Below are 60948 nucleotides of genomic sequence, written 5' to 3' on the forward strand. Positions count from 1 at the left end.
TGATGATAACCAGATCGCAGGTCGATCTTGGAGAACACTGAAGCTCCCTGAAACTGATCAAATAAATCCTCTATCCTCGGCAGTGGATACTTATTCTTCACTGTGACCCTATTGAGCTCTCGATAATCGATGCACAGTATCATACTGCCATCCTTCTTCTTCACAAATAACACTGGAGCTCCCCACGGAGAAATGCTAGGACGAACAAAGCCTTTCTCTAATAGCTCCTGAATCTACTCCTGTTGGAAAACTGGCGAGTTCCCAGACCAATTACGATTGATACCCGGTGCAGCGGAAGTTTAAAAATTTTTCATGGAACGTTTCCATGGTATGGGTATCAACCGTTCATCGATTGAATTACGTGTGTGTAAAATTTAAATAACAATTAAATAAATTTTACCTCAAATCTCGCAACGAGATTAATGGACACCAACAGAACAATTCTGCTCTTGTTGTCTCTCCCTGGAACCGATGAACGCCTTCAATCAGGTCCACGAACAGAGGTTTAATCCCTCTGATAGATTGCACTAGAAAATCTATCAGAAGTTTTCTGCGAAGAGAATACACGAATTTGATTCGTTATTCCTGACTGCAATTCAAAATCACAGACCGGAATTTCTCGGGCAGAGGTAGGGAGGGGCGGCCGAAATATTCTTAAGAGAGGCTAGGGTTTTTCGAAAATTAGCTCTCAAAAATTATGACCTGTTGTGTGTAATTTCTGTACTGAAATAACTTATTTATAATGCAGGCCACTAACACCTTAGGGCCCATTAGTCATAAGCTGGGGCCCGACAAGCAAAGCCCGCTCGTTCAGAAATTAATATAAAATTCATCGTGACTCCGATTGATGAAACGATTTCACCAATGTGCACAGAAACCATTTCTGCACGTTTTAAAGTCAAAATAAATTTTCCTGAATCCGAATTCAGTGGTTTCCAAAAATGTCCATCCTTATGTCATTTTAGGAAATCCTACTCCCTTACTCTTATTTTAAGAAGTCCAACTCCTTAGTTCATTAAATTTAACTCTTTAAATTTAACTATCTCAACGGGGATTAAAACTCCATTACACTGTGTGACCCTCAATGGTTCAGGGATACAGCTAGCCGTGGGCTCACAACTCCTTGTGACTCGGAACAACACTTTCCGACTTGCCCAACGAATCATGGTAAAGCGCCTAGCAACATCGCCCCATGATTCCCTAGGTATCTCTGATAGTGCCTACAAGAACCAGTAGATTTTGGTTAACGTACAGTACGGTCCCTTCATCCATATATCCCGATCGAATCAACAACCATTGGTATATCGAGAGTCGCTCAAGATTCGATAACTATGCAATACATCTTGAAGATCAAATTAGTGACATCGCATGTGCTACTAAGAAACCATTTCTTAAATCACATCAAGTACTCTGGCCAGAGATTTGTCACACTAATATCTCCTCAGATCGCATAGGATATCCACACTCGCAAGTATGTGGTGAATCCTTGACAACAATGCATTGACTCCTATATGTGTCGTAACTGTACCCAATCTCGACACCTGATGACCCCCTCAGAGTCGGTAAACGAGTCAAAGCACAGTACTAGCATATAGAGTCTCCATGATGTTTCAAGTCGTAAGGACTAATGGTGTACAACCAAAACCGCGGACTTTATCCACTCGATAAGTGATAACCACTTGGAAAGTCCGGATAGGGTAGTTCGATTATTCATCCTATGAATATCCATTTGCATGCTTCGAACATCTCCATGTTCCCTACCAATGAAACGTGGTACTCCGCATCGCAAATGCTAGTCTCAAACTCGAGCGATCCTTATCCTTATTATCGGACGGCTCAATCGACTAGGAACGGTTTTAGAATATACAGTGACTATAAGATGTATTTCATGATAGACATCTCCATGTTCTACCACATCTTACATACACTATAGTATATTCAAGGTCTTTATCAAAACAACAATAGTATATCACAATATAACAATATGAAGTAATATAAAGTCATTGCCATAAAAGTGTAAATAATATTAAACAAAAGATTGTTTATACAAAGAGTCAACAAAACCCATAGCCACACAGTTGGCTCACTGGGCACCCACTCTTACAATCTCCCACTTGCCCTATAGCCAACTAGTCATACTACGTAGACCCATTGCTTCGCGATGTTTGTCAAACAATGGTCCTGGCAAAGGCTTAGTAAGTGGATCAGCGATATTGTCTGCAGAGGCCACTCGTTCGACACTGATGTCTCCTCTTTCCACAATCTCCCGGATTATGTGGTATTTCCTCAGTACGTGTTTGGATCTTTGATGAGACCTTGGTTCCTTTGCTTGAGCAACGGCACCCGTGTTGTCGCAGTACACCGGGACTGGACCAACAAATTCAGGAATGACGCCCAACTCTTGGACGAAATTCCTCATCCAAACGGCCTCTTTAGCAGCAGCTGATGCTGCAATGTATTCAGCCTCAGTGGTGGAATCCGCTGTGGTGTCCTGCTTGGAACTCTTCCAAGAGACAGCACCGCCATTGAGCATGAACACAAATCCAGAGGTTGACTTCGAGTCATCCACATCACTTTGGAAGCTAGAGTCGGTATAGCCTTCCAGTTTGAGTTCTCGTCCTCCATAAACCATGAACATATTCTTAGTCCTTCGCAAGTACTTAAGAATGTCCTTCACGGCTTTCCAATGCATCTGACCAGGATTAGACTGATATCTGCTCGTGACACTCAGAGCAAATGCTACATCCGGTCTGGTAGATATCATCCCATACATGATACTACCTATAGCTGACGCATATGGTACATGTGTCATATTCTCTATCTCTGCATCAGTCTTGGGACACATAGACTTGGATAGAGAAACTCCATGACACATGGGTAGATGTCCTCTCTTGGACCCATCCATTGAAAACCGTTTCAATATGGTATCGATGTAGGTTGATTGAGTGAGTCCTATCATTCTCTTAGATCTATCCCTATAGATCTGTATCCCAAGAATGTAGGATGCCTCACCCAAATCCTTCATCGAAAATCTACCTGATAACCATATCTTTGTTGACTGCAACATCCCTACATCATTCCCAATGAGTAGGATGTCATCAACATAAAGTACTAAGAATGTCACAGCATCCTTAACTACTTTCTTGTATACGCACGGTTCCTCCGGGTTCTTGATGAAACCAAAATCTTTTATTGTTTCATCAAATTTCTGGTTCCAACTTCTTGATGCTTGTTTTAGACCATAAATTGATCTCTGAAGCTTGCATACCTTATGCTCGCTTCCCATGGATGTGTACCCCTCAGGCTGCTTCATATAGATTTCTTCCTTAATGTCTCCATTAAGAAAAGCAGTCTTCACATCCATTTGCCATATCTCATAGTCATACCATGCAGCTATGGCAATAAGGATTCTTATGGACTTGAACATTGCAACTGGTGAAAAGGTTTCGTCATAGTCAACTCCTTGCCTTTGAGTATAACCTTTCGCCACCAATCGCGCCTTGTAGGTCAATACCTTACCATCAGGCCCAAGCTTTCTTTTGTAGATCCATTTACACCCTATTGGAACAATTCCATCGGGAGGATCCACTAAAGACCAGACTTGGTTAGTATGCATCGAATCCAATTCTGACTGCATAGCTTCAATCCATAAATTCGAATCCGCATCAGAAATTGCTTCCTTGAAGCTTCTTGGATCACATCCAATGTCGGGTTCATCTTGACCCTCTTCAAGAAGAAGACCATATCGAACTGGAGGTCTAGAAGTCCTTTCGGATCTTCTAGGTGCAGGCGTGTCCAGCAATGGTTCCTGAGGTGTGGGATCGTTATTTTGTATTTCGGGTTCTTCTCGAACTTCTTCGAGTTCCATCATCTCGCCTTTCTTATCCAATAAGAACTCCTTCTCCAAGAAGGTGGCATTCCGTGAAACAAACACCTTTGTTTCAGCAGGATAATAGAAATAATATCCGATTGAATTCTTCGGATACCCCACAAAATAACACAAGCTGGATCGACTATCCAACTTATCTCCCACTGTCCGCTTCACGTAAGCAGGACATCCCCAAATCCTCAAGTATGAATACTTAGGAGCTTTGCCATTCCATAACTCGTATGGTGTTTTGTCCACTGCTTTAGTGTGGACGTTATTCAACAACAATACCGCCGTTTCAAGCGCATAGCCCCAAAACGAAGGTGGAAGCTCAGTGAAGCTCATCATGGATCGAACCATGTCCAACAAAGTTCGATTACGACGCTCCGATACACCATTAAGCTGTGGTGTCATAGGAGGAGTCCACTGAGAGAGAATCCCATTCTCTTTTAGATAGTCCAAAAACTCGGTACTCAAGTATTCTCCACCTCGATCCGATCGAAGTGCTTTAATACTTTTACCTAGCTTGTTTTCTACTTCAGCCTTGAATTCTTTGAACTTTTCAAATGCTTCAGACTTATATTTCATTAAATATAAATACCCATACCTAGAATAATCATCAGTAAAGGTAATGAAGTAGGTGTGGCCATGTTGAGTCCCTACTCTAAATGGACCACAAACATCTGTATGGATCAAATCCAACAGATTTTGACTACGTTCAGGCTTCCCCTTAAAAGGAGATTTAGTCATTTTCCCTTTTAGGCAGGATTCACAAGTAGGTAGAGAGTTAATATCAGACATATCAAACATGCCCTCTCCCACTAGCTTGTTCATCCTCCTTGAGGAAATATGACCTAGTCTAGCGTGCCAAAGGTTTGCCGGGTTTTGACTATCGATTTTCCTTTTGTTTGTTGTCGCCGGTTTGTCAATACAATTTACTGGAACGTCTTTTAGTTTTAAATTGTATAGATCGTTTTCAAGTTGTCCATTTCCAATTAAACATTCATTCTTGTAAATTCTGCAAATCCCATTCACAAAATTACAAGAATAACCATCTCTATCAAGCATAGAAATAGAAATAATGTTTTTAATTAAATCTGGCACAAATAAAACATCTCTCAACAATAATTTAAAACCATTCTGCAAAATCAAACAAACATCTCCAATGGCCGTAGCTTCAACTCTGGAACCATTCCCGAGCCTCAGCTGGGTCTCACCCATTCTAAGCCTGCGACTTCTTGTCATCACCTGCAAATCATTGCAAATGTGAGATCCACATCCGGTATCCAATACCCAAGAAGTTGTATTAAGTGACATGTTTATTTCGATATAGAACATACCCTTTGCAGTTCCTAACTGCCCAAGATACTCCTTGCAGTTGCGCTTCCAATGACCCGGCTTCTTGCAGTAATGGCAAACATCCTTGGATTTTCCATCGTTTGAAGCCTTTGTCTTTTGCTTCTTCTCGGGTTCCACTTTCTTGGGTGGGGCAGAACGTTTCTTGCCCTTCATACTTGGCCCCTTCTTAGCAGAAGATGAGGAGCCCACCAAGAAAGCTGGCTTATCCTTCTTAAGTGTGGATTCATATGTAACGAGCATATTGACCATCTCTTCAAGGGTGGCCTCTATCTTGTTCATATTAAAATTTATCACGAATCCATCAAATGAAGAGGGAAGAGATAGAAGCAGTAAGTCCACATTGAGTTCATGCTCCAACACCAAATCAAGGGTCGCTAACTTCTGTATGAGCCAAATCACTCGTACCCCATGATCACGGACCGAAGTCCCTTCACGCATGCGGCACGTCATCAACTCCTTAACAGTAGAGAACCTTTCAGCCCTCGACTGAGCCCCAAAAAGTTCCTTGAGTTGCGTGTGAATGTCAGCAGCATTCACCGTGTCCTCAAATCGCCTCTGGAGTTCATCAGACATCGAGGCTTGCATATAGCATTTGGTCTTGATGTCATGGTCACACCATGCATCAAGTTTGGCCAATTCCTCCGGACTTATGTCAGCTGGTGCTTCCTTCGGAGGTGCTTTCTCTAACACGTAGAGCATTTTCTCCGAAGTTAAGACAATCTTCAACTTCCGGAACCATTCCGTATAGTTGGCGCCAGTCAGCTTGTTTTGTTCGAGGATCGAGAATAAAGGATTTCGCGAATTCATTGTATGAAATACTGAAAAGGAAAAACAGACATATATCAATGATTGTTTAACAATTTACTAAGACATAAAATAGGCGAATTTAATTTTATGAATCTCACTCCCACTATTTTAACGATTTCACCACCCTCTAGTGAAAACGGGAAACTTTTTCCTTAGTGAGAACATGGAGTCCAATTGACAAACTTATGGTCCCGAATAATATCAGCCAACCATAATTCTCAAAAGGTAGAGCCCAATTGCTTCCAAAGCAACCCCCATGTATTTACCTCATGTCCAATAAGGGCCCAATAATATGACGCCGTTTAAAGTGACATGTCAAGATGACCCATCAATATTAAGTTGTGATGGACGGTCGCCATGTGGATCCCCCAATAATATGAGCCGATCCCATGGGAGTTCCACCCAACTTACAACATTTGTCGATCCAATGTACAGCTTTCCGACGGACGGGCCCCCCCAATAATATGAGCCGGACCGTATCCGCGGGTAGCATCACATACATTGACCGTTGATGGAAGGTAGGAACATTTAAACAATATTTAAATTTCCTTTATTTATCTTGATATAAATTTTAAATCATATTTAAAATGAGGGATTTTATTTATATAAAAATATTTGTCTCATCATATTTAATTTATTGCATGCATTGCCGGATTCACGCAATTTATGTCTAAACATGCATACAATCATAATATCACATATTATATAGGATGATCGATTTCATTTCTAATTGACCCGTGGTTGCCAATCACGGGTCTTAGTCCAATCCTAGGTAATATGCAGTATGCAAATGCAATCCTATTACATATGCTTCCAATTTACATTTCTTCAGTCTTCATTGTCTGCTGGGCCCACCATCTTCAAATCTTGATCTCCCACTAAATCTAATGTATTTACAATAAATAACAATGACAAGTAGGGGATACATTTTTAGGGGGTGGGAACGGGCTATAAACCAAGCCCACTTTTATTACATATGACATTCATATCGGGCCATAAACCAGGCCCATTAATAAAACCAACAACAATAAAGACAAAATGTAAATTCCTAACATACACCTACAAAATTGGTCATGGCAATCGATCATCCTTATCCAATAACATTTAATTCAAAATTAATTTATTGGATAACATGCTGTGGCAATTCAAATTTAAACAAGATAAAATCATATTTTATATATAAAATCACATTTCACATATAAAATCATATTTTATCTCCATATCAAATAAAATCATATTTTATCTATAAAATCCAATTTTACAAATAAAATCATATTTTATCTAATATATCATAAGATCATATCTTATCATCAATTGTACCAAAATAATTGATTTCAAAATTCAATTTACGGATAAAATATTAAAATTTTCCAAAAATTCAAATTTATCCAAAATCAATTTTAAAATTTACGGACTCGAACAATTCGATCCGAAATCTCGTGAACCAATCAAAAACAATTTTTGACCGGACCATAAATAAAATTTTAAATATTAAAATTAAAAATATAATTTTTCCCGCGGGCCACCCGGGACACTCCCGGGTTGGCCCGCACCCGGGGCGCGGGCCGGGGCAGCCCGGCTGCCCCCTTAGGGCAGCGCCTGGCGCCGCCCCTGGGCGGCGCCGAGCGCCGCCCTGCGCAGCGCCAGGCGCTGCGCTGGGCGGCGCCGAGCGCCGCCCCTGGGCAGCGCCGAGCGCTGCCCTGCGCAGCGCCCAGCGCTGCGCTGGGTAGCGCACAGCGCTGCCCTGGGCGGCGCCGTGCGCCGCCCTGGGCGGCGACAGTCGCCGCCTTGGGCGGCGCCGTGCGCCCCCTTTGGGCGGCGCCGTGCGCCGCCCGAGGCAGCAACAATTGCTGCCCCACCGGGCAGCGATCCAATCGCTGCCCGGGTTTTGCCCCGAAAAAATTTTTTTTTTTATTTAAAATATTTATTTTGTTTCAAAAACCGAGACTCAAAAATTTTGTACAATTGATTAATTCAATCGATTGATCTGAGCAACCTGGCTCTGATACCACTGTTGAAAAACTGGCGAGTTCCCAGACCAATTACGATTGATACCCGGTGCAGCGGAAGTTTAAAAATTTTTCATGGAACGTTTCCATGGTATGGGTATCAACCGTTCATCGATTGAATTACGTGTGTGTAAAATTTAAATAACAATTAAATAAATTTTACCTCAAATCTCGCAACGAGATTAATGGACACCAACAGAACAATTCTGCTCTTGTTGTCTCTCCCTGGAACCGATGAACGCCTTCAATCAGGTCCACGAACAGAGGTTTAATCCCTCTGATAGATTGCACTAGAAAATCTATCAGAAGTTTTCTGCGAAGAGAATACACGAATTTGATTCGTTATTCCTGACTGCAATTCAAAATCACAGACCGGAATTTCTCGGGCAGAGGTAGGGAGGGGCGGCCGAAATATTCTTAAGAGAGGCTAGGGTTTTTCGAAAATTAGCTCTCAAAAATTATGACCTGTTGTGTGTAATTTCTGTACTGAAATAACTTATTTATAATGCAGGCCACTAACACCTTAGGGCCCATTAGTCATAAGCTGGGGCCCGACAAGCAAAGCCCGCTCGTTCAGAAATTAATATAAAATTCATCGTGACTCCGATTGATGAAACGATTTCACCAATGTGCACAGAAACCATTTCTGCACGTTTTAAAGTCAAAATAAATTTTCCTGAATCCGAATTCAGTGGTTTCCAAAAATGTCCATCCTTATGTCATTTTAGGAAATCCTACTCCCTTACTCTTATTTTAAGAAGTCCAACTCCTTAGTTCATTAAATTTAACTCTTTAAATTTAACTATCTCAACGGGGATTAAAACTCCATTACACTGTGTGACCCTCAATGGTTCAGGGATACAGCTAGCCGTGGGCTCACAACTCCTTGTGACTCGGAACAACACTTTCCGACTTGCCCAACGAATCATGGTAAAGCGCCTAGCAACATCGCCCCATGATTCCCTAGGTATCTCTGATAGTGCCTACAAGAACCAGTAGATTTTGGTTAACGTACAGTACGGTCCCTTCATCCATATATCCCGATCGAATCAACAACCATTGGTATATCGAGAGTCGCTCAAGATTCGATAACTATGCAATACATCTTGAAGATCAAATTAGTGACATCGCATGTGCTACTAAGAAACCATTTCTTAAATCACATCAAGTACTCTGGCCAGAGATTTGTCACACTAATATCTCCTCAGATCGCATAGGATATCCACACTCGCAAGTATGTGGTGAATCCTTGACAACAATGCATTGACTCCTATATGTGTCGTAACTGTACCCAATCTCGACACCTGATGACCCCCTCAGAGTCGGTAAACGAGTCAAAGCACAGTACTAGCATATAGAGTCTCCATGATGTTTCAAGTCGTAAGGACTAATGGTGTACAACCAAAACCGCGGACTTTATCCACTCGATAAGTGATAACCACTTGGAAAGTCCGGATAGGGTAGTTCGATTATTCATCCTATGAATATCCATTTGCATGCTTCGAACATCTCCATGTTCCCTACCAATGAAACGTGGTACTCCGCATCGCAAATGCTAGTCTCAAACTCGAGCGATCCTTATCCTTATTATCGGACGGCTCAATCGACTAGGAACGGTTTTAGAATATACAGTGACTATAAGATGTATTTCATGATAGACATCTCCATGTTCTACCACATCTTACATACACTATAGTATATTCAAGGTCTTTATCAAAACAACAATAGTATATCACAATATAACAATATGAAGTAATATAAAGTCATTGCCATAAAAGTGTAAATAATATTAAACAAAAGATTGTTTATACAAAGAGTCAACAAAACCCATAGCCACACAGTTGGCTCACTGGGCACCCACTCTTACAATCTCCCACTTGCCCTATAGCCAACTAGTCATACTACGTAGACCCATTGCTTCGCGATGTTTGTCAAACAATGGTCCTGGCAAAGGCTTAGTAAGTGGATCAGCGATATTGTCTGCAGAGGCCACTCGTTCGACACTGATGTCTCCTCTTTCCACAATCTCCCGGATTATGTGGTATTTCCTCAGTACGTGTTTGGATCTTTGATGAGACCTTGGTTCCTTTGCTTGAGCAACGGCACCCGTGTTGTCGCAGTACACCGGGACTGGACCAACAAATTCAGGAATGACGCCCAACTCTTGGACGAAATTCCTCATCCAAACGGCCTCTTTAGCAGCAGCTGATGCTGCAATGTATTCAGCCTCAGTGGTGGAATCCGCTGTGGTGTCCTGCTTGGAACTCTTCCAAGAGACAGCACCGCCATTGAGCATGAACACAAATCCAGAGGTTGACTTCGAGTCATCCACATCACTTTGGAAGCTAGAGTCGGTATAGCCTTCCAGTTTGAGTTCTCGTCCTCCATAAACCATGAACATATTCTTAGTCCTTCGCAAGTACTTAAGAATGTCCTTCACGGCTTTCCAATGCATCTGACCAGGATTAGACTGATATCTGCTCGTGACACTCAGAGCAAATGCTACATCCGGTCTGGTAGATATCATCCCATACATGATACTACCTATAGCTGACGCATATGGTACATGTGTCATATTCTCTATCTCTGCATCAGTCTTGGGACACATAGACTTGGATAGAGAAACTCCATGACACATGGGTAGATGTCCTCTCTTGGACCCATCCATTGAAAACCGTTTCAATATGGTATCGATGTAGGTTGATTGAGTGAGTCCTATCATTCTCTTAGATCTATCCCTATAGATCTGTATCCCAAGAATGTAGGATGCCTCACCCAAATCCTTCATCGAAAATCTACCTGATAACCATATCTTTGTTGACTGCAACATCCCTACATCATTCCCAATGAGTAGGATGTCATCAACATAAAGTACTAAGAATGTCACAGCATCCTTAACTACTTTCTTGTATACGCACGGTTCCTCCGGGTTCTTGATGAAACCAAAATCTTTATTGTTTCATCAAATTTCTGGTTCCAACTTCTTGATGCTTGTTTTAGACCATAAATTGATCTCTGAAGCTTGCATACCTTATGCTCGCTTCCCATGGATGTGTACCCCTCAGGCTGCTTCATATAGATTTCTTCCTTAATGTCTCCATTAAGAAAAGCAGTCTTCACATCCATTTGCCATATCTCATAGTCATACCATGCAGCTATGGCAATAAGGATTCTTATGGACTTGAACATTGCAACTGGTGAAAAGGTTTCGTCATAGTCAACTCCTTGCCTTTGAGTATAACCTTTCGCCACCAATCGCGCCTTGTAGGTCAATACCTTACCATCAGGCCCAAGCTTTCTTTTGTAGATCCATTTACACCCTATTGGAACAATTCCATCGGGAGGATCCACTAAAGACCAGACTTGGTTAGTATGCATCGAATCCAATTCTGACTGCATAGCTTCAATCCATAAATTCGAATCCGCATCAGAAATTGCTTCCTTGAAGCTTCTTGGATCACATCCAATGTCGGGTTCATCTTGACCCTCTTCAAGAAGAAGACCATATCGAACTGGAGGTCTAGAAGTCCTTTCGGATCTTCTAGGTGCAGGCGTGTCCAGCAATGGTTCCTGAGGTGTGGGATCGTTATTTTGTATTTCGGGTTCTTCTCGAACTTCTTCGAGTTCCATCATCTCGCCTTTCGGATCTTCTAGGTGCAGCCCCTCTGCTGCTGCGGCCTCTGCTGCGGTTTTGGGCCCTTAGCCGGCCTAGTAAATTGCTTCTTCGCAGGAGGCTGCGAAGATGGTCGCTGATACCCCAACTGAATCTGTCTCTTACCCTGCTGCTCCCTCTGAATCTCTCTCCGACCCTCCTCGGAACGCAAGGCTCTACTGAATGCAGTCTCGTAAGTAGGGACGTCCACCATGCGAACGTCATGCCTGATATCCGCCTTCAGACCCTCCACAAACTGCCTCATCTTCTCCTGTGGACTGTCTGAAATCAGAGGCACAAAGTGACAGCCCCTCTCGAACTGTCTCACATACTCAACCACAGATCTTTCCCCCTGTTGGAGACTCATAAACTCCGGGATCATGCGACTGCGCACATCCTCCGTGAAATACTTGGCGTAGAAGATACGTCTGAACTCTGCCCACGCCAGTGTAGGAAGGTGAACTCCCCTGGCAGCACCCTCCCACCACAAAGCTGCATCTCCCCTCATCATGTACGTCGCACAGTTCACCCTGTCGGCATCTGTGATCCCCATATACGCAAAGATGGACTCCAAAGAGCGAATCCACCCCTCAGCCACCAAAGGATCGGTGGTACCAGTGAACTCCTTGGGTCCCTTCTTCTGGAACCGCTCAGCTACGTCCTCTTCGTGGGACAGTCTAGGACGTGAAGCCTGCTGCTCTAACAGTGCAGTAATCCCTGCCATCAAAGTATCATTGGCCTGCTCCAATGCGGCAAGTGGGTTTTGCGGAGGTGGAGGTGGAGGTGGAGGTGTTGGTGGAGATCCCCCACGTCTGTTCATCGGTCTGGGAGGCATTCTGCACCACCACATAATTTTTTACGTAAATCGCCATGCATAACTAAGTGGTTTAAAATTAATGCTAACTTAAATCTTTAAAAAAATAAATCATACTATAAACACTTAAAACTTACAGACCGGTAGCGTGGATTTCTGAGCTCGCATATCAGTAATGACCCCTCCAAGGACCGTGCTTTGATACCAACTGAAACGACTCTAACTCTATAATTAATAAATAAATATGCGGAAAATTTTTTTTTCTAAGTAAAAATATGTACATACGTGCCCATACATATATGCACAGAATAAATAGATTTAAAAATAAATAACTTGAATAAAAATAATGCAACAAATCGAAAACTTAACATTTCATAATTTAAATATCTGAGTCATGCGTTAAATAAAATACTGACAAAAGTGAAATAATTTAAAGTTTTGCATGCACTAAAAATTTACTTAAAATAAAATAACCCAAATCACAACCACCGAAAATAATAAAAATGTAACATGCTAAAAATTCGAGACATGCATAAAGACTCAGACAACGGTCACGGGGAATCACTGCCAGTCTGCTCATACGTCGTCGCCGCCGGTAGGAGCTACATCCTCCTCTACGTACTCACCTGCACCATACCAGTGTAGTGAGCTTAGAGGCCCAACATGCTAACATAACAAGGATTTAAAAATAATTTAAATCAATTTAATACTAATACATAACATATACATTAATGAGCATGCTTAAACATATATCATGACATAACATATCTTAAATTATCTTAAATATCATAATCATACATAATACCTAAACATTGTTGAGCAAATTATTTTCTAACATCGCATGGTTGTATCCATAGTGTAACCTTAAATCATACATTAAATACTGATCAGCGTGAAAACCAACGTACGTGGCGGTGACGAATCACCTCTTAAATTGGCAGTAAACTGCCCTTCAGTAGTTCACATATGGGGACGAATCCCCCTCAAATTGTCACACTACTTCAACTTCCAACATAAAATATTTTCTTTTGCTCAATCTTAAACATTAAATCATGCATAAAATTATTTCATGAATGCATGCACTTAAATAAAATGTGTGTCCTTCATATATATTTAATTTAATTCCATACTAACATATAAATATAAAAATAACTTCAATGCATAAAAATAATTAAATATATATTCAGGACACATGCAAATTTCTCATGGATTGTACTGACTGCTGGCCCTAACACTCAAGCTCATTTACTTAAATCTGGCCCATTAACACTGAGACTGGCCCATTAACATACTTAGGCCCAATAATGCTTATTCTAGGCCCAATTAATTAATTAAAGCCCATTAAGACATTTCTGGCCCAATAACAACCTATTCTGGTCCAATGGGCCCAAAAGCCCAAAAACTGGCCCAATAACTTCCATGGGGCCCCAAGGCCCATAAAAATTAGTGGACTCACTTAATTAATTTAATTAAGCCCAAAATAATTAAATTTAACCCAAAGTAATTAAATGGAACCCAAATCATTTTATTTCAAATTAGTTGGCCCAAAAACCAATTAAATCATAAAATACTTTAAAATTAAAAATACTCAAGCCCGGCCCACCAACCCGGACTCGGACCAACTTAACCCGACCCACTACCCTAATGACCCGACCCGGACCACTCAGACCCGGCCCAGACCCTAAAACCAGCCCCAACTCGTGACCCCCTCCCTTGCTTCCTCTCGGCCGAGAGCAGCAGGCCTTCCCGGCCTGCTGCCAGCCAGCTCCGACCACCCCTAGCAGGAGCCCCACCGCCCAGACGTAGCCCACGTCTGGGCAGTCCCGACCTGGCCCTAGCCCTGACCCCATGCATGCCCTAAACCAAGCCCGAACCCCACTTCCCTCGAAACCTAGCTGCGCATCCATGGAGGCCGATCTGCACTTGGTGGTTTCCTGGGCTCGTTTGGGTCGAGTCACTCAAGCCATTTGAGTCTATCCCTCCCTCACGCATCCTAAATCCCCTTGAACAGCAGTAGCATGAATCATGGTTAAGAAAAACATGAATATGATCAAGAAACGCAAGAACACACGCATAAAACCCGCACTGTTCTCGTTTTTTTCTGAAAATTGTTGGAAAAATCTAATGCTCACGCACACACACACATAAACACTGATATGGCACATTAAAAACGAAAGAAAACATGCCTTGCACCGTTAAAAGAAGAGGTAGGAGCGTGTAGAACGAATCCGGGACGAACAACCTTGAAGCTTCGAAGAAAAACGTCTATGGAGCCTTCTTGGAGGCTGCTGATCGGTCGAATAAGAAATGAAGGAGAGGGGTGGCGGCTGTGAGGGTGATCGGGTAAGGGATTTGGGTAGGATAGGTATAGGTTTTTAATTTAATTAAAAGTAGGTTTTTAGGATAATTAAAATATTAATAAAAGGGTTTTTTAATGTAAAATATATAACTTAAAAACTCTAATTAAGATGTAAAATCTGATAACTAAAATTTAAAAATCCCGAAATTAAAATTTAAGGGAATTTTAAAGATACTAAAAAGTCAATATTTTGGCTTATTTTGAATAAAAACGGACTTCTAAAATATATAAAATTAAATACTAAAAATTTTGAGGAAATAAAACTCAAAATAATATTTTTGGGCTCTTAAAAGGCTCATGAAATAAATTGGATAGAAAGTTGTCATCTCGTCCGTCCACGGTCCCGTCTACGCGATAAAATAATTAAAATACCAAAAATCATAAAAATCACTAATTATGGGTTAAATGCTTAAAAATAAATTAAATCATGCACAAATAATTCACATAGATATTTAACCCATAAATCTAAAATTTTAAATAATTAAATTCCCTAATTATGCATGCGGATTTACGTATTAAAAATACCGGGTGTTACACCTACACCTGCCCCATCGAATGGGGTGTCCAGAAAGATAGAAAACATTAGATGTGAGTGACTACGCTCAACAAGGAAGCAACGATATATAAAATATATACAACATATAAGTGACTTTAAATCATGAGTAAAACAATTTGCTCAGAGGCACCAAGAATATATAGCACCTTGCCAGATTTTTAGTCCGCGCGGGTACTCGTATATTTACCTATCAACTATAGCATCTACTACACCGTCGTGGTCTCTCCTAGTGATAGTAAAAATAGGAAATGAGCCTCCCCAAAACCTAACTCGAATCCAAAACAGGATACAAGTCTCATATGAAAACTATCACAAACTGACTCGAGTCCATAATAAGATGCAAGATCCTTATGGAAACTGTCAATGACTCACATGTCACGAGATACAGTCTAGTATATAAAAACATGCACGTGCTAAAGCAGTAAAACATGGCAAACACATATCACATACAAATGCAACACATATATCATATATCCTGCCGGCTAACTCGGTCATTACTTACGTACCTTACTAAAGGCAGCCCTAGCTGCATGCTCTAGGTTCAAAGCCTATCATTGGATCTACAATGCAAATATTCATGCATTATTAATTAAGTTCTAAAAACCTTACTAAAATATTGTATTCTCCTAATTATTTTTAGGAACGAAAACTATACATGTTTCTGTCGTCAGCCCGCTGATGGCGGTAGTCCCAAAACTTAGCCACAGCTCCGGTACTAGCCATATAGTGCCTATCCATTCCGACTCATCAATAAGACGCCTAAAAAGCCCCAAAAAAGCTAAAATACTACAAAAATAAGAGAGGAAAAGGAAAATGTGAACTTCACAAGTGATATTAGCACCCCCTTATATAGATATAAATCGGAAGCTCCGATCTCTGATAGGTTTTTCCGATCTCTGCATGTGCGCCACGTGCACTGCCAGTACATAAGAAGCTCCGTCCTGCCTTCAGAAGCTCTGATCTCAAAAATATGTCATCCGTTACGTAACGATGCTGAGCTCATTATCGAACAATTGGCCTGTACAGATCGGATGTTCCGATCGCCATAATTCCTATGCTCACGGTGCTTCCGAACTTACATTGATCGAAGGCTACAATACCTTGTTTGGAAGTTCCGATCCCACTCGAGACTCGGAATCCTCCGGACCATTTTTGATTGTTCTAAACCCATTTTTTAACTCCTTAGACTCATTTGGAAATCTCTTAATCATGTTTTACTTAATGTAAACATGATCACTCGATTAATTATCCATTAATAATTATTTTTGGATACAGGTTCCTACAATCGGGTTCTTTATTCACGAGTCACACACAAAAGTTATAGTAACCCGTATCCAGAATTAATTATTAATGAGTAATTAATCATATGATCATGTTTTCATTAAGTGATATATGATTAAAAGATTTCCTAAAGAATCTAAGGAGTTAAATTTTGGATCCAAAATACTCAGAAAGGGTTCTGGAAGGTTTCGAGTCTTAGTCAGGATTGGAGGCTCCGAACTTAAGTTCAGATGGTCTGAAGTGTTCAATTTTAGAGCCCTTGAACCAGTTTGGAGGATAGAGTTCGGACGCTCGGAACTAGGATCGATTGGTCCGATCTCCATTGGATAAGATAAGATAAGGGAAATAATGTGATTGTATGAAAATAAAGATCGGACTGTCCGAATCAATGATCGGACGGTCCAAAGTCAAGGATCGAACGGTCCAAACAGTACCAAATCAGGTTTTCGGAAGTGTGACGTCACGGATCACGTAATATTTGTGTTCAGACGATCCAAAGTCCTGATCGGACGCTCCAAATTGCTGGGGTCGTTATGCTTAGGAAATGGATACTTGGTACAGTCTCAGAACATTTAGCGATTTGAGTATATTTAAAATCTCTAGGATTGCCAAAGGTGGATCTTTGAGATTACTGTTAATCAAGGATACTTATGAATTGACTTGTGTGGTCAAGATTGAGTGATAACGTGGTTATCAGTAGTAAGGACAAAAAGAGAATTGGAAATTCTCCAAGATAGTACCTTATTGCTACGAAGCCGAAATTGATCCAAGAAATTGCTTAGTATTAGCAATAGTATACTCAAGGTTGAGTATATAAGGGATCGAGTGGTTACCCCTCGTCAGTGGTGGAAAATAACTTTTTAGGACAGTCAACTGAACATTTTGTCAAAATGTTCCAGTGATGACTTCTAAGTATACCGTTGAGATAGATGTAATCATTCTATACTAACCACTAATGCCGAGGATGGTGTTAGCCTATATAAGTTTTTGTCGGGATTGGTAGTGTATTTCAGAGATGACAACCTCAGTGATTAAGTAAAAAAAGAAATTGTGACAATGACTTTGTCACAATTGGAGCTAGTAGATAGAAAGTTGAAATCTGTTTACATAGTTGGTGTTCTTTGGGAAACGTTAGCCAACTGCGAGCGGATAATTACGAAAGTATGTATTTTGATGTTAGGAATATTTGATAGCTTATTGATATCCGTGGCAGGATGGAAAGTGTGATCGCGTAATTGCTATCTACGATTTGTCAAGGTTGATCGTAATTAGTCTGAATCTTTCAGATAGAAATGGTAGTATGCGGAGACCCTGCTGCTATGCGATGAGTGGCAGGATGGTGCCATTTCTTTTTGCATGATATATTTGTTTTGGAATAATACATCATATTTAGTGATAAGGAATAACTAGATGATTACTTTGAAAGAGGTCTCTAGAATGTGATACTGGATTAAAAATACGAAAGTGTAGTTAAATGTATCGTGGTAACACTGTTGATGCAATGTCAGTGATAGACCCCTGAGATATAATGTATTTGTATCTTGTCTTCTAGTTTGGAATGGAAGGGTCTATGTGTGTCAAGAAATATCTGATGACTTGTTACGGTCTTAGTAGGGGTGTCACCGCTAAGATTCGTAGTCAGTATTACAGATGCTATCAGAGATGGTTTTCGATGAGTAGACATGATACTATAGTAATTTCATGAATTTTAGGATTAGATATCCAAAGAATTGTTTGGATAGCCATTTAGTAGCTATTATCACAAAGTCAGTGATTGAGATCACATAAGTATGTTTGAACGATGAGTTCTCGGTAAACTCCTGTGTGATCTAATAAAAGTTTGAATTGTTGAAAGTCATTGGACCAGATGTTTCGAATCAGTGAATGAGATAAGTTGTCTAAGTTAAGTTCTCGAGATTTCCCTAGATTTTGAGGAATGAATATTTTAAGGGAGGAGGGGAGAATGTAGTAACCCGTATCCAGAATTAATAATTAATGAGTAATTAATCATGTGATCATGTTTTGATTAAGTAAAACATGATTAAGAGATTTCCTAAAGGATCTAAGGAATTCAATTTTGAATCCCAAATACTCAGAATGTGGTCGGGAAGGTTCAGAGTCTTAGGCAGGATTGGAGGCTCCGAACTTAAGATCGGATGGCCCGAAGTGTGTAAGTTCAGAGGTCTTGAACCATTTCGGATGGACAGAGTTCGAACTCTCCAAACTAGGGTTGGATGGTGCGATGTCCATCGGATAAGATAAGATAAGGGAAATAATTTGATTGGCTGAAAATAATGATTGAACGGTCCGAAGTCAAGGGTTGGACGGTCAAAACAGTACCAAGCCAGGTGTCCGGAAGGGTGACTTCACAGATGATGTAATATTTGAGTTCGGACGATTTGAAGTCCTGATCGGATGCTACAAAGTGCTTTTATTGGACACGTGTAAGACATGCAAGTATCGGACGATCCAAAGGTGGGTTCAGACGATTTGAACCTTGCCTATTTATAGGGTAGAGGAGGTCATTTCTCAGACGCTCAGTAACTTATCTCTTTTGCCCACATGTCTCTATTTTAAAGTTTTGGGTACTCTTATTTTAGAGTTGGAGTTGGAAGTATATTTTAGTATAGTCAAACACTGTCTAACATCATAGCGTAGCGGTGTCAAGTAACGGATCCGTGCTCATAGTTGCAAAGTGATGAAACTTAAAATTTGTAATTATTTATATGTTAAAAAGTGTGTTTTAAAATTTAAGTTTAATTAAAATTATGAAGTTGTATTATTTTAGTGTTTTGTGTTTATATTTAAATGTTTTACTAAAATGTTGTATTTTTACGGTTTGCGCAGGTTTGGTAAAAATAAAATTACTCAAGCTACAGAGGTCATAATGGAGTAATTTGAAAACCTGTAGAATCCTAAAAGAGGCATCTTCAACTTTGTAGAAGATAAGAAATTCCAAAAACTTCATTAAGATGATCAAAATAATCAAACATCAAAATGGAGACAGATTTACTTTTACTATGACTAGCTTGGAGTATAAATATCATAAGTATTTTATATTTTATCCAAAAGGGGTGAATGAGTTGTCAAAACACATCTACAGACAAAGGGCTACGTGTTATATTTTTTGTGCAGAAGGAAAATCGGAAGTCTAAGGCATCAAACATGCCAATTAAAGTTGGGTCAATGTATTGACATTCAAGGAGACAAGCACCCACCAACTTTACTATTCCATATTTAATGAGTCTTGGACTCTTTCTCTCATTTGGCCTATAAATAGATGTGTTGTATAAGCTTTGTAGTGTGCAAGATGGTAGAGAAGTCCTCATTTGTAAAATAAATATTGTGTGTGGGAGAATAAAAGTTTGAGTGTGCATATTTCTCAAGTTCAAGTATGAAATTTATTTTATCCTTACTCTTGAGTTTCATGTTCATGGCAAGCTAAATCTTTTTATGTCAAGGTGAAAAGGTTTCATTGTTGGTCAAGTAAAATTGTTTATATTTTGTATATTCTTCTCTTTTTCTATTTCTATTTTGTTTTTCTAATTGATCTTTATTTGTAGGTATAATTTTGGAAGATTTGTTGTTATCTATTTACATCAAATGCTTGGTACCTTGAATGTGGTTACCTTGATTTGTTGTCAAATATGATACAATAAATACTACAATAATTATATACTATAAATATAAGTATCTATTTATAATAAAGTCATATATATTATTTAGACGATAGCGTGACACTGTCGGTTGTTCTAAATAATATATTGTGATTTGAACTAACATTTACTTTCTCGCATCTAACTTTTACTTTATCGCAACTAACATTTACTTTTCCGCATATAACATTTACTTTCTCGCATATAACATTTATTTTTCCGCAACTAACATTTACTTTATCGCATCTAACATAAAGTCATATATTTTATTTAGACGATAGCGTGGCTCTGCCGGTTTTTCTAAATGAAATATTGTGATTTGATCTAACATTTACTTTTATGTCAATTTATATTTATGCATTTATATATATATTATGGGTACCATGTATTAAATATCGGCTGATATTAATATAATGGGAACTATATTATATGATATACTTGTTTAAATATTTCATTGTTCTTTTATGTTTATTCTTATTTTAGTTTCTTTTATTTATTTTTATTAAGCAATCTTAAATAAACCAACAATAAACCTTTGAAACCTTGACAATTTTATAATTTGTGTATTTGAAGTTTCATAATAATATGTCCATCTATAATATATCATGCTAAAATTAAACTTACAGCATCCTTTCCGTGGATCGATCTCGTACTCACGAGTATATTACTTGCAGACAACCTACACTTGGGTGAATTACAATTTAAGTTGTAGCACAAAGCTGCAGCAGGAGTGTGCCCAAGATGGTTGGGAACTCACCATCAGCGAGTTGACAACAGACTCTAGTATAACTTTGCTTCCTAAAAATATTTAGGAGTATGCAATTGTTTATTTAAGGCTTTTAGGGCATAAATATTTATGCATAGGTATTTGCATTGTAGAGTGGATGATGGGAGTGGGACCTAGAGTGGGAATCCTAGGACTGCCTATAGTAAGTACGTAAGTACTGACTGAGATTTCCAGCGGATATGCATGCTTATATGTTGCATTTATTTGTCGTGATTTCATGTTTATATTATGCTACATGTGCATACATATTGTTTAATTGGTATTATTGGCTTACCCAATATAGGGATGCTCATCTCCATTACATGTGTGGATGGATACCATGGTTTTGTTTCCGGAAATGTCCATGGGTAATATGGTATGGGAGACACCTCCTGATGCAACGGCCTAGCGTGCTACATACCATGGCGCTTAGACTGAGCAGGATAACCAGTATGACACCCAGATATACATATGAATGCATCTTGTTTGAATGTTTACCCGTACTAGCGTACTAAGCTTCCAGCTCACGTCCAGTGTTTTTTTTGTTATCTGGACAGGGGCTGTGCAAGTGCAGGTAGTGCGCCTAGGGACTCGGAGGAGTCAGTGACCAGGAAAAGACAGCATGACTTAGCTATAGGTTTTTATTAAATATTTATATTCGATTGGGTTGTATATAGAATTGTTTTATTAGTCGGTTGTATTTTTCCAACCCGTATTTATTTAATTTTCCGTGTTACTTTTGATTTCATGATTAATTAAGTCTTAACTGTGATTAGTATTGGATCCAGGTTGAGTCACTATATGTACTGGTTTCAGAGCATGCAATAGGATTATTGGGATATAGCATTAATTCTTTGGGATTAATATGGGTTATTCTAGTTTAAAGAGGACCGAATTAGCGTTGGACACTGGAGCTGTGAAGTACTTTGGAGTACTCAGGATATTCATTGCCAAGATTGGCAACAGAGATTTTCATTATAAAAGATGCAAAAGTGATGAAAACACCAGTAGTAACATGACAGTAGATAGGCTGACTACTGGGTATAGTGCTTCATTGATGCATAGTATAGCTATTCAAGGACCATCTATATTCCAGGCAGGACTGGAAGAGTAGTAGAAGTTTTAAATTCAGGTTTTTCAGAATATTGGTAAGAGCAAATGGTGCATCACTACCTATTCAGTCTTAACCAAGGAAGATTCTCCACTCCTAATTGGATAGATTGTCATAAAGACCTGTACCAGGGAATGCCTCGGGTAACTAAAGCATGACTGGTTTTGAGCGCAAGTGATCGAGAAAATACTACCGCAAAAAATCAACTCAAATATGTCTATCAATTAAGCTCGAATAAATCGCAAGTGCACGAGTCAAACAATAATACAGTTTACATGATTACGAGTATCGTCCCACAGAGATTGATGTTTTGACAAATTAACCACAAGTATAATATTTTAGTTAATTAAAACGATAAAGAGAATAAATTAATAAACTAAAATAAAAGGATGAAACAAAATAGAATAAATAAAATAATTTCAAAAAATAAATAAACGATTTTTATGATCTCGGTTCACCCTTTTTTTTGCTCTAATGATTGAATTTTGATTCTCTCGAGTTATATTAATCTAATTAACAAATTGTAATAACCAAGTTTTCTTGTGTTATTTAACAACGGCAATTGCATTAACGATTTGTGGAATCCTCTAGCTTGCGACCTGATGGATTATGACTATCAACATTTATCCAACGTCATATCTCTATGCAAGTTGTAGATCCATAGATTATATTACTCTATCATGTCATAAAATCTCCTCTCGATATCAATTAGAACACCATAAAACCCATAAGAAGTTGATCAATCTCCAAAATTGCAATAAACACAATAATATAATCAAGAATGCTAAACCAAATTCAATCTTCAAAAAAAAAATCAAAACATAGTTTTGGGGGTAGGATCGCCTAAATCCCAACAAATAAATGAAAAGGAAAAGAGAAAACTAGTTTGTGTGGTTCTTGAATTATTCATGTTTTCTCCATTTTCACGTTTTCTCCTTGATGGTGGCCGCACTCCCTTCAATCTAATGTCTGAAGCCCTTAAAACGTCATATTTTTATCTATTTATAGCGCCCAAGAGTCATTTCCACGCAAAACACCCGGAAAATTTAAATTTCAAAATACCCGGATGCGCCCGAGCGGTAGAAATTGACGGATCAGGCGCGGCCCTGTTTTGTCCAGCGCGCAACATTTTTAAAAAATTCATAACTTAAGTTCTAACCTTCGGATCTATTTGAAATTTTGACAGTTGCTTTAAAACATCCTAAAATACAATCTGAACAGTGGAGATTAGATTTGAATCAATCTAGAATTTTGGACCAGTAATGCTTCGTGATTCATAATTGTACCACTTCTTCGTGATCAAACTCTTACTTTTCTCCATCTTTTGCCTACAACCAACAAAAAATCATGAGGAGTATTCCTAATTCAACAAATATTCAAAACCTAAATATGAATGACCTTAACAAAACAAAATCAAGCAAAACAAATGCAAAACTATGAAATAAAACACGTAAAAATGACTAATGTCAACCTCCCCAAACTTACCTTTTGCTCGCCCTCGAGAAAAATAGGTGAACCAAAATTCAAAGACAAGACAAAATAAAACAACACACCAAAAATAAAAATGGATGAAATCAAGCTTTCAAGCCTCAGAAAATCTCGCTACCTTTGAGTAAAATCAACATATCCCTTTTAGATTTTCATGTGAACGTGAGTGTGTGAGTAGTGGCTCCAGTGTTATGCACGTCAAAAAGACTCAGTTTACTTGGGCTAACAGATCTAAATGACACATCAGATTAAATATATCTCTCCCAAACCCATTTTCTCAATTTATTTCCAACTTCTCACCTCATTTGGAGATTAAGAACACAAAAACCAATGAATGATCCATAGATAATATTTTACGCACCATCGGATTTTTAATAAGGTAAATTTTTAACCCCGGATTGTCCTCAAACTTAGCGTAGATTAGGGATTAGGATTTCAATCCCTAATAAAGCCCGGATGAAGTTATAAAAAAATTATTTCATATCCCATTTAGCACGCAAACTTAACTACAACATTGATAGGATTAGAATTTCAATCCACTTGTCTATAGCACGGATGGAATATTTTTGAAAAAATTGGACTTTTTTTTTTTTGCAAGAAATCAATTTTTCATGCCCCATTTAATCTCCAACTTAGCTTAGACCAGGGATTAGGATTTCAATCCCTAGTTAAGCCCGGAGTGGAACATCACAAAAATCAAAAAAAAATTACAAGTGCGCTATAAATCATTCATTTCGTCCAAAATCATCAGTGCCTTAGTATAAATAACTGAAATCACCAAGTATGTAATCGATTTTTGATAAACCCTTAGTGTCGTGCAATGATCTAGCCACTGAAACTTCGTCTTTCTAAATGAACTAAACAGAAATGAAAAAAATCCTCAAACTAAAACCTAGTAGTGTCCCCAATGCTAAATAAAAAACAACTTAATCCTAAATGAGAAAGAAGAAAAACATTCATGCATAACGAAAACAAAATGAAAACATAATACATTGAAAACATTGAAACGTAAAACTCCCCTAATGAATCATTGTGGTGTATATCCATCTTCTGCTGATGTACCACATCTCTTAGGCCATAAATATTCCCATGTATTCACCTTGCAAATCAACATGGGAGGAGAAAATCTCTATGTGCTCTCGAAGAAAAAATTCTTGTTAAATTGGTGTTGGCAGTGTATCTTCATTTTATTTCTCCTTCAGAACTTCTTTTGTCTGAGGTTCAATGGGAAGAGAAAACATAAACAACTCTAAATCTTCAGCATGAAATGATTTGCACACCAAATCATGGTTCTTTGAGTCATCATCATCGAACCAAATTTTTGGGATCACTGTTTGAGTATCTTTCTTCACTTAATGTTCTCGGCATTGATGGAGAGTTCATATTTTCATATTTCCAATCTGCTCGAGAAGGTGGCATTAAGACTTGATTTGATCTTCTAGCTCACTTGGTCATGGAAACGTACTTGCTCAGCGTATCCTTTAGTGAATGTAACATTTATTGAGAACAGCTTGCCTCTTATTTTTGAAGCTCGAATGGTTTGTCTGAAAAATCCGGGTAATGAGTATCTTGTAGGTATTGGTGGTTACAAATCTGTGACATATGATCCCAATATCGGTGGTAATCAAATTCAGTCTATCATCTAGTATGTGTATCGCATTGTCATCATCTCGGAAAATTAGTGGACAACCAATTTGCAAAGCTCCATTAATTAACCATCTCATTTTCACTGCATCGAAACCATTGAGAAAAAATTTAAGAAGAGAATAATGAGAGAAATCATGATACTAGAATGTGTTTGCCAAATTATTAAATCTCTCCCATGCTGCGTAGAATGGCTCTTCATCTTGCTTGGTATGGAACTTCACAAAGTATAACACGGATGAATTCTAGCAAAAATAAAATAGAAAATGGTTGATCACGAAGGAATAAAATAGAATAGAGAAATAAAAAATATTAAAAAATTAACTGAATATAACAAGAAATAAAAATTGGTTATTCAATCCTTGGCAACGATAACAAAAACTTGATCGAGCAAATACTACCACAGAAAATCAACTCAAATATGTCATCGCAAGTGCACGAGTCAAGTAATAATATAGTGTACATGAGTAAGGGTATCGTTCCACAGAGATTGATGTTTTGAAAAATTTACCTCAAATATAGTTTTGTAGTTAATTAAAATGTTAAAGAGAATAAATTAATAAACTAAAATAAAAGGATGAAACAAAAGAGAATAAATAAATAAATTTAAAAAATAAATAAACGATTGTTAGGATATCGGTTCACCTACCCATTATTTGTCTAATGATTGAATATTAATTCTCAAGTCATACTTTTAATGGAATTCCCTAATCTATCAATATATTTTTTCGAGATATATTAATCTAATAAACAAATTGTAATAACCAAGTTTTCTTGTGTTATTTAACAACGACAATTGCATTAACGATTTGTAAAAATCCTCTATCTTTTGACCTGGAGGACTATGACTATCAACATGTATCCAACCTCATATCTCTATGAAAATTGTAGATCCATAAATTATATTACCCTATCATGTCATAAAATCTCTTCTCGATATCAATTATAACACATAAAATCCATAAGAAGTTGATCAATCTCCAAAATTGCAATAAACACAATTATATAATAAAGAACACTAAACAAAATTAAATCTTCAAAAAGAAATCAAAACATAGTTTTGGGGGTAGGATCGCCTAAATCCCAACAAATAAAAGAAAAAGGAAAAGAGAAAACTAGTTTGTGCGGTTCTTGAATTATTCATGTTTTCTCCCTCTTCACGTTTTTCTCCTTGATGGTGGCCGCTCTCCCTTCAATCTAATGTCTGGAACCCTTGAAACGTCATATTTATATCTTTATTGCGCCCAAGAGTAATTTCAATGAAAAACACCCAAAAAATTTAAATTTCTAAAAACGCGGATGCGCCCGAGCGGTAGAAATTGACGGCTCAGGCGCGGCCCTATTTTGTCCAACGCGCAACATTTTTAAAAAATTCATAACTTAAGTTCTAACCTTCGGATCGATTTAAAATTTAGACAGTTCCATTTAAACATCCTAAACTACAATCTGAACAGTGGAGATTAGATTTGAATCAATCTAAAATTTTGGACTATTAATGCTTCGTGATTCATATTGTACCACTTCTTCGTGATCAAACTCTTCATTTTCTCCATCTTTTGCCTACAATCAACAAAAAATCATGAGGATTATTCCGAATTCAACAAATATTCAAAACCTAAATATGAATGACCTTAACAAAAAAAAATCAAGCAAAACAAATGCAAAACTATGAAATAAAACACGTAAAAATGACTAATGTCAACCTCCCCAAACTTACCTTTTGCTCGCCCTCGAGCAAAATAGGTGACAAAGCAAAATTCAAATACAAGACAAAATAAAACAACACACCAAAAACAAAAATGGATGAACTCAACATTTCAAGCCTCAGAAAATCTCGCTACCTTTGAGTAAAATCATCATATCCGTTTTAGATTTTCATGTGAACGTAAGTGTGTGAGTAGTTGCTCCAGTGTTATGCACGTTGAAAAGACTCGGTTTACTTGGGCTAACAGATCTAAATGACACATCATAGTAAATCTATCTCTCCCAAACCATTTTCTCAATTTATTTCCAACTTCTCACCTTCTTTGGAGATTAAGAACACAAAAACCAATGAATGGTCCATAGATATTATTTTACGCACCACCGGATTTTCAATCCGATAAATTTAAAAACCCCGCATTGTTCGCAAACTTAGCTTAGATTATGGATTAGGATTTCAATCCTAATAAATCCCGGATGGAGTTATAAAATAAATTATTTCATATCCCATTTAGCATGCAAACTTAGCTACAACATTGATAAGATTCGAATTTCAATCCATTCGTCTATAGCACGGATGTAATATTTTTTTATAAATTGGATTTCTTTTTGCAAGAAATCAGTTTTTCATTCCTCATTTAATCCCCAACTTAGCTTAGACTAAGGATTATGATTTCAATCCCTAGTTAAGCCCGAATGGAACATCACAAAAAAAAAAATATTTTACGAGTGCGCTATAAATCATTCATTTTGTCCAAAATCATCAATGCCTTAGTAGAAATAACTGAAATCACCAAGTATGTATTCGATTTTTTATAAACCCTTAGTGTCGTGCAATGATCTAGCAACTGAAACATCGTCTTTCTAAATGCACTTCACTGGTTGAAATATAGTTCAATGAAATATTCACAATCAATCCAAAGGTCAATTTTTTTCACAATTTTACAAAATATTCTTCCTACTCATCATCATTGCCTTTTATCAATTCATCCATCAACAACATGCTTTAAACAACAAACAAATCAACAACATGAGACATGATGCATGACTAAACAGAAATGAAACAATCCTCAAACTAAAACCTAGTAGTGTCCCCAATGCTAAATAAAAAAAAAACTAAATCCTAAATGAGAGAGAAGAAAAAAAACATGCATGCATAACTAAAACAAAATGAAAACATAATGCATTGAAAACATTTAAACAGAAAACTCCCCCGATGAATCATCGTGGTTTATATCCATCTTCTGCTGTTGCACCACATCTCATAGGCCATAAATATTCTCATGTATTCACCTTGCAAATCAACATGGGAGGAGAAAATCTCTATGGGCTCTCGGAGAAAAATTTCTTGTTAAATTGGTGTTGGCAGTGTATCTTCATATTATGTATCCTTCAGAACTTCGTTTGTCTGAGGTTCAATGGGAAGAGAAAACTTAAACAACTCTAAATCTTCGGCATGAAATGATTTGTACTCCAAATCATGGTTCTCTGAGTCATCATCATCGAACCAAATTTTGGGGATCACTGTTTGAGTATCTTTCTTCACTTAATGTTCTCGGCATTCATGGAGAATTCATATTTTCATATTTTCAATCTGCTCGACAAGGTGGCACTGAGACTTGATTTTATCTTCTATAGCTCACTCGATCATGGACACGTACTTGCTCAGCTTATCCTCTAGTGAATGTAACATCAATTGAGAACAGATTACCTCTTATTTTTGAAGCTCAAATGGTTTGTCTGAAAAATTTGGGTAATGAGTATCTTGTGGGTATTGGTGTCTCCAAATATGTGGCATACGATCCCAATATCGGTGGTAATCAAATTCTGTCATATCATCTAGTATGTGTATCGCACTGTCATCATCTCGGCAAATTAGTGGACAACCAGTTTGTAAACTTCCATTAATTAACCATCTCCTTTTTACTGCATCGAAACCACTAAGAAAAAAATTAAGAAGATAATAATGAGAGAAATCATGATATCGGAATGTGTTTGACAAATTATTGAATCTTTCCCATGCTGCGTAGAATGGCTCTCCATCTTGCTTGGTAAATCTCGTGAACAATTGTCCATGGAACATAACCAAATAGTACACAGATGAATTCTAGAAAAAAATAAAATAGTAAATGGTAGATCACGAAGAAATAAAATAGAATAGAGAAATAAAAAATATTAAAAAATTAACTGAATATAACAAGAAATAAAAATTGTCTATTTAATCCTCGGCAACGGCGCCAAAAACATGATCGAGCAAATACTACCACAGAAAACAACTCAAATATGACTATCAATTAAGCTCAAATAAATTGCAAGTGCACGAGTCAAGTAATAATATAGTGTACATGAGTACGGGTATCGTTCCACAGAGATTGATGTTTTGACAAATTTACCTCAAGTATAATTTTTTAGTTAATTAAAACGTTAAAGAGAATAAATTAATAAACTAAAATAAAAGGATGAAACAAAAGAGAATAAAAAAATAATTTTAGAAAATAAATAAAAGATGGTTTGGATATCGGTTCACCTACCCCTTATTTCTCTAATGATTGAATATTAATTTCAAGTCATACTTTTGATGGAATTCTCTAATCTATCAATATACTTTCTCGAGCTATATTAATCTAATTAACAAATTATAATAACAAAGTTTTCTTGTGTTATTTAACAACGGTAATTGCATTAACGATTTGTGGAATCCTATAGCTTTCAACCTGGTGACTATGACTATCAACATTTATCTAACCTCATATCTCTATGCAAGTTGTAGATCCATAGATTATATTACCCTATCATGTCATAAAATCTCCTCTCGATATCAATTATAACACATAAAATCCATAAGAAGTTGATCAATCTCCAAAATTGAAATAAACACAATAATATAATCAAGAATGCTAAACTAAATTCAATTTTCAAAAAGAAATCAAAACATAGTTTTAGGGGTAGGATCGCCTAAATCCGAACAAATAAAGAAAAGTAAAAGAGAAAACTAGTTTGTGTCATTCTTGAATTATTCATGTTTTCTCCCTCTTTACGTTTTTCTCCTTGATGGTAGTCGCTCTTCCTACAATCTAATGTATGGAACCCTTAAAACGTCATATATTTATCTATTTATAGCGCCCAAGAGTCATTTCCATGCAAAATGCCCAAAAAATTTAAATTTCCAAATATGCGGATTCGCCCAAGCGGTAGAAATTGACGGCTCAGGCGCGGCCCTGTTTTTTTGTCCAGCGCGCAACATTTTTAAAAAACTCATAACTTAAGTTCTAACCTTTGGATCGATTTGAAATTTTGACGGTTTCCTTTAACATCCTAAAATAAAATCTGACAAGTGGAGATTAGATTTGAATCAATCTAGAATTTTGGACCATTAATGCTTCGTGATTCATACTTGTGCCACTTTTTCGTGATCAAACTCTTCCTTTTCTCCATCTTTTGCCTACAACCAACGAAAAATCATGAGGAGTATTCCGAATTCAACAAATATTCAAAACCTAAATATGAATGACCTTAACAAAACAAAATCATGAAAACAAATGCAAAACTATGAAATAAAACACGTAAAAATGACTAATGTCAACCTCCCCAAACTTGCCTTTTGCTCGCCCTCGAGGAAAATAGGTGACGAACCAAAATCAAAGACAAGACAAAATAAAACAACACACCAAAAACAAAAATGGATGAACTAAAGCTTTAAAGCCTCAGAAAATCTCGCTACCTTTGAGTAAAACCATCATATCTCTTTTAGACTTTCATGAGTACGTGAGTGTGTGAGTAGTGGCTCCAGTGTTATGCACGTTAAAAAGACTCGGTTTACTTGGGCTAACAGATCTAAATGACACATCAGAGTAAATCTATCTCTCCCAAACCCATTTTCTCAATTTATTTCCAACTTCTCACATCTTTTGGAGATTAAGAACACAAAAACCAATGAATGATCCATAGATATTATTTTACGCACCACCAGATTTTTCATCCGGTAAATTTTTAATCCCGCATTGTCCGCAAACTTAGCTTAGATTAGGGATTAGGATTTCAATCCCTAATAAAGCACGGATAGAGTTATAAAAAAAATTATTTCATATCCCATTTAGCACGCAAACTTAGCTACAACATTGATAGGATTCAAATTTCAATCCACTCATCTGTAGCACAGATGGAATATTTTTGAAAAAATTGGATTTATTTTTGCAAGAAATCAGTTTTTTGGGCCCCATTTAATCCCCAACTTAACTTAGACTAGGGATTATGATTTCAATCCCTAGTTAAGCCCGGATACATCACAAAAAGCAAAAAAAAAATTTACTAGTGAGCATAAATCATTCATTTTGTCCAAAATTATAAGTGCATTGGTAGAAATAACTGAAATCACCAAGTATGTAATCAATTTTTGATAAACCCTTAGTGTCGTGCAATGATCTAACCACTAAAACTTCGTCTTTCTAAAAACACTTCACTGGTTGAACTATAGTGCAATGAAATATTCACAATCAATCAAAAGTTCTATTTTTAAAAAAATTTCAAAATTTTATTCCTACTCATCATCATTGCCTTCTATGAATTCATCCATCAACAACATACTTTAAAAAATCAACAACACGAGACATGATGCATGACTAAACAGAAATGAAACCCTCCTCAAACTAAAACCTAGTAGTGTCCCCAATGCTAAATAAAAAACAACTAAATCCTAAATGAGAGAGAAGAAAAAAAAACATGCATGCATAACGAAAACAAAATGAAAACATAATACATTGAAAACATTGAAATGGAAAACTCCCTTGATGAATCATCGTGGTGTATATCCATCTTCTGCTGTTGCACCACATCTCTGAGGCCATAAATATTCCCATGTATTCACCTTGCAAATCAACATGGGAGGAGAAAATCTCTATGGGCTCTCGGATAAAAAATTCTAGTTAAATTGGTGTTGGCAGTGTATCTTCATATTATGTCTCCTTCAGAACTTATTTTTTCTGAGGATCAATGGGAAGAGAAAACTTAAACAACTCTAAATCTTCGGCATGAAATGATTTGCACTCCAAATCATGGTTCTCTGAGTCATCATCATCGAACCAAATTTTGGGGATCACTGTTGGAGTATCTTTCTTCACTTAATGTTCTCGGCATTCATGGAGAATTCATCTTTTCATTTTTCAATCTGCTCGACAAGGTGGCACTGAGACTTGATTTGATCTTCTATTGCTCACTCGGTCAAGGACACGTACTTGCTCACGTATCCTTTAGTGAATGTAACATCAATTGTGAATAGATTACCTCTTCTTTTTTAAGCTCGAATGGTTTGTCTGAAAAATCCGGGTAATGAGTATCTTGTGGGTATTGGTGTCTACAAATATGTGGAATACGATCCAAATATCAGTGGTAATCAAATTCTACCATATCATCTAGTATGTGTTTCGCACTGTCATCATATCGGCAAATTAGTGGACAACCAAGTTGCAAAGCCATTAATTAACCATATCCATTTCACTGCATCGAAACCATAAGAAAAACTTGAAGAAGAGAATAATGAGAGAAATCATGATACCGGAATGTGTTCGCAAAATTATTGAATCTCTCCCATGCTGCGTAGAATGGCTCTCCATCTTGCTTGGCAAAACTCGTGACTAATTGTCGGTGTCACATCACAAAGTATTACACGGATGAATTCCAACAAAAATAAGATAGAAAATGGTAGATCACGAAGGAATAAAATAGAATAGAGAAATAAAAAATATTAAAAAATTAACTGAATATAACCAGAAATAAAAATTGTCTATTCAATCCTCGGCAAAAGCGCCAAAAACTTGATCGAACAAATACTACCACAGAAAATCAACTCAAATATGTCTATCAATTAAGCTCAAATAAATCGCAAGTGCACGAGTCAAGTAATTATATAGTATACATGAGTACAGATATCGTTCCACAGAGATTGATGTTTTGACAAATTTACCTCAAGTATAATTTTTTAGTTAATTAAAATGATAAATAGAATAAATTAATAAACTAAAATAAAAGGATGAAACAAAAGAGAATAAAAAAAATAATTTTAGAAAATAAAAAAAGATTGTTAGGATATCGGTTCACCTACCTCTTATTTCTTTAATGATTAAATATTAATTCTCAAGTCATACTTTTTTTGGAATTCCCTAATCTATCAATGTACTCTCTTGAGATATATTAATCTAATTAACAAATTGTAATAACCAAGTTTTCTTGTGTTATTTAACAACGGCAATTGCATTAACAATTTGTGGAATCCTCTAGCTTTCGACCTGGTGAACTATGACTATCAACATATATCCAATATCATATCTCTATGAAAGTTGTAGATCCATAGATTATATTACCCTATCATGTCATAAAATCTCCTCTCGATATCAATTATAACACATAAAATCCATAAGAAGTTGATCAATCTCCAAAATTTCAATAAAAACACAATAATATAATCAAGAACACTAAGCCAAATTCAATCTTAAAAAAAAAAAATCAAAACATAGTTTTGGGGGTAGGATCGCCTAAATCCCAAAAAATAAAAGAAAAGGAAAAGAAAAACTAGTTTGTGCGGTTCTTGAATTATTCATGTGTTCTCTTTCTTCACATTTTTCTCCTTAATGGTGGCCGCTCTCCCTTCAATCTAATGTCTGGAACCCTTAAAACGTCAAATTTTTATTTATTTATAAAGCCCAAGAGTCATTTCCAAGCAAAACACCCAAAAAATTTAAATTTCCAAATATGTGGATGCGACCGAGCGGTAGAAATTGACGGCTCAGGCGCGGCCCTGTTTTGTGTAGTGCGCAACATTTTTGAAAAATTCATAACTTAAGTACTAACCTTCGGAACGATTTGAAATTTTTACAGTTGCTTTAAAACATCCTAAACTACAATCTGAACAGTGAAGATTATATTTGAGTCAATCTAGAATTTTGGACCATAAATGCTTCGTGATTCATACTTGCACCACTTCTTTGTGATCAAACTCTTCCTTTTCTCCATGTTTTGCCTACAACCAACCAAAAATCATGAGGAGTATTCCGAGTTCAACAAATATTCTAATACTAAATATGAATGACCTTAATAAAACAAAATCAAGAAAAAAAATGCAAAACTATGAAATAATACACGTAAAAATGTCTAATGTCAACCTCCCCAAACTTACCTTTTGCTCGCCCTCGAGCAAAATAGGTGACAAACCAAAATTCAAAGACAAAACAAAATAAAACAACACACCAAAAACAAATATGGTTGAACTCAAGCTTTCAAGCCTCAGAAAATCTCGCTACCTATGAGTAAAATCATTATATCCCTTTTAGATTTTCATGTGAACATGAATGTATGAGTAGTGGCTCCAGTGTTATGCTCGTCGAAAAGACTCAGTTTACTTAGGCTAATAGATCTAAATGACACATCAGAGTAAATTTATCTCTCCCAAACCCATTTTATCAATTTATTTCCAACTTCTCACATCCTTTAGAGATTAAAAACACAAAAACCAATGAATGATCCATAGATATTATTTTATGCACCACCGGATTTCTCATCCGGTAAATTGAAACCTCTCATTGTCCGCAAACCTAGCTTAGATTAGGGATTAGAATTTCAATCCCTAATAAACCCGGATGGAGTTATAAAAAAAATTATTTCATATCCTATTTAGCACGCAAACGTAGCCACAACATTGATAGGATTCGTATTTCAATCCACTTGTCTATAGCGCGGATGGAATATTTTTGTAAAAATTGGATTTCTTTTTGCAAGAAATTAGTTTTTCATGCCCCATTAAATCCCCAAATTAACTTAGACTAGGGATTAAGATTTCAATCCCTAGTTAAGCCCGTATGGAACATCAAAAAAAGAAAAAAGAAAATTTTAAGAGTGCGCTATAAATCATTCATTTTGTCCAAAATCATCAGTGCCTTGGTAGAAATAACTGAAATCACCAACTATGTAATCGATTTTTCATAAACCCTTAGTGTCGTGCAATGATCTAGCCACTGAAACTTCGTTTTTCTAAATGCACTTCACTGTTTGAACTATAGTGCAATGAAATATTCACAATCAATCCATAGGTCTATTTTTTCACAATTTTTCAAAATTTTCTTCCTACTCATCATCATTGCCTTTTATGAATTCATCCATCAACAACATGCTTTAAACAACACACAAATAAACAACACGAGACATGATGCATGACTAAACATAAATGAAACCCTCCTCAAACTAAAACATATTAGTGTCCCCAATGCTAAATAAAAAACAACTAAATCCTAAATGAGAGAAGAAGAAAAAACATGCATGAATTACAAAAACAAAGTGAAAACATAATACATTGAAACGGAAAACTCCCTTGATGAATCATCGTGGTGTATATCCATCTTCTCCTGCTGCACCACATCTCTTAGGCCATAAATATTCCTATGTATTCACCTTGCAAATCAACATGGGAGGAGAAAAACTCTATGGGCTCTCGGAGATAAAATTCTTGTTAAATTGTGGTAGCAAGTGTACCTTCATATTATGTCTCCTTCAGAACTTCTTTTGTCTGAGGTTCAATGGGAAGAGAAAACTTAAACAACTCTAAATCTTCGGCATGAAATGATTTGCACTCCAAATCATGGTTCTCTGAGTCATCATCATCTAACAAAATTTTGTGGATCACTGTTTGAGTATCTTTATTCACTTAATGTTCTTGGAATTCATGGAGAATTCATCTTTTCTTATTTTCAATCTGCTCGACAAGGTGGCACTGAGACTTGATTTGATCTTCTATAGCTCACTCGGTCACGGACATGTACTTGCTTAGCGTATCCTCTAGTGAATGTAACATCAATTGAAAATAGCTTACCTCTTCTTTTTGAAGCTCGAATGGTTTGTTTGAAAAATCCGGGTAATGAGTATCTTGTGGGTATTGGTCAATATCGGTGGTAAACAAATTGTGCAATATCATCTAGTATGTGTATCGCCCTGTCATCATCTCGACAAATTAGTGGACATCCCGTTTACAAAGCTTAAATAATTAGCCATCTCCTTTTCACTGCATCGAAACCATTAAGAAAAAATTTAAAAAGAGAATAATGAGAGAAATCATGATACCGGAATGTGTTCGCCAAATTATTGAATCTCTCCCATGATGCGTAGAATGGCTCTCCATATTATTTGGTAAAACTCGTGAATAATTGTCGATGTAAAATCACAAAGTATTACACGGATGAATTCCAGCAAAACTAAAATAGAAAATGGTACATCACAAAGGAATAAAATAGAATAGAGAAATAAAAAATATTAAAAAATTAACTGAATATAACAAGAAGTAAAAATTGTCTATTCAATCATCGGCAAAGGCGCCAAAAACTTGATCGAGCAAATACTACTTCAAAAAATCAACTCAAATATGTCAAAAAATTAAGCTAAAATAAATCGCTAATGCACGAGTCAAGTAATTATATAGTGTACATGAGTATGGGTATCGTTCCACGAAGATTAATGTTTTGACAAATTTACCTCAATTATAATTTTTTAGTTAATTAAAACGATAAAGAGAATAAATTAATAAACTAAAATAAAAGGATGAAACAAAAGATAATAAAAAAATAATTTTAGAAAATGAACAAACGATTGTTATGATATCGGTTCACCTACCCCTTATTTCTCTAATGATTGAATATTAATTCTCACGTCATACTTTTGATGGAATTCCCTAATCTATCAATATACTATCTCGAGCTATATTAATCTAATTAACAAATTATAATAACCAAGTTTTCTTGTGTTATTTAACACGACAATTGTATTAATGATTTGTGGAATCCTCTAGTTTTCAACCTAGTGGACTATGACTATCAACATATATCCAACCTCATATCTCTATGAAAGTTGTAGATCCATAGATTATATTACTCTATCATGTCATAACTCCTCTCGATATCTTGTCATAAAATATTCTTCCTACTCATCATCATTGCCTTTTATGAATTCATCCATCAACAACATGCTTTAAACAACACACAAATCAACAACACGAGACATGATGCATGACTAAACAGAAATGAAACAATCCTCAAACTAAAACCTAGTAGTGTCCCCAATGCTAAATAAAAATCAACTAAATCCTAAATGAGAGAGAAGAAAAAAAACATGCATGCATAACTAAAACAAAATGAAAACATAATACATTGAAAACATTTAAACAGAAAACTCCCCTGATGAATCATCGTGGTTTATATCCATCTTCTGCTGTTGCACCACATCTCTTAGGCCATAAATATTCCCATGTATTCACCTTGTAAATCAACATGGGAGGAGAGATTCTCTATGGGCTCTCGGAGAAAAATTTCTTGTTAAATTGGTGTTGGCAGTGTATCTTCATATTATGTACCTTTCAGAACTTCTTTTGTCTGAGATCAATGGGAAGAGAAAACTTAAACAACTCTAAATCTTCGACATGAAATGATTTGCACTCCAAATCATGGTTCTCTGAGTCATCATCATCGAACCAAATTTTGGGGATCACTGTTTGAGTATATTTCTTCACTTAATGTTCTCGGCATTCATGGAGAATTCATCTTTTCATATTTTCAATCTGCTCGACAAGGTGTCACTGAGACTTGATTTGATCTTCTATAGCTCACTCGATCATGGACACGTACTTGCTCAGGTTATCCTCTAGTGATTGTAACATCAATTGAGAACAGATTACCTCTTCTTTTTGAAGCTCAAATGGTTTGTCTGAAAAATCCAGGTAATGAGTATCTTGTGGGTATTGGTGTCTCCAAATCTGTGGCATACGATCCCAATATCGGTGGTAATCAAATTTTGTCATATCATCTAGTATGTGTATCGCACTGTCATCATCTCGGCAAATTAGTGGACAACCAGTTTGTAAACCTCCATTAATTAACCATCTCCTTTTCACTGCATCGAAACCATTAAGAAAAAATTTAAGAAGATAATAATGAGAGAAATCATGATATCGGAATGTGTTTGCCAAATTATTGATTCTCTCCCATGCTGTGTAGAATGGCTCTCCATCTTGCTTGGTAAAACTCGTGAATAATTGTCGATGGAACATCACAAAATAGTACACAGATGAATTCTAGAAAAAATTAAAATAGAAAATGGTAGATCACGAAGGAATAAAATAGAATAGAGAAATAAAAAATATTAAAAAATTAACTGAATATAACAAGAAATAAAAATTGTCTATTTAATCCTCGGCAACGGCGCCAAAAAAACTTGATCGAGAAAATACTACCACGGAAAACAACTCAAATATGACTATCAATTAAGCTCAAATAAATTTCAAGTGCACGAGTCAAGTAATAATATAGTGTACATGAGTACAGGTATCGTTCCACAGAGAATGATGTTTTGACAAATTTACCTCAAATATAATTTTTTAGTTAATTAAAACGTTAAAGAGAATAAATTAATAAACTAAAATAAAAAGATGAAACAAAAGAGAATAAAAAAAAAATTTTAGAAAATAAATAAAAGATGATTAGGATATCGGTTCACCTACCCCTTATTTCTCTAATGATTGAATATTAATTTCAAGTCATACTTTTGATGTAATTCCCTAATCTATCAATATACTTTCTCGAGCTATATTAATCTAATTAAAAAATTGTAATAACAAAGTTTTCTTGTGTTATTTAACAACGGCAATTGCATTAACGATTTGTGGAATCCTATAGATTTCGACCTGGTGACTATGACTATCAACATTTATCCAACCTCATATCTCTATGCAAGTTGTAGATCCATAGATTATATTACCCTATCATGTCATAAAATCTCCTCTCGATATCAATTATAACACATAAAATCCATAAGAAGTTGATCAATCTCCAAAATTGAAATAAACACAATAATATAATCAAGAACGCTAAACTAAATTCAATTTTCAAAAATTAATCAAAACATAGTTTTAGGGGTAGAATCGCCTAAATCCAAACAAATAAAGAAAAGGAAAAGAGAAAACGAGTTTGTGTCATTCTTGAATTATTCATGTTTTCTCCCTCTTCACGTTTTTTTCCTTGATGGTAGTCGCTTTCCCTTCAATCTAATGTATGGAACCCTTAAAACGTCATATATTTATCTATTTATAGCATCCAAGAGTCATTTCCATGCAATAAACCCGGAAAAATTTAAATTTCCAAATACGCGAGCGTTAGAAATTGACTATTGTCAACCTCCCCAAACATACCTTTTGCTCGCCCTCGAGCAAAATAGGTGACAAACCAAAATTCAAAGGCAAGACAAAATAAAAAAACACACCAAAAACAAAAATGGATGAACTCAAGCTTTCAAGCCTCAGAAAATCTCACTACCTTTGAGTAAAATCATCATATCCCTTTTATATTTTCATGTGAACGTAAGTGTGTAAGTAGTGGCTCCAGTGTTATGCACGTTGAAAAGACTTGGTTTACTTGGGATAACAGATCTAAATGACACATCAGAGTAAATCTATCTCTCCCAAACCCATTTTCTCAATTTATTTCCACCTTCTCACCTCCTTTGGAGTTTAAGAACACAAAAACCAATGAATGATCCATAGATATTATTTTACGCACCACCGGATTTTTCAACCGGTAAATTTTTAACCCCATATGGTCCGAAAACTTAGCTTAGATTAGGATTATGATTTAAATGCCTAATAAAGCTCGGATGGAGTTGCAAAAAAATTATTTCATATCCCATGTGATTATTTTTGAAAATTTATATTTTCCAAAACACTTGATGTCAAGTTCTATGGGCATAAACGTATTAGCCCAAACCAGATGTCATACGATCGTATCGTTCTATCATTGATTCAATGAATTGTTGAACTATTCAACAATAATTATCTACCAATTACACCATCAAAAGAACAATAATATATCATCCATGCATAAACAAAGCAACAACTTTTTTTAAAAAGTTCGAAAAAAAATTCAGCAACTATAATTTGATTGTTGTTGTGTTTTGGATTCTTGTATTACATTATTTTATTTTTTTCATATCTATCAACCAACCAATTAGAGTGTTACATCACTCTTTCACAGTAGATCTACCATATATTAGAGTTTGAAAGGAATTAATTATTCCTTGATATCTTTTCATGTTTTGAAAGATTGTATTAATGTGTTTTGCCTTTCTAGGATTGTTAGTTAATATTGTGTTTCTTATCTATATGCTTGATATATTTTAAACTAGGAATAGTTTTGATTTGAATTAAGATAATATATATAATATTCCTAGATTTAAAATATGGTTTCTTAAAATTGATACTTTTTTCTATCTAAGTGTTTGAGATATTTTAAATAGGAATTTGTTTTATTATAGAATAAGATATTCATATATCTTAAAGAGCTTAAATATTTACTTGATTATTTTGTAGGATATATTATGAAGTTATCATAATATATCTTTATCTCCTAACTTAATATTATTTTCCTTATCTTCGTAGATTGGTTCAAGTTCGAAAGGAAATATGATCAAGTCTTTTTGGAGATAAGCTGACACGCTTAAATAGAAGAAAGAACGTAGAGATTGAAGAGGCTTGGAGAAAACAAGAGAGAGCGCAGAGAAGAGAGATCTCAAGCCATAGAAGAGAGATTTGTGCGTACAAAATAAAAGACACGACCAAGTGAGATTTTCTAGAGAGCTTCTGAGCGTACATCACGAGAATTCATAATACATATTTGAAGCTCGTTTCTACAATCATTGGTCGTGGTCTACTTGATTTCCGTTGAAGATTTGAGAGCATTGAAGATTCAAGAGTGTTGCTCTCGTGTGTTCGGCATAAAGGATTCATCTCCGTGTTTCTGTTTATTTATTCTATTTCGTACAGAATTTTAGGAGATGCTTTTATTTGTTTATTATCTCACTCATTCTTGAGAAAATTGATTTTTGAAATAATTCACTACTTTTAGGGTTTGTAAAACTCTTTGATTATTTTCTTGTGAAAGTTTTGCCCTGAGGAGTTGCAAGAGTATTTTATACTCTTACTTAAATATTTGAGTCTGATTTGTTTGGTTGCTTATCTATTTTATTCATGCAAAGAAAAATTCTGATGCATGTTAATCAAGGTGTTATTGAAGATGTTGTCAACACCTAGTGACAACATATGAATCTGTTTTTATGTGCAACCTTTTATTATTTTAGTACTCGTGCATATTTACTCTTGAGTATTTTTATTGTTGGTTTATTGTTGGTTTGCTGTTACTATTCACGTTTTAATATTTCCGCTGCATGTTGTGTAGGATGTTGTCAACACCTAGTGACAACATCTGATTCTGATAATTTTTATGAACCATGATATCCCTTACAAGTGGTATCAGAGTCTACTCTTGATATACTAAGAGCTGATTCTGGATTTTTTTCAGGAATATTATGGATTCAACAACAGCAAACTCATTCTTCAAACCTCAAGAAGTCTTTGAATCGGATTTGAGAGATGACTTGTTGTCACTCATCACAAAGAAGTTTGGTGATTATCTGAAGAAGATGAGGGAGACAAAGAAGATCGATTAGAAACTCAAAGCTCCACTTTTTCCGGCTGCTAACAAAACTCTGAGAATATGCGGGCCTAATCAATCATCAAGGAAGTTTTTTGATCCTCAAAAGCCTCTACTTATGCTGGAAGGAAATAAAAAGCCTACTGCAAAGAAGATTGACATGGTGCAATGTCATGAATGTCAAGGATATGGTCATTTTGCCAATGAATGTGCAAACAGGCTTCGGAAAAGGATGAGCACATCTTTGAGTGGTGAATATTCTGAAGAAGGTAAAGAACAAAATGAAGAAAAAAGCCACACATCCCTGACAGCTTTAATGGAAAGAAAGAAGCTTATGCAAGTCAATCCTTTAGGTGTTGCCGCAGGTATTGCCATACCTGGCCGCAACATCTCTCAAAGGTCAGTATGTTTAAATTCTTTTACTATTTATAATGTGTGTAATACTGATGCAGGTGATGAAAGAATGTCTTTGGAAGATGTGCGAATGCAATATGAAGAGTTATATGCTGACTTGTTGAACGAAATAAGAAGAACACTTTTCTTTCAAGAGAAAATTCTATTTTGAAGGCTGATATATCAAGACTTGAAGTTATGCTGAGTAAGAGGGATCTAGAATTAAGTCAGGTTAAGGATGAACTCATGAAAGCTAAGGCTAAACTGGCTAAATTCAATTCAAGCACAACCAAGATTGATTTTTTGCTCATGATGGGAAGAGATGGTAAGGCTAGACTAGGTTTTGAGAACAGTAAATTTGAGGTTGGTGAATGCTCAAAAGGGACTATGTTTGTCAAAGAAAGTAGCTGTTCAGAAAGCTCAACCAAAAAGGTTACATCAACCGATCCTCAAAAACCAAAGCCACAGCCTACTGCTCTTGTGAAGTCTGGAAGGAAACGTAAGTATATTTGTCATTACTGTCATAGACCTGGTCATATCAAACCATATTGTTTTAAGCTGCAGGAAGATTATTGGCAGAGGTCTGCATCTGAGGTGTTGCCAATACCCTCCCACAACATCCCTAAGAACATATCCATTGGAAGAAAGGTTTGGGTACCAAAAGCTGATATTAACTGTTACATGATTTATACTGCCTTAATAACTAATGTTTCAGATTCTTGGTACTTTGATAGTGGAATTTCACGTCATATGACAGGTTCTAAGAAGTTTCTCACAGATTATGTTGAACAGAAGAGTGAGAAAGTGACGTATGGAGAAGGTTCAAAGGGAAATATTGTAGGAAAAGGCACACTGGATTTTGTTGGTTTACATAAGCTTTGCAATGTGCTACATGTTGAAAGACTAACTGCAAATTTAATAAGCATTAGCCAGCTTTGTGATGATAATTTGCATGTGTAATTTGATAAGAAATCATGCAAAAAATTTTATAGTTCTAACATGTGTGTGATAACAGGTACGAGATAGTTTGATAATTTCTATCAACTTGGAGAGGAGATGACATGTAGACATTCAAAGGTGGATGAATTTAATCTACGACATCAAAATTTGAGACATGCAAACTTCAAGACTTTGAAGGATTTAAGTAAGTTTGATGCTGCTAGAGGTATGTATAATTTAAAATCTGGAATTTCATTTGTTTGTGAGGCATGTCAAAAAGAAGCAAACCAAGGTGTTGCACCAGATGTTGCCAACATCTGAGACAACACTCTGTCTTAAGTTTGTACATATGGACTCGATGGGTCCAATGGATGTGGAAAGCTGTGGAGGTAAGACATATTATGTTGTTTGTGTAGATGATTTTTCACTATATACTTGGGTAAGGTTTTTTTAGAGAAAAATCAGATACATTTGATGTTTTTAAGAAATTTCTCACAAGGATTGTGAATCTTGAAGGTGACCAGAATTCTCACTGATTATGGTAAGGAGTTCGAAAACTTTTCTTTTGAGAATTTATGTGGTAAGAAAGGTATTTATCATGAATTTTCTGCTCCTAAACCCCACAACATAATGAATTTGTTGAAAAGAAGAATATAACTTTGCAAGAGATGGTTAGAGTGATGTTAAGTTCTGAAAATATCTCAAAACATTTTTGGGCAGAAGCCTTAATCAAAGCACATCACATTTCAAATAGAGTATATTTGAGGAATGGTTCTACTATGAATTCCTATGAAATTCTCATGGGAAAGAGGCCGAACCTTAAGTACTTTCATGTTTTTGGTTGTGTATGTTACGTTTTGAATGATATTGATTATTTTGAAAATTTTGATGCTAAAAGTGACAAGTGTTTGTTCTTAGGTTATTTTTCGGATATCCAAGCTTACATGATGTTTAACTTAAGAACTCATACAATATTTGTGTCTATTAATGTTGTTTTTTTGATGACTTTGCAGATCTGAAGAAGATAACTGAAGAAGATCAAGTTTATGATCAGCTGGATAATTCTGGAAATTTAGATGTTGTACAAGGAGTGTTGCCAACACCTCCGACAACACCTCCTCTGAGATTCCAGAAACAAAAGTTGAAAAGACTACTGATGAGAATATTGATGAGAACAGTGAGGTAAACGAATCAGGAAGGAATGTTCCAAGCAGAATTCATAAGAATCACTCAACCTCACAAGTAATTGAAGATGTGCATGGAAACTTGCAAACTCGAAGGAATGAAAATGTGGATTATCGAAATATGGTTGGACAAATTTGCATGAGCTCCACGTTTTCACAGGTAAGATTTTTGTGCTTTGTGTCAAACAGTGAACCCAAAAAATTTGGCACTGTATGGATTGTAGCAAGCACCACGTGCATGGTATGGAAGATTAACCAAATACTTGCTCAATCTTGGATTCAAAAGAGGTGAGATTGATAAGACATTGTTAGTGCAAATTCTCAAGGTAATATTCTTATTTGCCAAGTTTATATGGATGACATAATTTTTTTGTGCTTCTTGTGGTTGGTGAATTTGTGAAGTGCATGTCGTCTAATTTTGAGATGAGTATAGTTGGTGAATTGAATTATTTCTTGGGTTGCAAGTGAAACAAATGCATGGTGGAATCTTTGTGTGTCAAATACAGTATGCTAGAAATCTTGTGAAAAAGTATTTGAATGATAATTGTAAACACATGCATACACCAATGAGGTCAAGTGAAAATTTGTCGAGGGAAGATGTTGCCAAAGATGTTGACAACACCCTCTACAGAAGCATAATTGGAATTTTTTTTTTGTGCTACTGGGCTAGATATCATGCTTAGTTGAATGTGTACTGTTATAATTCAAGCATCATTGATATATCCAAAAATCCAGTACAACACTCTCGAACCAAACACATTGAAATTTGACATCACTTCATTAGAGATTTGGTCGAGAAAGGCATGATCTGTATTGAGTTTATTAGAACTGATAACCAATTAGCTGATATTTTCACCAAAGCGTTGTATTTCGAGAGATTTTTCAATCTAAGGAAGTCTCTCAGTTTGTGTTCATTATAGACAGAACTGAGATGTTGTCTGGAGTGTTGTCAACACCCTGCGACAACACCTTTTCATGCATGTGCATCTTTAGGATCATTAGGCATGTTGCATTCATGCATTCATTCTGTTTTGTGATGTATTTGACACTTTGTAACCATATACTAGTTCTCATTCAGGATTCCTTGAAAAAGTGCTTTACAGTTTAATGAGGATTAATTGATAAAGAGTTCTGACTAAATCACAAAGTAGTGGAGGGATGTTCGTGTATTCCATGATCCTGTCCCAAGTGAAAAGTGATTTCGCAAATTCAGAAACTCAAATCAACAAAAAGGTTAACAATAATCAATTCAATCATCAAATTTGATTGAAAATCAGAAACAAATGGAAAAAGCTACCCAAAGGGGTCCGTTGAAGATCGTTTCTTTAATATGCAGGCTACCACTTCTGTAATAATGAATTTAATGGCTGTCTGGAAATAAATTTTTTTGAGAATCCTGAAGTGTTGCTGGAAGATGTTGCCAACATCGTGGATAACACCTCACTTGTCAACATATTATTTTGCATGTGATTGCATTTTATTGCATTGTTACACTCTATTTTTAGACATAATTAAGACATGCATATTTATTTTATGGTGAATATATCTTGCTGAGAAGTTTGAAGTTCGAAATAAGAAAAATTTAGTGATTTGTCCAATCCACTAATATTTTGAATTGTTTTGTGATTGAAAGTGTTTTTAGTGGGGTTTATTTCGATGTGGAGTTTCTTTATGGAATTTTTGTGAAAATCAATTGGCTTGATTTATTTCCTTAATTCGGAAATTTGTTGCCATAATGATTTCAAACTCCATTTTACCGTTGGAAATTGTTATTGTTAGGGAACATTAACTGTGACCGAGTGATTAAGAGGTGATGGGTTTGGTGCTTAGATTTGATCCTATCATCAGAATATTTTATGATCTTGTTAATCTTTGCTCACCCGCACCACATTATCACTTCTATAGAATTTTTTTTGGTCCTTGCATTATTGTCAAATTATTCTCTTCTTATTCTAACTATTCAAAATTTCATGGCATAGAAGAATTTTGATTCACTGATATCTGAACAGAGATGGGCTACAAAGAAGATGTTGAGCCAGATGTTGACAACACCTCTGACAACGTCTTAGAGGATGATTTTTTTTAGATCTTTGATGGTCATTTTTAGTGCTGCTGATCCATCCCTTGCATTCTCTGATGAAAGCTCTGAGGAATCTGCCTCAGAAGCAGATGTTGCATCAGATGCTGCTTACATTCCTGCTAATATATTAGATGAGGAGTATTTGAATATGGAAGCTGGTGTTGCTATTTCTGCAGAAGATGTTTCTGAAGGTGTTGCTGACACTCTAGACAACACCTTGGATGAAGACTACCGAGTAAGCCAATCTTGTTCCTTTGTTTTTTTTAGAATGATGCAAACGATTGGCAACACTATGCCAATTGTGACTTCTTTGAGGACTACGTCATTGATTTGGAAGCATATGGCGCACAAAATCTGGTAAGAATTTTCCAACTAAGAAATATGTTCGCTAATGTGACATATGCTACTCTTTACTGTAGACCTATGGTTTTGGTATACTGCAATTTGACTGAAGTTGTGCCGAACCCTCTTTCGCAAAATTTGGGAAAATTCATGTGAGGGTTCAGATTTTTGAGTTTAATCCTAATGTGATTAATGGATTTTTTAACTCACCCGAGGTGGAAGAAAATGTGCAGCCTGCTCTGATAAGATATCCTATGTTCTTTACAAGACTGCAATCAAGATTTGGACTCTGTACACAAATTCCACGTTTGTCACCAAACAACAAGCTGGTGTGATATTTTCTATAGGAACTGGAGCAGCTTTGAACTTTGGAAAGCTTGTGTTTTACTACAGTTATGCAATATGCAAATTGTGGGTTGGTATCTTACATGCTCCTATTTCCTTCTTTGATATTTATTGTGCTAGTATCTCAATATTTTGAAAAACATGATGATGAGCCTTTATCTGCTGTTGTTGAGGTACTGAAGCTTGCACCTGCATTACTTAGAGGTAACATGAAATTGGACCTACCTTGGTCAGAAATAGGTGCTGTTGCAGATGTTGTGGTAGATGTTTCCAACACCTCTCCTGCCACTACCATATTTGTTCCCCCTACTTCAACAGCGGGATTCTATCTTTATTCAATCCCAGATGCTGCATGTTGAACAGAAGATTTTACAAGACAAAGAAGAAATTTCTTACTAATGAAGCTCTTATGTCTTAATATTGAATTTTTCCTGGTGTAGGTACCTCTTCTGGACAAAAAGGGGGAGAATATGTTGAATCTGAAGGCTCTAGCTCTGATGGAGAAGATAGTGACTCTGACTCTGATGGAATAGAATCTAGTTCTGGCGAAGCAAATGACGGATCATCACAGAGAAATCAGTTGCTCTGTTTTAGTTTCTTTGTGGTTTAAGTTTATTTTTATCTGCTCTGATTTGTCTTTATGTTTTCGCTCTGATCTGGTTCTAATCAATGTTAGCTTGTTTGATTATGACTCTCTGATTTGTTCTAAGTTTTTTTCTGCCCTGACTTAAGTATTATGAGGAGATGTTGGGAACATCCTCGAAAACATCCATGCTTAGACTAATGAGGAGAATGTATTTTTGTTTTCAGAGAGAGAATTGATATTCAGAGGAGTTGTGATGTGTACTCAATTGATTAAATGTGTTTTGTGATTCACTTTTGAACAAGTATTAAGTATTTTCTTATATCGCTAAGTGTTGTGTTCAGATGTTGCCAACATCCTTGACAACACTCAGAATTGAAAGATCAAATTCAGGGGGAGAACTCATTTGATAAGTTTGAGCTCAGGAGTAGTTCTGAGAATTAATATTCAGGGGGAGTTGCTGAATTGCTTTTAGGTGTTTTGTCCAGAAAGGCAAAAAGGGGGAGATTGAAAGAAATTAATTATTTCTTGATATATTTCCATGTTTTGAAAGATTGTATTAATGTGTTTTGCCTTTCTAGGATTGTTAGTTAATATTGTGTTTTTTATCTATATGCTTAATATATTTTAAACTAGGAATAGTTTTGATTTGAATTAAGATAATATAATATTCCTAGATTTAATATATGGTTTCTTGGATTGATACTTTTTTCTATCTAAGTGTTTGAGATATTTTAAATAGGAATTTGTTTTATTATAGAATAAGATATTCATATATCGTAAAGAGCTTAAATATTTACTTGATTATTTTGTAGGAGATATTATGAAGTTATCATAATATATCTTTATCTCCTAACTTAATATTATTTCCTTATCTTTGTAGATTGGTTCAAGTTTGAAAGGAAATATGATCAAGTCTTTTTGGAGATAAGCTGACACGCTTAAATAGAAGAAATAACGTAGAGATTGAAGAGGCTTGGAGAAAACAATAGAGAGCGCAGAGAAGAGAGATCTCAAGCCATAGAAGAGAGATTTGAGAATACAAAATTGATGATGTCGGAATTTTACCTCCGGGTTCGGTCGGGTAGAATGGATCCTCCAAATCCTTAATGAAGCAGGTCGGGTCGGGTACACAAGGTTCTGCACAAGCAACAACTAGGTCAAGGGGCGCCGAAAGTGTTTTCGGCGTGACCCCTCCGATGCCTAAGTCAGTGTCTTGAAGGCAGAGGGTATGATTAATGCAAAAACCGAGAGATATGAGTGCGTGATAGTAAAAGTGAGTAATGAATGAACACAACCATAACAGTACCTGTATTTATAGGAAAAATAGAGCAAGTTACCTAGACGAATTATAACATGTCATGGAGTAGGACTCTTCACTCATTGAACCGTCCTTGAGTTTATCCTTATCTCATGCATATCAGTAGAATGATCGAGCTTATCTCCAAGAAATCCGTGTCCTACTTAAACTAGGAGTGTATGTCCAGCCCATTGGGCCCCAGCTTGGGAAAGCCCATTAACAGCAGCCCAGGTCTTGAGACACGCCCTAACAGGTAGAAAACTGTGCTGGACCTTATACAATAATAATCCCATAATTGGGCCAACCCTCTTAAACCCATACCGAACGGGTCCGGGTTAAAATAAATTCCCGGGGTATCAGTAGTACCTCCCTAACTAGTCTAAAAGAAGAATGAATTTAGACCAAGAATGCAGTCTGGACCCCGAACTATCCATGTGTCATTAGAACAGTTCAGAATTTAATTCATGCAATGTGTTTCTTTTGGACGGTCCAGATCAGGATCCGCGTGATGTGTTTTTAATAGACGGCCTATATGTCCTTCGACGGTTTACCTCCCGAAGCTAAAGAGACCCTGACTTGTCCCGTCCCGAGCCATAGATCAAGTTAAAAATCAACGGTCCGGATTGATTCACTACCCCTATATATATGTCAGTAAAAAATTTTATTTTTTACCTTACACTCTTGTACCGTTACTCTGTCAAAATTTCGAGAGCTTGCCCGACCCGGACTGCTACGTCTGTCTTGTTTGTGTCAATCCCGAGCTATAGCTCGTTCACCTGTAAGTCCTACCACCTTTACACTAGGTTAATTAACATGTCTTCCCCAGAAGAAACTTCAGTTAGGGAGATAGTAGAATTTGTTCAAGACCCTGACTCACCCCCTAACAACCCCGAGTCTTCCGGCTCTGAAAATCCAAGTTCAGAACTATATTTGTCGGAAACTCGAGAGGAAAAATTAAAATGACTACATAGACTTAGGTCGGACAAAGCCCGATTATCTGCTAAGGGCAAACAATGGTTTGAGGTATTAGCCTCCCAGATCTGAGTACCCTTATTAGAGAGAGATCGGGCATGCCTGAGGGTTACGACCTCCTAATCCCAGGTCGGAAGGACCGGGCTCACAGACCTCCCCTCGACTTTCTAAGCTTTAGTTTAGATCAGGTAAAAATGGGCTTGAGGTTTCCTCTCCCGAGCTGTGTGTCACAACTCTGTCAATATTTATGTATCTGTCCGAGTCAATTGTCCCCGAACTCTTTTAGTTCGATCATATCCCTAGCTGTCCTATTCTGTTTTTTAAAATTCCACTAGACTTGGGAAATTTCATTTACTTTTTGCAAATTAAGAAAACTTCCCCGGGCCGTTTCTATATTTCCATGCGGCCCGAGTACCCTTTTTTGAAGGGTAAGCCTTCCTCCCATAAGGGTTGGATAAACAGGTATTTTTTGTTAAACCCAACCAGCCCTGGGAATGTCAGTCCAATTGGGCTATGAATTTCACAACCCCTGATCCCCCAGCTCTACCCTCTCATGACTTCACCAACTTCGTCAACACAATGTCTGCGCAAACCTTTAATATTGAGATCCTGATTGAAGATGACATTCTCTATCATTACGGCTTCAGTGGGAAGGGAGTTGAGATTGAAGGGGATGTAGGTAGTACCCCTGTACCCGTGCTACTCATACATAAATTAACTTAAACCCGTGCATTTTATTTATTGATTTTGTTTGATTCAGACGACAGGATCAGATCTGCAGCCATGCCTGCTAATTTTCGTGCTGCTTTAAAGAATCTGAAGAGGAAGAAAATAGAAGATAGTAAGGCCAGCACTCATCCCGAGCCTCCTTCTACTGATCAGCCAAAGAAGAAAACCTCAAAGACCAAGGAAAAACCCAGCGTCGGTCTACTCGAGCTTCAGCAGCCACCCATTGGTTCCTCATCCCGAGATCGTGGCAAGGAACCAGCAGTGGAGTTTGAATCCCTACCTGACGATGTGCCTCAAGGAATGCCTGATCAGCCCGGGGTTCCAGATATGTCTTTTTTCTCAAAACCCGACCCCGAGGGTGTCTCGGCATAATGCAGAACTTGATTTCCTGATCTGACCTCAAGATCCTACAAGAAGTACCCAACCTGGAACCGGAACAAAACTTTGCTCTGGCATCCCTATAGGTATGTTGTAATTTTTTTTATCAATCTTCCCTTGTATATCGAGATGATAATTACCGAGCTGGCATTTACCTTATTCTTTTTACAAGCTCTAGCTTGGGGGAGGGGAGATCACCAGTCGAGCTTTTAAAACTTGGGAGGAACATGAGTACAATCAGGAGGCTTTTGTCACCCGTATTTCCGAACTAACCCGAAAAACTCGGGAAATGCAGGCCGAACATAATGAAGAAGTGGCCAAGATGAGAATGGAGATCGAGTCCGGGCGAGATGCTCTGGAGGCTGCTCACAAAAAGACCGCCGAGCTGGAGGTGGATAAAATTGAATTATAGAACCGAGTACGGGCCCTGACCAAAGAATTAAATGTTGCAAAAGAGGTCGGGAAGAAAGAGTTCCTGAACTCCGCAGATTTTGCTAACGTAGTAGCCGAGAAAGCGGCCACCTATTTTTACGAGGGCTTCAAGGGATGTCTATCTCAATTCATAGCTAATGGGTACTCGAAAATCGAGCACCCTACCCTTTTCTTAGACTATACAAAGGCTCTTGATGACATGCCCGATGAAGACTCAGAAGAAGCCGAACCAGAGAGGACAACCAATCCCGACCAGAGCTCCTATACACAAGATGCTCCTGCTCCTTAGTTATTCCTTGTTTTTGTTTTATGAACAATGTCTAAAAACATGATTTTTGATGGTAGACCCTACGAGGTCATTGATTTTGGTTTTTGCCCAGGTCGGGCTGATACATTACTTGCTTACTCTTTCATGCATGAATGTTGTTACCCAGTTCGGGTTTATTTAAGAATTCTCCTTTTCTAACATGGTTTTATTGTTATAACTGTGCATGCAAATCCAGCCACAATTTATAAAGTATAGATCCTTTAAGGGCCCGACCTACGCATATACCCGGACTGACTGAATGACAAAACCATAACCTTAAAAATTTTAAGGACTTGTCCTACATGCACTTGGACTGGCCGAAAGTTTAATCAAGAATTTATTTTGCAACTCACTAAAGGCCCGATCTCAATATACCAGGACTGGCTAAACCGAGCCCAGTTCTAATTCTTGAAAGCCCTAACTTCATGTACCCGGGCTGACTATATGAAAAAAAAGCCACAATTTATCATTAAAACCCGAGCTATATGTACCCGGACTGGATGAATGAATTGTACATCGTTAAAGCCCGACCTAAATATTACCAGGACTGACTGATCAACACATTTCATAAGCTCTTTAAGCTCTATTGCACTCCTTGAGATCGAATCACACTTGGGTTTTTAATTACAAAAATGTGGGTTTTTTGACATTAGTACTGCTCATTACTAATTTTGAGTACCATATCTGTCTGGGCTTTGAATTCCACCGATGTGGGCCACTGAGGTGGATTTTGTGTGCCAAAACTGCTTGGGCTTTGAATTCCACTGATGTGGGCCACTGAGGTGGACTTTGTGTGCCAGACCTGTCTGGGCTTTGAGTTCCACTGATGTGGGCCACTAAGGTGGACTTTTAGTGCTAGACCTGCCTGGGCTTTGAATTCAACTGATGTGGGCCACTGAGGTGGACTTTGTGTGCCAGACCTGCCTGAGCTTTGAATTTCACTGATGTGGGCCACTGAGGTGGACTTTTAGTGCCAGACCTGCCTGGGCTTTGAATTCCACTTATGTGGGCCACTGAGGTGGACTTTGTGTGCCAGACCTGCCTGGGCTTTGAGTTCCACTGATGTGGGCCACTGAGGTGGACTTTGATTGCCAGACCTGCCTGGTCTTTGAGTTCCACTGATGTGGGCCACTGAGGTGGACTTTGAGTGTCAGACCTGCCTGGGCTTTGAGTTCCATTGATGTGGGCCACTGAGGTGGACTTTGAGTGCCAGACCTGTCTGGGCTTTGAGTTTCACTGATGTGGGCCATTGAGGTGGACTTTGAGTGGTAATTTTCATAAAACAAAATTGACTTGCATTTAAATTTGTTCGAAAATTGACGCTAAACAGAACTGACCCTAAAGTAAACAAACCAGGACTGACTTTTGCAAAACATTGAGAAATAAATAGCGCAAAAAGAATAACTGGCTGACCAACTTGGTAAGACGAGGCCCGAGCTGAGCCACTAGGGATAGTATTTTTTCAAGTGCTGAGCATTCCATGGTCTTTTACCCTTTTTGCCTTGGGCATCTTCCAAGTAATATGCAGTTATTCCCGCTTTTCCTATCACTTTGAATGGGCCTTCATATGTGGCCTCTAGCTTTCCTTTTTTCCCTGGATGTTGTATCTTTCGCATAACCAGATCTCCCTCCTGGAAAACCTTAGGGTATACTCTTTTGTTGTAGGCCTGGGTCATTCGTTTGCGATAGGCTGCGAGCCTAATTGCAGACCGGGACCTGTGTTCCTCAAGTAAGTCCAAATCCATTACACGCAGCTCTTGATTGTTTGGGCCATATGCTATTATCCTGGCACTCTCTTGTCTGATCTCTGCTGGGAGAATAGCTTCAGTCCCATACACCATGCTGAAAGAGGTTTCACCCATATCGGATCTCGTTGTATTTCGATAAGACCACAATACTGAAGGGAGCTCGTCTGCCCACTTTCCCTTGGCTGCATCCAATCGTGTCTTAAGGGCTTGGACTATTGTTCTGTTGGTAACTTCGACTTGTCCATTCCCTTGCGGGTATGCTACAGAGGTGAAAACTTTTTCGATCTTCATTTCCTGTAACCATGCCCGAACTTTGGATCCACAAAACTGTCTCCCATTATCTGATGCTAACCTGCGAGGGATTACGAAGCGGCACACTATATTTTTCCATAGAAAACTGAGAACTTAATTCTCTATAATTATAGCTAGGGGCTCGGCCTCCACCCATTTAGAAAAATAGTCGACCGCGACCAACAAAAATTTTCTCTGCCCCGTGCTAACAGGGAATGGTCCTACAATGTCCATTCCCCACTGATCAAAAGGACAAGCGGCCACCACTACCTTCATGTAATATGCAGGTATCCACTGTAGGTTAGCATGTCTTTGGAAATTATAACATGAATTAACCAGATCTGATGAGTCTTTTCGAATAGTAGGCCATAAAAATCCTGCCAGGAGTGCTTTTCGAGCTAGGGCAAGACTGCCCAGGTGACTGCCACAAGACCCTTCATGAATCTCTCGTAATACATAATTGGCCTCATCAGGACCCAAACATTTTAATAGAGGTTGAGAGAAAGATCGTTTGAACAGAATTTGATCGATCATGATGAAGCGAAGAGCCTTTCTTTTTACCTCCTTTGCTCTCTTATTATCGTTTGGTAATTCTTTCTTGCTCAGATATTGATATATATCATATCTCCAATCTCCCTCTGGTATCTGTGCTATGATATCATCCAGAGTTTCCAGCTGAGATACCAGTTCCCGACCTGGGATGACTGGATCAGGCCGATGACTTAAGGCACTGGCTAGGCGAGCTAAGTGATCGGCCTTGATATTCTCAGCTCGGGGAATTAATTCTAAGTTCAGCTCAATAAATCCTTCCCTTGCCTTGTCTAATGCCTTAACATATTTCATCATCTTATCATCTTTGATCTCAAACTTCCCGTTACATTGTTGAATGGCTAATTGGGAATCGAAGTATAGGGTAGCTCGGGAAATACCCAAATTTCGTGCTGCTTTAAGTCCAAGTAATAATGCCATTCTACTTCATTGTTTGAGGCTCTGAAGTCTAATTTGATCGAAATATTAGTTTCTTCACCCCAAGGTGAGATGATCACAATTCCAGCTCCGCTCCCGGACTGACATGATGACCAATCTACAAAAATCTTCCACAGCTCTTCTTGTTCTAGTTGAATCATTTTTGCCAAGAAATCAGCTAGGGCTTGAGCTTTTATGGCTGTCCGAGGTTCAAATTTGATGTCGTACTCACTCAGCTCTGTAATCCATCTGATAAGCCTCCCCGATGCATCTGGATTGGTTACAATTTTTCCCAGTACACTGTTTGTGAGTACAGTGATGGGATGTGACAAAAAGTAAGGACGCAATTTCCTCGCAGTGATGACTAAAGCTAGGGCAAGCTTTTCCTGGGTCAAGTAATTGAGTTCGGCTCCCTTCAAGGCTTGACTAACAAAATAAACAGGATGATGGTTTGTTCCGTCCTTCCTGACCAAGACCGAACTAACGGCTCGGGGTGTGACTGCCAAATATAAGAACAGTTCTTCCCCCTGAATAGGCTTATTCAGCACAGGCAACTGCTTTAAGTAAGCCTTCAAGTCATGGAAGGCTTTTTTACTTTCATCATTCCATTCGAAATTTTTCGTCTTTGCCTTAAAGAAAGGGAGGCTTTTATCTGCTGATCTGCTTATGAACCGGGTCAGTGCTGTAATTCTTCCTGTTAATCTCTGTACTTCCTGCATATTCTTGGGGGAGCTCATAGTAACAATAGCTTGGACCTTTTCGGGATTGGATTCAATTCCCCTTCTTGTAAACATATAACCAAGAAACTTTCCATCTCGGACTCCGAAGGTGCACTTGTTAGGATTAATCTTCAGTTAATAATTTTTAGCGTCTGGAATGTTTGAACCAGGTCAGTAATACATTGGTCGGCCGTGCGGGTCTTGACCAGGATATCATCAATGTAAACTTCAATGTTCTTTCCAATTTGCTGCTCGAATACCTTGTCCATTAATCTTTGGTACGTTGCTCCGGCATTTTTGAGTCCAAACGGCATGACCACATAGCAATAAGTTCCTGTGGAAGTGACAAAAATCACCTTGCCTTTGTCCTCCTTTGCTAAGGGAATTTGGTGATACCCTTGGTAAGCATCCAAAAAGCTAAGTAATTCATGACCGGCAGTTGAATCGACAAGCTGATCGATTCTAGGTAGGGGGTAGCAATCCTTAGGACACGCTTTATTTAGATCTCGAAAATCTATACACATCCGCCATTTTCCAGTAGATTTTGGGACTAAGACTATGTTGGACAACCAGGTCGGGAAATGGATTTCTTCAATATGCCCAGCCCTGAGTAACTCATCCACTTGCTCTTTTATTATTGCATCTTTCTCAGGCCCGAAGTGCCTTTTCTTTTGAATAATAGGATGACAGCCCTTTATTACATTGTGCTTGTGCTCTGATACTTCCCGATGTACCCCTACCAGGTCGGAAACTGACCATGAAAAAACATCCTTATTCTTTTCCAAGCATTCCAGTAGCGGTTGCTTCAACTGTGCCTCGAGGTTGCGGGCAATATTTACCATCCCAGAAGGAGGTGAGATCATGATTTCCTCAATTTCTTCTTCCGCATTGACAGATGTGTCCTCTATCATGTTGACCTTTTCCATTCCAGAAATCCCAGGTATGTCGACATTATCGGTCCTAGCTACTTTTTTCTCTATTCTAACCTCCTCCACGTAACACTTGCGTGCAATAACTTGATCATCTTGTACTTCATCAATCTTATTACCAACTGGGAACTTAATTTTCTGATGCAGAGCTGATGCGACGGCCATGAAAGTGGTCATGGCAGGTCTACCCAGTATGGATCTATAGGCAGACGGAGCGTCTACTATAATAAAACTCACAATCCTGGTCTTGCGACCGTTGCTTTTCCCAAGAGTTAGGGGTAGATATACTAGCCCCACAGGCCGTATTGCATGACCCGTGAAACCAAAGAGTGACGTGATGATGGGCTCTATTTTGTACTATCCCAGGTCCATTTGATTGATAACTTCTTGGAATAAAACATTGACAGAACTGCATGAATCCACAAATATCCGAGCCACATCGTAATTCGCGACCATGGCCCTTATTACCAGTGCATCATTATGGTTGTTAGCAACCCCTTTTAAATCTTCCGGCCCAAAATAGAGGGTCGGGCCAGTGTTAACAGTTTGACTGTCGATCTCCATATTTATTAATTTTTGGCTGCTAGTTTTCCTAGCTCGATTGGAATCTCCATCAGTAGGGCCTCCTGAAATCATATTGATAATTCCTCGAGCAGGTGGAGCCGGTCTTTGATGAGCTCGGTCATCCCTAAGCTGGTCCTGATTTTGGCGATTGAAATCCTCCTGAGGAGGAGCAGTCTTGGCTCTCTGTCTCGATCTTCCTCGTTGCCTCCTGTTCGGGCGGCACCCCTCTTGTCGGATCAATATATTTTTTATTTCAGAATGTTGTTGTATTATCCTCCCAATCTCCTGATCTAATTGTCGGCAGTCTTCTGTAGTATGCCCGTACTCATTATGAAAGTGACAATATTTATCTGATTACCTGTTTCGAGGTCCCTTTTCCGTCCAAGGAGGCTTTTGTGTGAGTTTCCGATCATCACAAATTTGTAGAGCTCGGACTTTACTCATGCGTAAAGGAGTGAAAGAGGTGAATGCTCTCAACAATGCAGGTCGGAATGGCTGTCCCATCCCTGAATTATTGCTTGGAACCCTATTGTTCTTTGGACTTTTTGGTCGTTCCCTCTTCACAGCTGCTCGCGAAACCTGTATTTTTTCCATGTTGACATATTTTCAGCTCGAGCAAGTAATTCTTCATACGTTTCTAGCGGCCTCTTTATTAAATATTTAAGAAAATCTTTTGTATCCAGCCCTTTCATGAAGGCACTGATAAGCAGATATGTTGTAGCCATGGGTACCTCGAGAGCCAAGGCACTGAACCTGCGGATATAGGCTCTCAGATTTTCATGTTCCTGTTGCTTGATTGCAAAAAGGCTAAAAGTAGTGGTGGGATGTTTTTTGCTGCTAGCAAAGTGGTGCAAAAATGATTTGCTAAAATCCTTGAATTCCTTGATCTCCCCAGGGCATAGCATATTGAACCATTTTTGGGCTGGTCCTATGAGCGTAGTAAGGAAAGCCCTACACTTGATTTGATCAGAATATTTATGCAACAGAGCTGCATTCTCGAAGCATGCTAAATGGTCTTCGGGATCCCCTTTGCCATCATACTCCGCGACATGAGGCAATTTGAATTTCTTGGGGAGGTTGACGTCCAGTATCTCCTGAGTAAAAGGAATGCTTCTTGTTGTGGTAGCTAGGTACCCGGCCTGCTTTTTCCTTAGCTGCTCCATCTCCTCCTTCAACTTTTTGATCTCATCGAGGTGGGCATTATGCTCGAGGTTAAAAGGATTTTCTTCTCCTCTTTCTACCAAAGCCCTTGGAACAGCCTGCGCTACTAGTTCCTCTAAATTTGGGTGATCTCCATTCTGATTAGCCATCGAAACTCTTTTTCTTCAAATTCACACAGACGGCGCCAATTTATGATGTCGGAATTTTATCTTCGGGTTCAGTCTGTTAGAATGGATCCTCCAAATCCTTAATGAAGCAGGTCGGGTCGGGTACACCAGGTTCTGCACAAGCAACAACTAGGTCAAGGGGCGCCGAAAGTGTTTTCGGCGTGACCCCTCCAATGCCTAAGTCAGTGTCTTGAAGGCAGAGGTTATGATTAATGCGAAAACCGAGAGATATGAGTGCATGAGAGTAAAAGTGAGTAATGATTGAACACAACCATAAGAGTACCTGTATTTATAGGAAAAATAGAGTAAGTTATCTAGTCGAATTATAACATGTCATGGAGTATGACTCTTCACTCATTGGCCAATCCTTGAGTTTATCCCTATCTCGTGCATATCAGTAGAATGATCGAGCTTATCTCCAAGACATCCGTGTCCTACTTAAACTAGGAGTGTATGTCCAGCCCATTGGGCCCCAGCTCGGGAAAGCGCATTCAACAGCATCCCAGGTCTTGAGACACGCCCTAACAGGTAGAAAACTGGGCTGGACCTTATACAATAATAATCCCATAATTGGGCCAACCCTCTTAAACCCATAACGAATGGGTCCGGGATAAAATAATTTCCCGGGGTATCAAAAATAAAAGACACGACCAAGTGAGATTTTCTAGAGAGCTTCTCAGCGTACATCACGAGAATTCAGAATACATATTTGAAGCTCGTTTCTACAACCATTGGTCGTGGTCTACTTGATTGTCGTTGAAGATTTGAGAGCATTGAAGATTCAAGAGTGTTGCTCTCGTGTGTTCGGCATCAAGGATTCATCTCCGTGTTTCTGTTTATTTATTCTATTTCGTATAGAATTTTAGGAGATGCTTTTATTTGTTTATTTTCTCACTCGTTCTTGAGAAAATTGATTTTTGAAATAATTCACTAGTTTTAGGGTTTGTAAAACTCTTTGATTATTTTCTTGTGAAAGTTTTGCCCTGAGGCGCTGCAAGAGTATTTTATACTCTTGCTTAAATATTTGAGTTCTATTTGTTTGGTTGCTTATCTATTTTATTCATGCAAAGAAAAATTCTGATGCATGTTAATCAAGGTGTTATTGAAGATGTTTTCAACACCTAGTGACAACATCTGAATCTGTTTTTATGTGTAACCTTTTATTATTTTAGTACTCGTGCATATTTACTCTTGAGTATTTTTATTGTTGGTTTATTGTTGGTTTGATGTTACTATTCACGTTTTAATATTTTCGCTGCATGTTGTGTAGGATGTTGTCAACACCTAGTGACAACATCTGATTCTGATAATTTTTATGAACCATGATATCTCTTACATAGTTGTTCATCAATGATGAAGTTCACAACCTCATTCCTTCCATAACAACTCAAATATGTAGCAAATGACATTCATGTGCTTCTATGGCATTTCATTCTGTTTCATTGACTTTCAATCCAAATGGATTTGTTGGTTGAACACTCAAATGTTCTATATACATGTTAAAAGGTGTTTTATCATGTGAAAAGTCAATAAAACACACCCACATAACAATAAAACCGAAACCAAGTGCAAGGAAGTGCACCAGAATTTTCTGCATTACAAAAACAGATTTTTGTAATAAAGTTTAGGTTGTTTTCATGACTCCTCCATGACCTAGGCTTGCTTATTAACTTCTTAACAACATGTTAGGTTGTATTTAGTTTCATCAATTTGGTCCTTAGGTGTCCAACACCATAAAACCGAAATCAAAGAGCTACAACATGACAGCAGATCGATTTGAGAGCAGAAATTTCAGAATGTATGTTTGAGCAAGTGAGTAATGTTTAGCTTGATTCCACAACCCCTACGCCAAGGGATCCTTATGGCTCTGATACCACTGAAGGATATTCATGTTAGGACACTCCAAACAAAACCTTGTATGCTCAAGATCAAGCAAAGGCAGCGGAATAAACAAAACATTTTAGAAACATTTTTTGGTTTTTCAGATTTGATGTTTACTTGAACATGTGTATGGTTTGTGCAACATATAAAATTCAATGAAGAGGGATTAAGCTTATACCTACAAGTGACAATCACTTGTGATGGACAACAACTTATTCACAAAAGAATAAGCACTTGAACTGTCTTCTAATCCTTAAGCAAGACAGCATGAAAGGAATATTATTCCTTGGTATTTTCGGCCCTTGTGTTAATTGATATAATTATATTTTGCTTTCTAGACAAGATAGATTATATGGTAAATATATTGAGTATATCACGATTATGATGAGATATATATTTGCCAAGTTTAAATCATGTCTTGATAAAATGATTATTTGATATAATATAATTTGATATTATCAAGATTTGATTTACAAGATTTGATAGAGTTTATTTCCTACTAAAACATGTTTTCTTATTCATGTAGGACTCTATCTAAGGAAATCTTCAAGATTTGAATGGTTATCTATAAAAGGATATTTCACGCACAAGATGGAATAACTATTTAGACTACAATACATTGCGCATACTCTGAAGAATTCAATTGAAGGATTCGAATTTTCTGAAGCAAGGTTTGCAACCTTTGTTGTTGCTTGTCCCCGTGTCACCGTTCGTGTTGAAGACATCAAAGACAACACTGTGGGAACTGTGTTGTTGAAGATTTTGTGTCTCTTCAATTTAGGCTACGGGAGTTGCATCCAATATCTTTTATACTATGTTGTATTTTAGGATTCAAGTTTGATTTCTCAACTTGTTGAGGAATTTAGAATTTAATGACTTTTCGTAAAATCACTAGGATTTATTTGTAAGACTATTCTTACGTTTACTAGTAATATTTAGCCCTAAGGCATCCGCACGAGT

At 37.3% G+C, this 60948-nt stretch overlaps 1 protein-coding gene across 1 annotated transcript; it reads right to left on the minus strand.

The window, feature by feature from the left end:
* Positions 1-56572: 56572 nt before the first annotated feature.
* Positions 56573-58089, minus strand: LOC140873431 (uncharacterized). The gene is made up of 3 exons (XM_073276542.1): positions 57511-58089; positions 57138-57358; positions 56573-56987 (listed from the first exon to the last, which is right to left on the minus strand). The coding sequence occupies exons 1-3, from the start codon at positions 58087-58089 to the stop codon at positions 56573-56575; spliced, it is 1215 nt and encodes a 404-aa protein (XP_073132643.1).
* Between the last annotated feature and the right edge of the window lie 2859 nt (positions 58090-60948).

The sequence above is a fragment of the Henckelia pumila genome, chromosome 1 (genome assembly GCF_033568475.1).
Source record: "Henckelia pumila isolate YLH828 chromosome 1, ASM3356847v2, whole genome shotgun sequence".
Lineage (NCBI taxonomy): Eukaryota > Viridiplantae > Streptophyta > Magnoliopsida > Lamiales > Gesneriaceae > Henckelia > Henckelia pumila.

What these genes read in the sequence shown, in the direction of transcription:
- LOC140873431 (XM_073276542.1), bottom strand. Translation starts at nt 58,089, where the DNA reads ATGGCTAATCAGAATGGAGATCACCCAAATTTAGAGGAACTAGTAGCG. An exon ending in TCAGTGCCTTGGCTCTCGAG is followed by an intron (nt 57,359 to 57,510) that starts GTACCCATGGCT and finishes GAAAAAATACAG; the next exon opens with GTTTCGCGAGCAGCTGTGAA. An exon ending in GAAAAGGGACCTCGAAACAG is followed by an intron (nt 56,988 to 57,137) that starts GTAATCAGATAA and finishes CCGCCCGAACAG; the next exon opens with GAGGCAACGAGGAAGATCGA.